Source organism: Halichoerus grypus, chromosome 11 (assembly GCF_964656455.1).
Source record: "Halichoerus grypus chromosome 11, mHalGry1.hap1.1, whole genome shotgun sequence".
NCBI classification, from domain to species: Eukaryota; Metazoa; Chordata; class Mammalia; order Carnivora; family Phocidae; genus Halichoerus; species Halichoerus grypus.
In genome coordinates, this window is record NC_135722.1 from 16320933 (window position 1) to 16381880 (window position 60948).

The 60948-nt window shown below is 50.6% G+C and overlaps 1 protein-coding gene across 1 annotated transcript; it reads left to right on the forward strand.

The window, feature by feature from the left end:
- Positions 1-14355: 14355 nt before the first annotated feature.
- Positions 14356-57635, forward strand: SYT13 (synaptotagmin 13). The gene is made up of 6 exons (XM_036097717.2): positions 14356-14649; positions 43686-43911; positions 46837-46971; positions 48472-48773; positions 52110-52239; positions 53922-57635. The coding sequence occupies exons 1-6, from the start codon at positions 14467-14469 to the stop codon at positions 54224-54226; spliced, it is 1281 nt and encodes a 426-aa protein (XP_035953610.1). The 5' UTR covers positions 14356-14466; the 3' UTR covers positions 54227-57635.
- Positions 57636-60948: the final 3313 nt, after the last annotated feature.

A 60948-nucleotide genomic window follows, 5' to 3' on the forward strand; every position in this document is an offset into this window, starting at 1 on the left:
CCCCCGCAGTATCCAGGGGTGTTGGGTTCTCACGCATCCAAGCAGCAGGACGGGAAGGAGCACAGAGCATCACACACTGAGGTCTTCACCTGCCAGGCCAGCGAGCAGCACACAGCAGGGCAGCCCGTGGGCCATTGTCTAGGGCGCAGGCGCCTGTGATCGCAGAGGAGGCTGGGGACTGTAGTCCAGCAGGAACAAAGGGTGAACAATTTGGTGAACAGCTTGTCACAAAAGGCTTTGTGGTGTCAGAACAGGATGTCAATGCTATACACTTGGACGGAGTAAATAAGAATAGTATTCAGAGGTAGGAAGGAAGGTGGGAACATCAAGGGGGCTTAATTTCCTTCTCTGAGCAGAGCATCCATCTATGAGGCTTCAAATAAAAGCGTGTTGTTAAAAAAACAACTCTAATGACTCCAATCTCCTGATTTTTCCACACTCTGTTTTTTCATCTTCGAAGAATCTTTTAAATTAATACCTTATAGAGAAGAGCATTTATCTGAAGTTCAGATAGCACATAGCCTAACCTCAGTTTCCTTTCCTTCTGTTCAAGTAAGATGAAATTTAGTGCTTCTTGATTCTTTCAATGAATGCATACCTTGATGTCAAAGCTTACTTGGCACTTCCCAAAGCCCGGAAGTCCCAGCTCAGACCTGCATCCCGGAATGAGATCCCATTAGCAGCATGGAAATCCCTCAGCCATCACTTGGCTGGCCGATGCTCCCCACTTCTAAGGCCTCTCCATCAGCAGCTGCACTGCGGACTCCTCAGGAGGGTCATGAAGGTGCGGTTTCCAAGGACAACCCTTGTCTCCGCCTTGCACCCTCCCCATGTGCTGGGTTTTACTGCTCTGTGGGAAGGAACAGTGAATGTTCTCCCCCAACAGGGAGAAGTTGGGGCTGGGAGGACTCAGGCTCTCTGCCGGCTTGGATCCAAGAAAGGATGCGGGGCCAGAGTTAGGGGGTTGCTGGAATTTGCTGATGTGGATTCTTTTTGTCTAAGAATTGCAGAAATGCTGGGAGGTAACACTTTCCAGGGCAGGAAGTAAACACTATACTTGAAAGAAAAAGAAAGAAAGAAAGAAAGAAAGAAAGAAAGAAAGAAAGAAAGAAAGAAAGAAAGAAAGAAAGAAAGAAAGAAAGAGAAGTGCTAGAATCAGCAGACTCCAGAAGGATTTGCCCTAAGTGCTTTGCAAAGCTAACTTAGCACCCCCTCTGGCCCCCACCAGGATAACTCAAAATTGCTGAGGGCTCCCAGGGACCCTGCTTCCAGGAGATAGTGAGGGAAACCTCTGCTCTGGATGTCTATGCCGCGTCTCACTGTGTGAGAGCTTTCTGATTGCTGTCCTGGAACCGTGTGCCTGGGGCGGACAGCACCAACCTTCCACCCAACTCCCAGCCCCCAGAGAGACCCAGCATCCCAGTGCTCACCCTCACCTATCCATCTACCCCCACCCAGCTGGGGGATCCTTTCTCCTGAGTTTGGAGATTCCTCAGGCAGGGAAACAGGTCTGCAACCAAACACATGCCCACCCAGCTCCGCAGACGTCTCCACCCCATGAGAACTTTGACTGTCATTCATTCATGTCGCTCCTTGAGGACCAAGTACTCTGCTAGGGTGTGGGGATCATACACAAGCACACACACACACACACACACACACACACACACACACACACACAAGCAGCCGCCCCTGCCCGCATGGGGCTTAGATTCTAACCAGGACAGGGTTCCTCACCTTTGGCGCTTCTGACATTTGGGGCACATAAACTTGGTTGGAGAGTAGGGGCTGTCCTGCGCATGGTAGGATGTTCAGCCCCATCTCCACAATTTGCCAATTAGATGCCAGTAGCAACTCCCATTCTCCCAATTGTGACCACTAAAAAAATTGTCTCCAGCCGCTGCCAAATGTCCCCTGGAGGGCAAAATTGTTCCCAGTGAAGAACCACTGAATTGGGAAGAAACACACACACACACACACACACACACACACACACACACACACGTCCCTAACAATACATTTAGCATGAGGCTCACCACACAGAGAATAACCTAATGTATTCCTCATGACATGACAACCCTAATATTAGCCATCCTCCCCCCATTTTACACATGAGGAGACTGAGACGGAAAAAAATTTGAAGCGACTAGCCACAGCTCCGAAGTGGAGCAGCTGAGATTGGACCCCGGCAGTCTGACTCCGTGCTGGCCTCGTAACCTCCATGCCCTCTGTGAACAGTGGCGGGTTTGCCTGAGCCGTAGCCCCAGGACGCCAAGGAGCAGCAAGGACCTCGTGGGTAGGAAAGCACAGGGAGGATGATAGAGAGAGGCTTGCAATTCAAAGGTGAGCTTTGCAAATTAGGGGCCTGGGCCGGCCCTGACTGAAGCCACGGAAGAAACCCAGGGCCGACTTTTGTTTCTTTCTTCTCCTGGGGCAATTCATAACACTGTATTTCAGAGCCAATACAAATTTATGGTGGCTGAGAATTCAAAATCGCATTACTTTTTTATGGTAAAACTATAAAGGCTTCCAAGAAAATGCATGTTTGCTGCTATTCCTTCAGGTCCTTCAGGCCCATACTAGGTATGGAGGGACAGTTGGAGAAATGCTGATTCATAATAATAATGACAACAATCGTAACAGCTAGTATTCGTGAGCCCCTTTGCATGCAATGACTGCCTTTACTTGTGTTAACTCAACTGATCCTTGCAAGAGCCCATTAAATATGAGCAGGGTTTTTGTATACCAATGATATCTCATTACACTGTAAAAACGAGGATTAAGCAATTGTGCAGTGCCCAACAGGTGCACATGTCTCGTGACGGAGTAATTGTAGTTCTCTAACTATAAAATAAAATACTATCTTTCTTATTAAAAAAAAAAGCCCCATGGAGTTGACTAAGGCAACTGGGGGCTCAGAGAGGGGAAGTGACTTTGCTTGAGGTCCCACAGTGAGACTGACCCACAGAGACAGGGCCAGTTCAGGCTCTGAGTTCAGCAGGTGGCTATGGATGGAGAGCGTGGTGAGCTGCCCGGAATTGAGCCAAGGGCAGTGGTAGCACCAGGCAGTGGGGGGCAGGTGAATGTGGTCCTTGATTCTCTCCTGCACCCAGGTGACTTTCCTTAGGGGCGGGTCGAAAAAGGCTGGATAGAGAGGCAGGCAGCACCAACAGTGGTGTGCAAAGATCTAATTAGAGACTTGGCGGCATGTAGGGAGGCAATGAAATGAACCCAAGGCCCTGCTCTGGCCCCGAGGCACAGCCAAGGTAATGATGTTTCTCAAATTATGGTCCCTGGACCGCCCACACCAGTGCCACCTGAGTCTGTTGACAAATATATATTTCCCATGTGAATTTAAATGACACAGGACTCTTCACTTATCTATTAAAATAAGAAATCTAACAGAATCGTGGGCTCTTATTTTGTTCCCATTATATATGTGGGAGAAGAAAGCCCAGAAGTTCGGTCCTGATGTGACAGAGCATCTTACAAGTCTTTATGCTCTTGGCGACTGCAGAGACGCCCAGTACAGCATTACCACCAGAGAAATGGCTGGTCCAAATTGCCGGTTTCTATTCGAAAGGTTCTTTCTAAAGGATATGGTGGCAATCTTTGAAGTCTCGTGGCCTCTCCATGTACTTGGCCTTCCCAGTATTTGGAAGCTCATCACCAGTGAGTGTTCCAAGAGGCTCAGGACGAAGCAGGAAGGTTTAGTCTTGGATCTCAGAGGTCCCTTCTGTGCGTTCTGTTGTGCAGCGAATTACCAAGGCCAGCCTGCTGCAAAGGTGAGGGAAACGGACTCCCCCTTTCAGTGTGGGGGTGGCACACATTTACACATTTATGCGGAAGAAAGGGATCAATGGCCATCTTTGGAGATCATCAACCACATCCCACCAGTCTCTGCACTGCACAGAAACCAAGATGGATAGTCTCATGAATGATCTCAATTTTACATCATATCTAATCAGATTGCAAAAGAAAGACCTTGCCCCGGCTGTAGCTATAGAGAAGAGGGAACATTGCCTTCATTGGTTTCTGAGATTCTTCTGTTCATTATGAACCCTTCAAATTTTGAGGGTGAGACCTGGGATGTAAACAGTGTTATAAGCAATCAATGAGTAACTCTCAACTCCAACACAGAACAAAGGAAAGAGCAAAGGAAGGAAAGGATTTTACTTATGAGCAGTGATGGAAGGCATAGATTTCATTGCTCATCACGACCAGGCCCACTGGTGACCCCGAATCAGCCTCTCTCCAGGGGGGCCCAGAAACTGGCATTTTGTAACTTTTATCCAGGCACTAGTTCTTCTCCTGCTAGTTAGAATCACTTCCAGGCCTGTTGATGAACATAAAGTGTAATGATGATATTGATCACAATAAACATCTTGTCATTTACTTAGCACTTTGCAATCTACAAAGTACTTTTCACTGATTATTTGATTCTGTTTCATAATAATTCCCAAACCTCCTCTGGCGTCTTTGCTCCATGACACCAGATTGACCCTGGCTTTGCCTACAGAGCTTCTCAAGTTCACCAACCTCATTTTGCTTCTGAGATTTCCTCTCCAAAAATGCCATTAAGTCTTCTTCAAAAACCTCCCCAATTCCTCCCTCTCCCCCTTGAAGCTCACCATGATTTAAGCGAGGGGAAAGGATATCATCCCTCATGAGACCCCACCCCACCCCCTTGGGCCCTCACTGGCCATCCAAGAAAAACTGGTGAGAAGTTTGGGGGGTAGCAGAGAGCCTGGAGCAAACCCTGGTCGTGGAGTCAGAAAGCCTGGGAACTCGGCTCAGCTTAGCTAGAACAGGTGTGGCCCGGGCAAGGCCCTCCTCTCTGGACCTTGGTGTCTCCAACTGTAAAATGAGGGTGTCGACTACCACCAGTGGTTTTACAGGTGCTTTGGAGTGGCTTTGAAGCTCCTATGGGTGCCTGGTGTGTAAGGAGGGGAGGGGGGCCTGGCGATGAGGGGCCCCAGGTGATTTCTCCCGCCTGTCCGCCTGAACTGCTTGTCTTTTGTGTACAAGTCGGATCTCCACATAAAACTATGGCAGTGACCAATGTTTCTTCTGGATCGTGTGACCTCTAGTTCTACAGTCTGTCCTCACATTTCTATATAATGCCAAGAATTTCCAACAGTCCAGCTTTAAGCACATGCTAGGCACGTGCCATTATTATTACTTCATTCTCTCCATTTATAGATGTCATGTCAGTGAGCTTCACGAAGATAAAGGGTTTTGCCCGAGGCCACCCAGCTGGTTCCCCGGGGTAGAACCCGGATTCACGCAGGGTAGACTGGTACCACAGTCCTCTGTCTTGACCACCACGCAGCACTATGTCCAGCTCATCTGGCCACTGACCCAGGCTATGACACAGATCTGGGCGTCCAGGGGTCCTGGCCATGGCTCCTCCCATTCTCCCCAGCCCTGGAGCAGTTTACTTAGTGCCAGGCGTTTCCAGGCCCCCCCCTTGGGTGGGACTAAGAGTGGGGGGTGGCAGGAACTTGCAAAGAGGCTGTGCATGAGGGTGCAGCATAAGCCTCAGGGCTTGGGTCAAGACCCCCCAGGCAGGACTGTGGGACAGGGACAGGGCTCCTGTCTGTCCACTCAACACACTTCTTGAGATACTATTATGTGCCAAGCACTATTCTAGGGCTGGGGATACATCAAAGGATGACACAGACCCATATCCCTGGGAGACTCTGGCCATCAACAAGACAAACATGACAGGCAAGGAAGCTTACATAGACTATTAAATAATGTTAAAAGTAAGGCAGAAAGGGGGAACGGGGAGGAATGAGGTGAAGGGCCGAGAGCTGGTCATTTTATATAAGGTGGGCAGAGAAGGCCTCTTAGGGAAGGTGATGCTGGCAGTAAAAACTGGAGGGGAGGGTCCATTTCCCCCTACCTCCTCTAGGTGGCAGCATCCTCCCGCCGTGGGGCAGCATAGGCAGTCCTCAGCCCGCCCAGCCGGGTCAAGGATCCCCAGGGAAACTTGCTTAAGTCTGACACCGTGGGAACCAGGGCTGTTCCCTATCGCCCATCTACAAATTCTGATTAAAATGGGGAATCCTAGCAAACAATGCCCTGGGATGTGACTATGTTGTTTCTTGATCTGGGTGCTGGATAGACAGGTGTGCTCACTTTGTAAAAATCCACGAAGTTATGATCTGTGGGGGCACCTGGGTGGCTCAGTCCCTTAAGTGTCTGCCTTCAGAACAGGTCATGATCCCGGATCCTGGGATCCAGCCAGGCATTGGGCTCCCTGCTTGTCCCTCTCCCTCTGCCCTTCCCCCCCCACTCGTGCATGCGCGTGTGCTCTCTTAAATAAATAAATAAATAAAATCTTTAAAAACAAAGTTATGATCTGTGCACTTACTGTCCTCGGGTTACACTTCAATACAAAGTTAAACGTGACCCAAACACCTTAAACGTTTTCTTTTCATCCAGGTCGTAGTTTTCATTATTTTTCCGCACCTCTTGCTGATTAGCGCTCTGTGCCATCTTTCTTAAAGTTTATTAAATACATTAGAACAGATAAAATTCTCAGAGCCATGCCTGACATGTAGGAAGCATTTCATAAATGTTAACGCCATTTCCTGTTGTACACGCCATGATGCATCGTCTGTGATATCCAGTCTTGCTTTCTTCACAGTGGAGAAAGAACTTAGAGAAACTTGCCTAGCAGCCTGATGCCAAAATCCTAGACTTTTATGATTTTTCCCAACCTTTCCCAGAGAACTTGCCCATACCTATTTCAATAGACGTTCTAAAACGAACTTACCGGGGCGCCTGGGTGGCTCAGTCGTTAAGCTTCTGCCTTCGGCTCAGGTCATGATCCCAGGGTCCTGGGATCGAGCCCCGCATCGGGCTCCCTGCTCCGCAGGAAGCCTGCTTCTCCCTCTCCCAGTCCCCCTGCTTGTGTTCCCTCTCTTGCTGTGTCTCTCTCTGTCAAATAAATAAATAAAAATAAAATAAAATAAAATAAAATCCTAAAACGAACTTACCTCTAGGGGTCTTTCCAAAGTACTCCCCTTAGTTTTCACAGAACTAACTCTCCCTCATACTTCTATTTCATTAGTTGACATGTTAATTAAAGTATTTAATTCAATAAGGAGGTCAACTGGCATAAAAAGATTTGGAGACAGGGGCACCTGGGTGACACAGTCCATTAAGTGACAGACTCTCGGTTTCAGCTCAGGGTCATGAAATAGAGCCCCACTTTGGGCTCCATGCTGAGCGCAGAGTCTGCTTGAGATTCTCTCTCCCTCTCCCCCTCCCCACCATCTCTCTCTCTCAAATAAATAGATACATAAATCTTTAAAAAAGAGATTTGGAAACAAGCCCAACTAACTCTAAATGAGTGTACAACTCAGTTGGAAGGGGAGGGAAGGCTGAGGTCAAGTAGAGAGGCTTCAACCGACAGCAAGAGTTTCAGGAGCGGAGAGCCTGGGTCAGTCTGGAAAGTTGGTTCAGTGGAGGTTGAGTCAGAGAGCTACACTGTATCCTTCTTAGGGGTTGCAGTCCCCAAGATCGATTCTTTTTTTTTTTTTTTTAAGATTTTATTTATTTATTTGAGAGGGATATAGAGAGAGAGACAAAGAGCGAGCAAGAGCACAAGAGCAGGGAGAGGGAGAAGCAGACTCCCTGCTGAGCAGGGAGCCTGATGCAGGGCCCAGGACGCCGGGATCATGACCTGAGCTGAAGGAAGATGCTTATGGGACTGAGCCACCCAGGCGCCCCCCAAGATCGATTCTTACACAATTACTAGCGAGCGGGTGCACCCATCAAGCATTACTGGAAGTACTTGGCCAAGCAGGTTGCCTTGGGGAATCGGGAATAATAACCACAGCCATTTACTGTGTACCAGGCTCTGTGCGAGGTGCCTCATGTACCCTGACAGTAACCTGGCGAGGGCTAGATATCATTTAGCATTTGAATCTGTTAATCTTGATGTGTAACGAACACTTAAAAAACCCCAATTTCAATTTACTTTATAATTCTGTGGTTGGCACTTCGTGGGGGCTTGACTGGGTAGTTCTTCTAGATTCAGCTGGCCTCGGTCATGCGTCTTTGATGAGCTCTGCTTCTGGGAATTGGCTAGCTGCAGGCTGGGGCGACAGAGGCACCTGGGCCACTCCCTGGGTCTCTCACCTTCCAGCAGACTAGCCTGAACTTCTCCACACTGGGGCTGGCCAGGGTCGCATGACAGAGAGAGGAAGCCACCGAGGTCTCTTCAAGGCAAGACTTAGAAATGGCACCACGTAGGGGCGCCTGGGTGGCTCAGTCGGTTAAGCGGCCGCCTTCGGCTCGGGTCATGATCCCAGGGTCCTGGGATCGAGTCCCGCATCGGGCTCCCTGCTCTGCGGGGAGCCTGCTTCTCCCTCTCTCTCTGCCTACTTGTGTTCTCTCTCTATCTCTCTGTCAAATAAATAAATGAAAAATCTTTAAAAAAAAAAAAAAAAAGAAATGGCACCATGTCATTTCCAATACAGTCTCTCAGGCAGATCAAGTCACAAGGCTCGCCCAGATTAAAGAGCGAAGCAATAGACTGCCACCTTTTTGCAAAGTCATACTGCAAAAGGGTATGGACCCAGGTGGGGGAATAATTGCAGCCATCTTTGCAAACAATATACCTCAGTGTTTATACATGAAGAAGCGAGAGCTCAAGCAGGTTAAGCTACTCATCTACCTAGGGTCTCTCAGCTAATAAGCGACAGAACTAGAACAACACATACCTGTGGGACTTCAATATGAGCTCTTTTCACAAGGCTAGGCAGCTTAATTAAGAAATTAAAGGTGCGAATGATCGTTTTACTTCTTAAATTAACATTAGTTGAGCATCCTCTATTATTTATACAGCACTAGGCTTCAGGTCATCCTCACCAAATAGAGACGATCATCCTCATTTTACAGGCAAGGAAATTAAGGCTCAAAAAAATTAAGGTGGACTCGTCAATGGATCATGAAGCCTAGTGCACATAAAGACAAGGGATTTGAAACTATTTCTTCTGATTTCGGATCCACTATTCTTTCAGTCACACAAAATACTACTCATCTGGGGCCCATGAACTTCTAGAAGGTGTAACATGGTCCTTGAACAATTTAGGCTTACATACAAAATTTCAAAAATATTGCATTCAAGCATTTTTCTTTCTTTATTATAATTATTTTTTAGGAACAGAGAGTGGAAGCAGTGGTGCGGGGGGAAGAGCAGAGGAGGAAAGGGAGCAGAGGGAGAGGGAGAGAGACAATCTCAAGCAGGCTCCACACCCAATGGGGAGCACGACCCAGGGCTCAATCTCACAACCTTGAGATCATGACCTGAGCCAAAACCAAGAATCGGACCTTTAACCGACTAAACTGCCCAGGTGCCCCTCAAGCATTTTTCTGAAAAAAAAAAAAAGAAAAAAGAAAAAAAAGAAGGAACTAGCTCTCATTAGATTCTCAGAGGGATCTAGGTCCCCCCACAAAGTTAAGCTCTGCATTCATGTTATATTTCCTCCCAACCAGACAGGCAAAACTCTTTAGTCCCATAAACTTTGTATATTCTAGAAACATGGAGAGAAAGGGAGCCTTCAGGCTAAGTTCAAGAAAGATCGGGTGGGATTGAGAAGCTCTGGGGATTGGAATGTGTCACTTCATCTCGTCTTGAGATGGTGTCAAGGTTGGGTTGTTGGAAATGACCTGTTGGGCTGGTGGTCACTAGCAGTGGTCAGTAAGCGTACTGCAATTTGCTCCAACTCTAGAATATTTTTCTACCTTTTACAGACTTGGATTTCTGTATCAGGGGATCCCAGACCCAATTCCGTTCTCCCTTCTGCCTTAAGATGTGGCCCCAGAATTTCTCAGAGCCAGAGCAGGGTCCTGAGAGTGGGCCCCACTCCTGAGCCTCGACTGAGCTCCTCACCTTCTCACCCAGCTGCCAGCCAGCTCTGTGGGGTCTGCCACACCCCGCGGCGGGGCCCAGGGTCTCCACCCCTTTCTCCCAGCTAGCTTCCTCCTGCACATCCCGCCTTCGACAGGGCCTATTGCTGGGGAGCCTCCAGTTAGCAGCAATCTAGCATGGAGAACTACAGTCCATCAAATTGAGAGTGTAACCACACAGAGCTAAAAAGTGGGACCAACAGCGAAAGGGACTTGCCCACCATTCTGCCCTCTCCTCATGCCATCAACAACTTCAGCCCATCCTATGATGACACACGTCCTAGAGAAGCTTAGCATCCCTCTCCTGGATGCCTGCTCTGGCAACTTCTCTGGCCCACCTGCATCCCCTTGGTCCCTCTCCAATCGGTTCTCAATACTGCAGCCAGAAGGATCTTTTCAAAAGACAAATCTGATCATATCATACTCCTCTGCCTAAAAACACCTAATGGCCTTCCCGTATGGTCTACCAGCCCCGATATCTGGCCCCTACCTCTGCCTTCAGGCTCGTCTCTCAGAGTTTCTCCCAGGTGCGCACTGGAGCTGGCTCCTACCACTCCCAGAGCCAACTGGGAAATATTAAGGAACGTGGTGGTAGCTGGAAATTCACTGTAGTGGGATTATTTGCACCAGAGAAATCAACAAATGCTGAACATCAAATTTGCCCCCAGAGAGCTGGTTGACCAGCACACTGCGGCCCCATGCCCACTGTGTGGTTCCACCACGGGGTCCTTGTACATCCTGCTTCTCTGCCTGGAACACTCCTTCTTTGCTGAGTTAACTTTACTCTTTTAGACCTCAAGCCAATTGATACTTCCTCTGGGAAGGCTTCCTTGGTGTCTCAGAACAAGTCAAATCCCAATCTCGAGCCGGTCCTTCTGAGCCCGTATCACAGTTATCATTTCTCATGTATTTGTGTGATAAATGATATTCCTCACTATTGTCACCTCATCAGCCAGCACAGTGCCTGGTACATGGTAGAAACTCAAAACATTTGTTGGATTAATGAAAAGGTTAGAGAAATAAGCACTAGACAGAAATCTAAAGCTTTGGCGTCTATGGCAGGGACTGCTATTACTCATGTTTCCTTTCTACCCAGTCTCTTCTGTTGTTAGCTCTGTCATGTCACCAAATCCTGGCCAGTGCAATGGGGTGAGAACCATAGACTCTTTCCAGCCATGGCCTCCTAAATGGCCCAAGTGGTCTTTAGTGCTCTCTTCTCCATCGGCATGGCGGCAGGAAGCAAAAGCCCAGATTCCTGAGTGACTGATTGGAGATGAGCTGCCCACTTGAGTCACCTGACCCTCCTTGAACTATGATAGGAGCAAGGTGTACTTTTATTGTGTTAATCCCTGAGGTTTGGGGGTTACTTCTTACTACAGTAGGACTGCATCTACCCTGACCTAAAAGACCTCAATGCTTCATTAACTCCTTCTGCCCTTTGGCAATCCACAAGCTCTCTGGGCCTCAGTTTCCCTATTGGTCGAAAGAAAGGATCCCACAAGATGACGTCTGATATCCTTCCAATGTTAAAATTTGGTTGTTCTGCTTGTTTATTTTCCTCCCTCCTGCCTAGCACTATATGCAGGCACGATAAATATGTGCAGATAAGAGAACCTCCTATATTTGAAATCCTTTCCCCCAGATAAAAACATTTTAATACCTTAGAAATTCAGGGTGGTTGCTCTGAATATTTAATCATCCGGCGAGTAAAATATCGATCAAAATAACAATGGTGACATTTTATCCAGAGGCTAGGGAACCTTCTGAGATCTACCCCTCAGCCTTCCAGCAGCTCCCCTAAGCATCTTGCTTTGTTCTTGGCAGTCTGGGGGCTCCAGCATTTCTAATGATTTGCAGGCCTCCTCCTTAGACTGTCCCAACTGTTCCACTTGGCTGAATCTGTCATCTGCCTTTCTCAATAGAGATGGTCCCATTTTTCAAAGGAATCCACTAATGCCTTTTCTTAGAAAGTTGTCATTAAAGGCTACTACCTCCTGGATATCAGTAACCAAGAAGCCAGAGTCGCATCTTTGATGAGATGTAGCAAAGGGGATACAGAGTTCTTGATAACTGGGTTTCAAATCTCCTGAGTGTATCCTAGCCCTGCCATCGGTTCACTGTGTGCGAAAAAGGCAAAAGACAAGCAGTTCGTCTCGGGCTGGGGTCCCTCTTCCTGTTAAAAATGAAGGTCACTGCAGCTGCTGTCATCCCAGTAACCATAGTAACAATGAACCACATGACAGGTGTATGATCTCCATCAGACAATGTCTAGAATTAAGTGCTCATCCTTCCCTTCACGCCCACCCCAGATCCTGCTAGGTGGTGTTAAGGGTTTCCCAGGGGAGCAGCTCAGGCATGGGAGATCCGGACTGACAGCATTAATTAAACCTCTCATTTCCCTGGAACATTTTGCATTTACCAGGCCCAGGAGCCAAGAAAACCTCCAAGGGAAGCTCTTATGAGAGAGAATGCTAAGTCTACCACTAGGGACGGAGCCATTGCATTCAGCAAATGGAGCTCAGTAGGAAAATGTGCCTAGCATACAGCAAGCACAAAATAAATATTTGTGGAAGAGTCGGTTTAATCAAAGGGAGCTCATGTAGCAAATGGGATTCCGTCCAAACCACTGGAAGTCCTGCATGAGATGATCATGTGAGTCATTCACCCTTTCAGTGATTCCTGAGTACCTCCCGTATGCACCCATGGGTGATGGTATGAAGGCTCTAAAGATAGTAGCTTGTTGAATGAATCCCAAGTTCCCTGGGGCTCAAGGGCATGTTGGTAAGTGTGTAGAGGGAGTCTGAAGGGACCGGCAGGGACCACATCACAAAGGGCTTTCGATTTAACTGGAGGCTCTTGGGTTTATTATTGGTGACACTTTGAAGGCTTTTGTGCATGTGAATGATAAGATTAACTTTGCATTTCAGAAACATCCTTTTTAATGCCCTGTAGGGAAAGGATTAGAGAGAGACAATTGCTTGACCAAAGAAATGATGTTCTAGAAATTCTGAAGCCAAGACTTAAGAGAACGGCTTCGTCCTCTTGGAATCTGGCTGCCGTGCAGCTCCAGCCACGTGGAGAACCCCAGTGCACTGGCTGACAGCCAGCTGTGCCCCCAGGGGCAGCCAGTACCCGCTGCCCACCCTGTGGTGCGCCATCTTGCACATCCCAGCCCAGCCGTGCGCAGTCCCTGGAGAGACATCACTTGCAGCAGGAAAAACACCCAGTGGAGCCCGGTCAACCCACAAAATCATGAAAGCTAACAAAATGATTGTTCTCAGCCTCTAAGTCATGGGTGGTTTGTTATGCAGGGGTAGATAAGGTTCCAGGTGGCGGTCACTTCTGCAGCTCAGCGCTGAAGGTCTGGCGGGAGCCATGCTAGATTTAGGAGCCGTTGGCTTCATGGGAATTCCGAAGCCCTGTTGTGGGTGAAATTCTCTGCACTCCTCACACGTGCCCAGCAGACACCGGGAATGCTTGCTGAATTCAATGAAACACTCCCCATAACAATACACTGCAAACCACTGTGTCCTGATCTAAGGCCGTCTCCTCATGCCTGGAATTCTAATTTCACCTTACTCTAAGCATACTTCTTTTATGTCCCCCTCTCTGCATCAGGTGTGGACTCCTGGCTGCTGCATGTGAGGCTCTTTGTTCTTCTAAGACAAGTTCTTTCTCTGAGTGTGGCGCAGGGACTCGGAATCTGCCAACCCGAGTCTGGGTTGAGGATGCCTGGAGTTTTGCAGCTTCCCCACATCCCCTACCGGCCGCACCTTCCTCATCTGCAAATGGAGACCCATAGATCAAATGAGGAGGGAAAGCATGCTGAAGGACATGCGACAGAAACAGAGTGGGTGCGGTGATCTTCACCCGGGCATGGGCACAGTCTCAAGCCCAGGCAATTCCCTTCTGCCCGCCTGCCCCCTGCCCGCTCTGCCCCACGGCATAGCAAACACCAGGCGACTTCGGGAGATGGGAAGTCTCCAGCCCTTGTGTGTTTGAAAATCTCCCGGAAGACCCAAGTGTACAGCCTCCCGGGCCAGAGAAGGTGAGAAAGGAAGGGTTAGGAGTCTGGTAAAGTGACCCCCACCCAGACTGAGCCGCAGGCCTGGGCTGGAGCCGGGGTTCGCCCGCTCACACAGTGCGACCTGGGCGAGCTCCTGCCCTTCTTGGGGCCAAGTGTCCGCGCACAGAAAGCGTGAAGAACGGCCCGAGACACCCCTAAGCTTGCGGGCATCTGAAGGCTGGTTTGCTGTTGGGGTGGGGGTCTGGTCACGTGTCGGCGGGAGGGGGTGCGGGCTGACGTGGAGCTGAGTGCGGGCGCACCCGCCCGCTCCCGGCCAGCCTCCTCCTCTGACGTCCTCGCAGCCGCCCTCCCTCCCCGCCTCCCCCCCACCCCCTACCCCTCATCCCAGGCGGCGGGAGAGCAGCCGGCGCGTCCGGATCCCAGGAGCTGCCGGGCGGCGGGCGGCGGGCGGCGGGCCCGGCAGGGGTAGGTGCGCGGCTGCGGGCCGGAGCCCCGCGCGGGGAGCGGGCACCATGGTGCTGTCGGTGCCAGTGATCGCGCTGGGCGCCACGCTGGGCACGGCCACCAGCATCCTCGCGCTGTGCGGGGTCACCTGCCTGTGCCGGCACATGCATCCCAAGAAGGGGGTGCTGAAGCGGGACCGGGACCCTGATCCGGAGAAGGCGAGACCCGGCGTGCTCCGGTCCGCCCAACAGGTGAGCGGGGGCGGCGCCTCGGCCTCCCGGGGGCACGGTGGGGTCTCGGCGGGATCTCGGCGGCGGCTGCAGCGGCGGGGGAACCGGATGGGGGGGGAGCGGTCGCCGTGCTTTGCGCCACCGAGCGTGGCGGGGAGGAGGGCGGAGAACGTGCTCGAGGACCCGCCGAGGGGGTCCGGAAGGCCTGGGGGTCGGGGGGAGGGTCGGGGAGAAGAGTTAGGGGAGGGAGGCTTGGTGGGGGCGCGAGAGGAATGGGGTCAGCGAGCGTTAAAGGGGAGGGGAAGGGACGGAATGGGAAAGGGGACTTGGGGACGAATAGGGACTGGGAGGAGAGTTGAGCGGCTGGCAGGAAACGGGGGAGGGGGGTTGGGGGGTTAAAACCTTACAGAATTGGGGGAAGAGAAATGGGGATGGGAGAGGGAAGAGAAGTTGGGGGGTCTGGTGTGGGGAAAGCACTGGCTTAGCTGAGGAGGGGGCAAGCCACGGAAAAACGAGAGGGGAGGTGGTTGCTGCATCCCTGGGAGCGGGAGAGGGGCAGCTGGGCGGGGAGTGCCTGGGGTCTGGGGAGAGGCTGGTGAATGTGGAGGGGCCTGAAGGACCTTCGCCCCCTCCCAGCAGCCCTCAGCTCCAGCCAGCCGGAGGGGTTTGCTGTGGTGTCTCTGAAGATGTCCCTGGAGACAGGAGGGCTTTTATCCCCTGCATGGGCTTGTGCCCAGAGCCCCTTGGGGCAGGAAATGGGTGGTGTCCCCATTGTACAGTGCGGCAGAAGGGGTCTAGGGAAGAGGTTTGGAAGGAGCCCCCTACATAGGCTGTGCCCTTCAGGACACATTACCGAGGTGGGGAGTGTAAAATGCGCCCTGGAGACCAGGAGGAAGAGTCCTGCTAGGGTGCTGGAGGAAGCCTGGCCCTGGGGCAGGGTCATGACTTAATGACTTCCCAAGGCCCTCTAGATTCCTTATAGAGCTTATAGATCTGGGAGAGGCACAAAAATGCTGCAATTCCACCTTCCTTTTTCCAATCAATTATTCAAAAGCTCTGAGACTCAGTGCCTGAGGCCTCTGTCAGTCACCAGGTAGTGAGAGGGGAAGGAAATGGCTACTGTCCTTGAGGCACTTACAATCCCAGGAAAGTGACATTGACATTGGCAGGAATAGGAGCCAGCCAGGCATCGGGACACGGTACCCTTCTAGAACCATCTGAGGTGGGAGTAGTGGGTTCTCCAGCGGCAGGCGGTTGAAGGGGTGGATGAGTCCTTCAGAAGTTGTGGCCCGCTGCCTCTCAATCTTCTCTCCCACCTGGCATGAGGGGAAGGCCATTGTGCCCTTCACAGAGATTGCTCCTCAGGCTTTAGGGGAAGGCCATTGTGCCTTTCTCAGAGGTGGTTCTTCAGGGGCTGTCCCCTCCCCTTCCCAGAGAGAAGTGCCGGGGAAGGAGTTGGTGTAAATGACCTCTGGGATCCCTTCCAGTAGCTCACACAAGGGCCAAGAATCTGTTAAAGACAACCCAGGTAGTGTCTCTCTTGGGCTCACCTCCCCCCACCCCAACTTCTCATTGAGCTTGGAACAAGTCATAGCAAACCGCTATGTGGCATGCACCCTGTGTCAGCCACCATTCTAAGTGCTTTATTCTTAATGCACTTAGCAAGTGAGTGAAGGACATATATGCTGATCCCTACTTAAAGATGAAGAAGCTAAGGCTCAGAGAGGGTAAGTGACTTGCCCAAGGCCACACAATTAGAGAAGTTTTAGAGCTGGATGGATTCTAGCCAAGCTGGTCTGCTTCTGGAATCCATGCTAATAGCCACTCCACTCCCCCCCCCCCACCCCATGTGCTTGATCTGGCAGGTGTCTACCTCTCCGGCCAAGCTCATGCCCCTTCTCCCAATCATCTGAAATCTCACCCTCCCTGTATTTACGATCCTTCCTAAAGACCCCCCCAATCCCCATGGCCATTTTCCTCCGGCTTTTCATACTGATGGCTCCTTCTCATCCTTGAGGCCTCTTTCTGTTTAAATTTCCCCTTCTCCAGAGGATTTTGTCTCCCACCACATGTAACAAAGTACCTCCTCCTCTATTACCTTCTTCCCTATTGTTCTTACAATTCTTTCATAGTACTTGTTATAACTGGATGTGATTTTGGTGTCCACTTATTTGTATGTTATTTATTCCCAGTACCTCCTCAGTGTCTGGAACCTAGCAGGTGTCTAATAAGAAACTGTTGACTAGTAAAGGTATCCCTGTGTCCACTTGGGATTGTTGCTGGAGTCATTTCTCCCAATGGGAGCGCACGCACCAGGCCTTTGTAACCCCGTGCTAGCCCAGTAGGGCCACAGTAAGCCTTTGTTGATACATGAGACCCCTTCCTTCACATCCCCTCATCTGGTTCCCTGAGTGACAAGGATTTGGGCAACTGGGGCTGAATCAGTGGGCACGGATGTGGCGCGGGGGAGATCTCACAAGGTTGGTTGGGCTGCCATTGTTCTCAGACTGATTCAGCCACTGACCCAGATTGAGTGAATGGAGGAAAGAACACAATTGTCATTTCCAAACAAGTAAAGGAGGTGGTGTTAGGGGTGGCAGGTGACAGCAGGGTGTTGGAAGTGACGCGTGTTGACAACGAGGGGAGGACTCGGGGAAGGCTTTCTGAAGATGTTCCTGGAAGGGAGGGCACAGGGCTGCAGAAAGGGGTTCCAGACTCCCTTACACTGAGAACCGCATGTCTGTAGGATGCGGAGGGACCGCCCATGTCTCTGAAAATAACTGGTTGTGGTTCTTGGAAAAATTCCTTGGATATTCAGGCCTTGTATGGTTAGATGAAGTTGAAGTTTGTAGTGATTTTGAGAAGAGCTTGGAAGTTCCCCTGGGGGGTTCATAACCTGAGGTCCAAAGACGTCCCTATGGGGTCTGTAGATGGAATTTAAGAGGTTCATGGTCTTGGATAGGAGGAATATCAACCACACAGCACAGGAGTGTTAACAATATCTGTGCCTTGGTCCCCCAGGGAAATCACAGGTAGTTTCGAGGCAACTACAGCTATTGTGGATACTCCACAGGATCATTTATGTTCATCGCCAGTTCTAAATCATGGTACTTATTAAATGTCCTGCCAGATCCTGTTAGCCAACGGGTGGATGAAGAGGCTCACATAGAGCCATTCCACAAGCTGATTTTATTAGATGTTCCTCTGTAGTCCGATGTCTTTGATTTGTAAACATTCTGAGGAAGTGTCCAGAGGGCTTCTCTGGAGAGCTAAAGGAATCCGTGGAACAAAAAAAGGGCCCAGGATCTCTGCTAAGTGGGAGGAGGCAGAGGGCAGAAGCACTCCGTCATCCCTTACCTCACATGCCTCCAGCTGGCTTCAATTCATAGTTTATCTCTGCTTTTCCAAAACACACACTCTGGACCCTTTATCCTGCCTTCGTAGACAGTCCCTCACCCTCACCCGGGTGTGGTCCTTTGGGGGATGCAGGGGACTCAGTCTCACTACACTGCCCACTCATGGTCTGGCAGGCTCAACTGGGACCTCCCTCACTGCTGTCAGCCCAGCTTTCGAAGCTTGGTGGCAGCTCGAGAGAGGAGACAGGGCAGAGAGCAGCAGAATGATGTGTGCACGCATGCATGTGTGTGTATGGGCATCTTCCCTTTCCCACTGCTTCAGAATCTACTAGTGAATGGCAGCCAGGCCCCTTGGTTCCTTCCCCCTCAGTTTCCTTTTCACACTGGTCTGCACAGGCCTCCACTCACCTTATCCTGGGTCCCTTCAGAAGAAGCGCTGTTTTTGACTAACCTCAGTAATAAAGAGTGAGCAGGGAGAACCGCTCTTTCCCACTGCTCAGACCCCCTGACACCTGTCACTTAACAGGAGTTGGGGTTCCTATTTTCAGAAAGCTTTGGTTTTCGTGTCAGCTTTTTCTCCCCGCACGGTGCTTACTTTGTTGTATTCTTGAAGTGAATCTGCTTGAATGTGTCTTGGAGGTCCCTGGGGTGACCCGGGTGCTGTCCCCTTGCAGCTAACATGTAGTCCAAGGCTTTAGCCAAGTTGCTTGGACCCTCGGCAGAGGTCCCCGTGCCTCTTCTCTCCACATCCCCCAGGTCCTCACCGCCACTTCCCACCAAACTAGACAATCCCACCCTCCTTCCAGTAGGGTGGGCTTCCATGGAATGCCGTCTTAGTCTGTTTGGGCTGTGTAACAAAATACAGACGGGGCAGCTTATAAGCAACAAAAATGGGCTTCTTACAGTTCTAGAGCCTGGGAAGTCCAAAAACCAAGGCTCCAGCAGATTCGGTGTCTGGTGAGAGCCCATTCGTAGACTTTGCTCTATCCTCACCCGGGGGAAGGGGCAAGGGAGCTCTCTAGGACCACTTCTGTAAGGGCATAGATTCCCTTTATGAGGGTCCATCCTCATGACCTGATCACCTCCCAAAGGCCTGCCTCCTGGTAGCATCTCCTTGTGGGCTAAGTTGCAACAGATGAATTTTGAGGGGAGGTGGGACACGGACATTCAGATTTTAGCAAACACGAATAAATTAATTCTAGGTTCTTATGAAACAATGTAAACAAATGCTGAGTTTGTATCCAACACTATAGGTACAGAAGAATCTTTTCTGGCAAGATCAGGGAGTGTATTTTTCATTTTTCTTGTGTCCCCGACGATATCTGGTGTGATGCTGGGCCCGTGATAACCCTTGAATGTATATTGTGAATGGTCGTATTGCGACTCACACTCACTAAGAGGAAAGGCGCAAAGGAGGGCAAAGTGGTAAGGTTTTATTTCCACCAGATTTGAAGTCAAGTCCAATGTATGTTTGGTCTTGCCGTTGGGGGGCAGGCAATGGCCGGGGCGTGGTTGGGCAGCCTCTGCAATGTTGTTCATGTTCCGCCTCTTGGTGGGGATGCTGGTCACCCAAGCGTGTTGGTCATTTTGTGAAAGAAAATTCACCCAGCTCTACATTTATGATTTGTGCACTTTTCTCTATAGAGTTAGACTTCAGTGAGGTTGTCATTGAAATTTTTCATGTTGTGATACAACGTTTGTAAACACTAACTTAGTAGCGAAAGTCACTGTTTTTGTTCCCAGGAGGACTTCTGGGCTATCATCAAGAGGCATGGCCCTCCTTTGTTGTGATCCATCCCATACTCCCTGGTCCCTGGCTCTGTCTGCCTTCTGCCGCCACTCCTGTGGCCGCCTCCTTCTTGGGACTGGGACCTCGAGACCATCAGTGTGGCCCTATCAACCCTCCCGCCTTGTTCTCCTCTTCCTTAGACCACTCGAGCCACATCCTCCCCGATCACCTGCCTGTATTCATACTTATCAGAGTGTGGATGCATCAGGACCCATATGCTGTGTTTCATTTGCTAATAAGTTCATTCATTAAAGATTAATGTGCACCTGCTAGGCACTGGGAGGGAGCAATGAAGAGACGGACGTGAGCTCTTTCTGATGAGTGGGGAGACGGACAATGAAGCCATGGAGCGTGTTACACTGCTATCATGATGGGGCAGGTGCAGGGGGCATGAGAAACCCCTTAGGAGGGGCACCCCCACCTTCAGCTCAAAGAACTTTCTCCTTTTTTGGCTCACTGCTCTGCCAAGGTCTCCTCGGCACCCCAATGGTCACAGGAGGCCCCATGAACTGCTAACCCCGCTCCTGGAGCCGATGTGCCCCCGGGCTTCTCGAAGGTCTGCCCTTCATGGATTCTTACCCTTTTAAAGGATTTATTTCTCAGCTCATCTCCTGGCTGGCAGACTCTCCTGTTCACATTAACGAACAGACAAGAAATTGAGGCATTTCCATAGAGTAATAAATAGTAGTGATAGCACAACTAACATTTTTTGGGTTCTTTATGTGTGCCAGGCCCTCTTTAATCATATTAATTTTATCTTCACGATAGCCCTATGAAACATGTGGAATTATTATTTCCCTTTTACAGATGGGAAAAGTAAAACACAGCACACTTAAGCAATATTTTAGTGGCAGAGTTGGAAATCAAATTTAGAAAGTCTGGCTCCTGAGCCCACACTTTGACCAGTAGGCTGGAGGTTAGCAGAGAAAAGCTAGTCAAAATTACACTCGAACCACTGTGTTTCCTCAAATGTGGCATAAAAGTCTCAAAAATACGCATTTTTGCAGGTCAGCTTCAGAAACCTTTCCCAAAGCTTGGGATGGCTTTGTTCCTCTTATGTCCGTCACGCTTCAGACCCTGGGTGCAGCCCAGGGCCCTCTGGAGAGATTTACACAGTAAACATGTTTGGGCTGGCTGCTTAGCAACACAGAAGGCATTATGAATTTTTCATCAAGAAATTAGCATAGATTATTTCAGAGCGATGAGCACACACCCGCCAGAAACACCAGGCCCTTCCGGATACAATGTGGACCCTAAGTCTGTGTCCACAATCCCTTCCCAGTGGTAGGCCCCAGACCCATCACATCTCCCTCCCTTCTTCATTTCTCCTCTGATGGAGCATGTAGATAATTCAGGGGCCCGGCTCTTTTTTTCACGGGACTGACAGTTCACTAGCACCTTGTGTTGACTGCAGGAGAAAAGATTGCTGCATCTTTAGACATTTTCCGAATTTCAGACCCTGGCCCCAGTTACTATCAAGTACCTGGGGTGCAGGAAGAGAAATAGACAGGCCATTCGAGCGTGATGGAGGAAAGTACCAGAGGAGAAATCAGACAGGGGTAAGGCAAAGTCCGAAAGAAGGGGAGAGACCAGTCAGATGGAGGAAGCAGCAGACCCAGAAGACAAAGAGGAAGCAGGGTAAAGAGTGACTGCCCGGGGTGCCTGGGTCTCTCTCAAATAAATAAATAAAATCTTAAAAAAAAAAAAAAAAAAGAGTGACTGCTTGTCCCAGGGTGGGAGATGGGCAAGAGAAATCAGGACACCCTGAGACGATCCACGCTATTTGACCTTCAATCTCCCAGCAGTCAGCAACCATGCATAACTCAGCGTCATTGCCTGCACTCACTCCAGAGCTGACTTCTTACTAACAAACATTAGGAAACCTTGCTTTGAGGATGGAGGAGAATAGCTTCACGGGGATACATGTTAAGAACTGAGGGGTTCTGTATGTACACGTCAGAATCAACATACACATGCGTACAAAGGGCCTCTCTAGCCAGTTTGTTGAGAAATAATGTGTTAGTAGATTTCTGAAGGCAAACAGATGGAAAGGGTGGATAGATTCCTCCTTCCCTCCCTTCCTCCCTTGATTATGTTTATTGAGCACATACTATATGCCAGGTACTGTGCTTGGGGGCAGGGGGATACAGTGGTAACTGCTCCCTCCTCAACAACATACTCGCCCATCCTCAGCCCTCATGATATTCATGTTGTAATGGGGGAGACCAGCGTTAATAGAGAAGAGCACAGATAGATGAAAATGCAATAGTGGTAAGTTACCTAAAGAGAAAGTTCTAGTGCTATGAGAGTGTAAGGTGGAACTGACCCAGTCAGGAAGGTCAGAGAAGGCTTTCCTGGACAGAGTGATGGCCAAGCTGAGAGCTGGATTAGAAGGGAAGTAACTAGGGCAATGGGGAGGAGTGTGAGGGGCTCCAGACAGAGGACTGAGGCCGTACAAAAGTCCTGTGACAGACACTTAGCACCTAGAAGGACCTAGCGAAAGGTCAGTGTGCCCAAGAGCAGAGAGCGAGGCGGGGTCTGGTGTATGAGGAGGCTGGGGAGTGGATTGGGGTAAGAAGGGCATTGTAGACCATGGACAGGTTCACTCATTCATTTATTCATTCATGTATCAAACTTGATCAATGCCTATGTGAGGGGCACTGATAATACAAAGGTTATAGCTATTTTCAAAACTTTCTTTTAATTGAAGTGAAATTCACATAAAATGAACCATTCTAAAGAGTACGAATCACACTGACACGTTGTTCTAGCACTTTGTTCTCACTTTCATGGAGCTTTAAAACATCTTCATTCACCCCCTAAGAGAACTCTGTACCTATTAAGCAGACACACTTTCTGTTCCTCTCTTTCTTCCAGTCCCTGGCAACCGCCAGTCTGCTTTTTGTCTTCATGGATCTGCCTATTCTGGACATCTGACATATTTGGAATTATAAAATACGTGACCTTTTGTTTCTGGCTTTTAATCATGTTCTCAAGGTTCATCCACGTTGTGGCTTATATCAGAACTTTATTCTTATGGCTGAATAATATCCCATTATGTGTATTTGCCTCATTTTGTTTATCCATTCATCGGTTGATGGACATCTGGGAGGACATTGGCTAGAGAGGCCCTTTGTACGCATGTGTATGTTGATTCTGACAGGCAAATAAAATCCCTTAGTTCTTAACACGTATCCCCGTGAAGCTATTCTCCTCCATCCTCAAAGCAAGGTTTCCCAATGTTTGTTAGCAACCCTTCAGTTATTGTGAATAGTGTCGCTGTGGACATTGCTGCACTCATATTTGTTTGACAACCTGTTTTCACTTCTTCCAAGTAGATACCTAGGAGTGGAATTACCGCATCATTTGGTAATTCTATGCTTAACTTTTTGAGGGAATGCCAAACTGTTTTCTACAGCAGCTGCATTGTTTACATTTCCACCAGAAATGTCTGAGGCTTCCAGTTTCTTCACAACCTTGCCAGCAGCTGTGAGTTTCCTTTTTTTTGTTTTTTTGTGACAGCCATCCTAGTGGGTGTTAAGTGGCATTTCACTGCAGTATTTTCTAGGCTTTTTTTTTTTTAGGTATTTTTTAGGATTTTTAAAAAAATCCAAACTCTCAAATTTTTTTTTTTGAGAGAGAGAGCACATGAACGGTGGAGCAGAGAATAAGGGAGAGAGAGAATCCCAAGCAGGCTCCAGACTTAGCGCGGGGCTTGATCTCACGACACCGAGACCATGACCTAAGCCGAAATCAAGAGTCAGACGCCCAACCCACTGGTCTACCCAGGCACCGCCCCTCCCCCCCAAAAAACTCTCATTTTTTAAATACTCATCAGTATCTGGCAAGTTTTTAAAACATTTCCTCTTGGAGTGGAATGTTCGTGACAATGAATCCACAAGGGCACACCTGTGCAAACATTTCGTCGCTCTGGAGTCTTAAGGAGGAGGCCGTGTGTGGCAGGCCTGGCTCCCCTGTTGTACTAGCACGTACCAGCATGTTTGCACCTGCTGCTTCACCACCCTTTAAATACATTGCGTGTTACACTGCCACATTCCCCACCCTTCCCCCTGAGCTTTAGCCCTCGTGGGTCCCAATCTCCTTCACCCACATACCTGCGGGTCCTACAAACCCAGGTCCCACTGAGGGTATTTAGTATCTTTCACTATTGTTTCCTTATGTATCGACATTATCAGACCAGTGTGATGCCAGAAGGGGGAGCCTTGCTCCCCCGTGGTGTCAGTGCGCCACGCGCACACGCGAACCTTCCCACCGAGGAGTTTCCGATGTGCTAATTAAGTGAAAGGTGTTTTAATTGATTTATATTATAGAAAATTCCTGGGAGATTTTTCCATGGTGTTTAAGGGTGTGATATTTTGGGAAGTTGATTGAGGTTTTTGGGTGGACGTCAAATGCATCATGATATTTCTCATTTAAAATAACGGAATATGAGTAACCGCGCTCTGAAATTTGCTAGCTAGCATGTTTCCATGAACAGATCAGAGTCAGATAGTTAGTAGTTGCATGCATGAATATGAATAAGTAAAAAGGGGAGGAGCGTCCTATGAGAATTTTGTCAAAGTGAGTCTTCGTCCATCTGGCATAGACCTCAGGGTACTTTGACATATCTCCTGGGCTCCCACTGCCCTCCATTCAATAAGTCCAAGATGGATTGTTCATAGAGCAACTGAGCAGGGCTGACAGATGGCCAGAGAAGTGAGGAGAAATGTTGAATGGCTTCCTGAGTCAGAGGATGGATGGATGGTTGGATGGATGGATGGTTGGACGGTTGGATGGATGGATGGATGGTTGGATGGGTGGGGTGGAGGGGATTCACGGGGTTACCACCTCTTCTTGCAGCCAAAATAAAAATCCCAAGCACAGCAACAAGCTTGCTGAGGCTTCTCCGTGTTCTCCTTTAGTGACCCAGCAAGGAATCAGGACAAGCCTGGAGGGCATGGTGGCCTCACCTTCTATTCATTTCCCTCCCTTCTGAGTCTCCGTTCACTTGGCTAACATTGGAGACAATTTAAAAACTTTCAGCTGCGAAGCCAACGGGCTAATGCCCACGGAGACCACATTTTACTTGGAAAAGCATCATCCACCACACAGTTTTGGATTTGCTGCTGAGAAAGGCGTGATGAGAGGGGTATAGCTTATTGAGGCAGGATCATGGAGATTTGGCTTTTCAGAGTGGAGAAAACTGCTTTGGAGAGGACAGAGTTGGAAGATGAAGGTAAGGTTGTGGGACAGCCGTGTGGCGGGGCAGGTAGGAGACGTCATGGAAACAGCTTTAAGTGTAGAGTGGTTTCTGCTCGCTCTCAGCTCTTTCTGTGTGTCAGATCCCCTCGTCCCTTCCCACAGTCCACCTGCAAACATCCTGAGATGCATTTCCGTGTTCAGCTCAGTCCCTTCATTTAGAAGAAAGGGCAAGTCCATCAGAGAGACACAGCGATGGCAGCGTGGCACAGCAAGGCACAAAACTCCGTAGCAAACCAGCGACGTGATCTGGAGGGCTTTGGGACACCGTCCTGCCAGCACGGCCTCTGAGGAGCACATCTCTTATCTTGCAAGTGAACAGATAACCCTTTAAGTTGCCCTTTGCTCAACAGCCTCATTGCAAACCATGCAGAAACAAAGAACAGAAAGGAATGGACGTGAGATTTGGTAACCCATTTGGAACCGCTACATGGTAGACTTGCATTTGATTTTGGATATCCACCAGGATTAGAGGACTTAATAATAATCTAGTTTTTTGAGATCACTCGAAAGAGGAAATTGTCTCTTAGAATGAAAATGTTCATTTTATGATCAAGCTGCTGAGATAGAGTAACAAGCAGATTAGACATAGACCCCAAACCTGAATTTGAAGGTAGCCTCCACCATTTTCCAGCTAAATGAGCTTGACCATTGTGAATTGCACTTTTCTCATCAACAAGCAGGGGTGATGATCACAGTCTCTAAGGTAATATTAAAGACTAAGTAAGGTAACTTTTGAAAGCACCCAACAGCTCAACACCTGGCAGTGCTCCGAGTATATTTTAAGTATCTCGAAATCATGTTCGTATTGATCTCTTACGAAAGCAGTGACTTGTGTGTGTGTTCGCTATGCAGGAAAGAGAGAGTCCATGAAAACCTTCCAGGTGTGAAAAATGAAAAGGCTTCCATGAGGATGGGAGGGAGAGCATGAACATACCGCTTCTGGGATAGTCATTCATTTTAAAAATATTTATTGATCACCTACTGCATAAAAGGCACTGAGCACTGGGGACACTACAGGAACCAGACAGACAATGTCTTTGACCTGCTGTAGTTCAGATTCCAGGGGTAGAGATGCTCATCACACAGTTGTACAAATGAATACAAATCAACAGCTGTGTTAGGTGTGGTAAGGGAGGTAGGAGTCCTCCCAAGAAGTGATAGCTGATTATTGCTCTGCTCTTCAACATTTTTGGAGACTCTTTTCATTTAAAAAAAAAATTGAGCATGTATATTGTACATGTATATTTAATTCTTTATAAAGCATATATATACCTATATATTATATATATGCTACTCTACTAATATATACATAATAAAACATGCACAAAATGGATCTTTTAAAACAATGAGATAAAAATAAATTATAAAATGAGATTCTGCTTTTTTCTTCCCATACCCCAAATGAACTCTCTTGCATACCCCTAGGACATACAGTTAGTGATATTTACTAGGTAAAGGTGTTGGGGATGACATTTGCAATCTTCTAGGCATAGGGCATGTGCAAAGGCCCTGTGGAAAGAAGAAATATCACTCAGGAGGGACTGGATGAAGGTCGAAGTGGGTAGAACACAAAGAGCACAGGAGGGAGCGAGGTGAAGGAGCCAGTCAGGCCAGGGCAGGGCCACCCAGGACCTTCTGGGCCACCAGAATTGTTTGGATATTTATCCCAAGAGCAATGGAAGCTACTGAAAGGTCTTCAGTGAGATGTGACATGGCTATATTTGGGTTGTGAAGCCATCCTTCTAGATGGGGGAAGAGTGGAGAGACCAAGGGAAGGCCCGGAGGAAGACTGTGATGGTTTGGGTCGATAAGATGGCAGCAGTGGATTGGCAGGATGTTTCGGAAATAGATCGACTGGTTTTGCCTATGGGTTGGGTGTGGGCTTCAGGAAGAGGGAGGAGTTAGGGATGACATCTGAGGTTTTCACTCACTCAACTGGGCGGTGGTAGTAATTAACAAAACGGGGAACACTCGGTAAAAATGAGGTTATGGATTTGAAGTCATGAGTTCCCTTTTGTGCAGGGAGAGCACGAGGAGTCTTTGTGCTATCTGCATGAAGATGTTGATCATGCTGGTGGTTTGGCAGGTCCAGAGCTCACAGTATGGCTGTGATGTATATTGGGGAGCCGAAGATGTATGTTGGGGAGTCATCTGTAAGAGGTAGCAACCATGAGCATGGCTGAGACCACCTAGCAAAAGGGCAGAATGAGAGGGAAAAGAGCCTGGGAAGTCCTGATCGACACCAGCATTTCATGAGAAGGAGGAGTGGCCAGAGAGGAAGGAGTAGAACCTAGAGAATGTAATGTCAGAGGAATAATAATAACAGGAGAAGAAGCTTTTTTAAGAGGAAGGGAATCCTCAAGCGTGAACCTGCCACTGAAAAGTCAAGGAAGAGAAGACTGAAAAAGTCCATGGGAATTAGAGGGTGAAGGTCATCGGTGATCTTGGAGACCAACAGTGACCTTCCGGTGGCCTGACAGGGGCCCTTTGGGGATGGCTTGTCACATGGATGGAGAGTAAGGAAGTGAGGAGGGCACCAAGTCCTGGCGATTCTTTTGAGATGTGTGGTTGCCAAGGGGTGGAAAGGGCGAGGACAGCGGCTGAGCAGGGGACAAGAAGCCAGTGGAATGTTGAGCACATTTAAAAGCTGGTGGCGGAGGAGCCAGTTGAAAGAGAAAGGTAAACATTCAAGAGAGAGGAAGAGAGAGCTGGCAAGTAACTGGGGTGAGGCTCCCACAAATGCTGTGGGGACAAGTGCCGGGCTCGGACCGAAGGGCTGGTCCCCGAGGCGGAGAGCGAGGGCTGCACCTCCCGCGGTGTCACAGGGCGGGGGCGGCCACAACATCCCTCCGGCCGAGGGAGAGCAGGTGTATGTCCGTTAGCAGGACACGAAGGGGCCTCTGTTCTCTTGGCTTCCTTTTTGTCTGTGGAAGAAGCCTGAGGCGATAGACAGATTCCAAAACGTGGGCTCGGGGAAGGAGTTAGGGAAACGGTAGGATTGCGGGGCGGGGCTGGGAGCCAGTTTGAGGTTGCTGACCATGAATTTGTCACGGGACCACCCCCCCGGAGCGACCCTCCCGCAGGGCAGGACTGTTGGGCGCAGGCATCGTGGTGTAGCGGGTTCATCCAACGTTGGGCTTTTGCCACATGGCGTCAGGGAAGGGCTGGAAGGCAGGGGTCTTTAGACTCTGAAAAGGTGTTGTTGAAATGATGGCCCGTGGAATCAAATGGGGAAGGTTGCCAAGGGAAGAAAGGGGAGAGAAAGCAGAGGGCTGCCTGGTCTGAAGGCTCCTTAGGGATGGGAGAACAGCAGTGGGGGGGGCTCTGGCCGCGGCTGGAAGAGGGGGCCGTGGCCACGGGCGCCCTGAGGGCTGTGTCCCCCAGGGTCACAGGTGCCAGAAGCATCCTTCAGTCCCCCCACAAGGCGGGGAGGGGCGGGGTGAGGGCGCCATGGTACGGTGAACAATTGACAGACTTGAATTCTTAGGAAGACCAGATGAGTCAGCAGCTAGTTAAGTCAGCAGTTGCCTGCCCTCGGGTGTTCCTGGAATTCTTCATTTTAGGGCAACGCCAGACTCTAAGGAAGGGGCGCCTTGAATCTGTGACTCCTGAAGGCCACAGGGCGGATCAGGCCAGCTGCGTGCTGCGGTGAGCTGTACCTGCGGCTTAGTGTCTGGAAGGCGGGGTCGAGGCCACTGGTGTGTTTGCAGTTCCCTGGGCCACTGCCTGAGATCCCGGCAACCGCCCCAAGTGCACAGGGTGTCCCTGGCAGAGTCACGCCAGGGCCCTTGGCCTCCTCAGGAGCAGAAGGGTGACTCTGGCTGCCACCGCCGCGGGAAACCCAGCTCCTGTGACTCCTCCAGGCGGCCTTTGGGAGGCCTCACCAATTGCAACAGCCCATGAGATGGTTATTGGATTAATAAATAGTATTAATAATTAAGTTGTCATTAAAATGACTCTAGTAAACTGATTGGATGTGACGCACGAGATGAGTGGAGACCATGAAGCACTCGGGCTTTGGGTTCCAGTTTCAGTCTGCCCCTTGCTTGCTGTGTGGTGGCCGCCTAGTGACTTGACCTGTCTGTGCCTCAGTGTGGCTGTCTATGAACCGTGTCATTGTTACCGAATGGTGGGGATTCAATCAGATAATCCGGGTAGGGCCGTGCCCAGAACTTAAGGGCCACGCTGGATATTGCCCCTTGGCATCCAGACCACCCTCTGCATCCTCCTCCCCTCGCTGCCACTCCCGCCCAAACTTACCCCCTTTTCCTAACCTCCCCGTCCCCGTGCCCCAGTCTTAGAAGGCCTGGTCTAGGGCTGTGAACAGTGCCCAGCTACTCCTGCCTCCAGAAGAGTCTCCATTCCATATTGTTTTCCTTCGTCTCCCCCACCTTTGTAAATACCTGCTTTATGAAACTCTCCTCAATGGCCCACTTTGAACGTGCCTTCTGTTCCTGCCCAGACCCTTGCTGATAGGGTTTTCAATCAATGTTAGCTATTATTACCAACCCTGATAATTAATAATAACAAAGGGAGAGTCTGCGGGGGATACAAATTGGCAAAGGTCAGAGTCAACAATAATCAAGCCCTGTTTGCACAAGGCTTCATTGTTTAGAAACCGCTTTCATTAGCCTCTCGCCTGGTTTCTGTTTGGTCCAGCCTCTGGCGTAGTTTCCATTGGGTCTAGCCTCTAACGGGGTGCCCTGCCCATCTTGGAGCTTGTGTGGGTAGGAAAGTTCAGCTGTTTTTCTCAGTTCAAAAGGCTTGACATGAGCCGAGGAAAACTATTTGACATTGATAGTAACTTGGAGCCGAACACTCCGGTATTACTGACCTTCCATAACCAAATCCCAGTTTTGTGACAGTTGGTAACCTGTTGGAATGTTGGCCCGTGTGACACAGAAGGGAAATCCAGTGGGTCTGCGGCCCATGTAAAAGTGAGCATATGCCTAGGGCTGATCCTCCGCAGCTTGGGGTTGGCCCAGGTGACCGCCCGGAGGGGACGTCAGAAGCAGCTCTTTGGAGGTTGCGCCTTGCAATCTCTCACGAAAGTCACACAGAAGAAATGATCTGTTGCCCAATCGTCTCTGTGGCTGTAGATGTTCAGTGACCCTCAGAGATAATGCTTTTTCAGGAAAGGAGCCCTGATGGGTAGTGAAGGGGGTGCCTTTCTCTTAATGCAGCTCTCTCAGGTTCCTCCCTCTGCCTACACGCCGCTCCACCCGTGAGCACTGTCGAATCTTCCTTGGGGATTTGTTGTGCATGCTACCTCCCTCTCTCATCGAGACAGGTATGCCGTGGTCCAGCCCCTCACTTCCTCTCACCTGGCTCTGGGCTGGCCTTCTCGCCTCCATTCCCTCCTGCATGCACCTGCTACTCTGATTTACTGAAAGGAGTGCTCATATCATTCTCCTGTTCACTAGAATCTGGCTGTGTCTCTCCGCTGTTTATAAACTAGAATTCAAAATCTTTTGCTGGGTATTCGAGACCCTTCATGGCCTGACCTCACCACTCCTTTGCAAATCAATTTCTCTAATCCCAATATTTCTCTTCAGCTGGTTTGCCAGACTCCCTGGGCCCCAGATGTGCACCCCTCTGTCCACATTGTTTCACTCTCTCCATTTGAGCTACCCCTGCCTTTCCTGTCCATAGTTATCCTTGAATGTTGGGCTGAAGCCTCTCTTGCCGGAAGCCCCCTCTGACCTCACAAACGATGAGGACCTCCTCCATAGACTTTTGCAGCACATAGTCAAGACATATGGCCTTTTGAAATTACCTTCAATACTTACTTACCTTTTTATACGCATGCATCAGGAAAAGCATCTAGCATCTAGCTTTCATCTTGTATACCAATTTTTATTCATTTCTAGTGGCTTCCCGGAGCCCTGAGCAGAACAGACCCTGTCTGAGCAGGGCAGTTAAAGAATGTTTTAACCAATTAGTCAGGTCTGCCAGGGGCACAGGAGAATTCTAACATAAGCGGTTCGTCTTTCTCATGTATGAAATATCTCGTCTCCACCATGGCATAGTGAACTTCCTGAGGGCAGGGACTTATTCACGTATCTTGCGTTGGTTTAAGGGTGGGTGAGTACATAGTGGGCGACAAGTGCGTGCAGATTTCTGTGTTACTGGCGAGAAATTGGAGGGTTTGGGCTTAAAACCAAAATATAAGGAGGATCTGGTAAAATAGTCACTGTCCTGTTTTGAAGCCACTTTACAACTGGGCTGTTTTCTAAACCACCGGGTTGGAAAATGAGGTGCTTTCCAAGTGTCTGCCCAGAAGTGGATGGATGTCCTCACTTAGCGGTTCTCTGCACGTGTGTGCAGTAAGGAATCACCTGTGATGGATGGCATCCCCATGCTCAGGGGTTGTACAGAATTTACCTCCTTTCCCTCCCACTCCGAAAAGCTTATCAGAATGCAAATGTGTGAAGGAGGCATTATTATGAGAATAACCTTGAATGTGCTCTGATTTTTTAAGTGGGGAAAAAAAAAGTATCAAATTTCAGTACCTTAGCTCATGTTTGTAATGTATCGGCTTAACAACAAGGTTAAACACTGTTGCCTTTTGTCAATAGTTTCATCAATTGTCAAGCATCTTAGAATAAAAAAAATCCTGTAGCTTGTTCTGAAAGATGATCCGGAATTCAATGTCAAGGAAACTGGCGTATAACCAGATTTCTCAGTCTTTCATGCCAAAATGACGTTCCAACATTAGAGACGTGGCCCCCACAGATAAGAAACTGAGAAAAAAAGTCTTTAAGTATTCAAATGGACAGTTGCTTAAGGCCACAGAAACCAACATTAAACATCTGTGTTCTCATCCTACAGAAATTGTTGATGAGGCAAGACTGAGATCTTCCTTCTAGACATGGACATGGTTTCACAGAAAGACTTTGAAGGCCCCGGGAAACCAAGACGGTGGGTGTGGGGGGCAAAAGTTCTGACAGTTAAAGTTTGGCTGAGATTGGGCTTGGAGTCAATCCCATTGGCACTATGGCTGCAGCCCTGCTATGGCGGCTGGAGATGGAGAATGAGGATGGGCTGGATGGGGTGGCAAGACTGAGTTTGAGCCACAGGCTACTGACCAGAGGGGTTTTCTCTGACCTTTCAAACATCCTGGCTTCGAAACAACGCTTAGGATGGATGCTGATGAGCTTACAACATAGTCTTGCCGTTGTCTTAGCTCCTGTCACAAAGACAGAGACAGACACATTTTCGGCACAAAGAATGTCAAGCCCATATTCAAGACTGAGAGCGGTAACAAAGGGCTGCTGCCCAAACATCCAGACACTTCATTAAAAAACCCCAGACAACTGGGTGGAGAGGGGAGTGGGGTTATCAGTCTAATGATATGGCACCTGCCAGCAAATCAAAAGCAAACTCGCTGGACATCTCCATTTCCACCTGTTTATGGGTGGTATCCAGAGACGGCCCCCAGGGAACCATGTTGTGTCCTGTTGTGGTCAGCAGTCGTGGCTCTGGGGGGACTTGGCTTCCAAGTCCAGAGCAGTCATACATTAGCTGTAAGATCTTGGACAAATTTCAAACTCCCTGAGCCCCAGTTTCCTCCTTTGTAAAGAATTAGGCTGTTTTTATTTATTAATATGAAGGTGTAGAGTAGGGAAACTATTAGGCACTTATCTATAGGGTTGTGTGAGGTTGTGTGAGGTAATGTCTGTGGTGGTTCGAGGAGCATCTCGAAGTCCAGAGTGGTCCAGAGGTGGCAGCCATGCTGCCCATTCAGCCATTGTGATTGACTGATGAAGTTAACGCGGGGACCCCCTAGGAGAAGGAAATCTCTAGGCAGGGTCTTGCCACTTTGTGGCTTTTGGTCCCACAGAATGGTTTTGTTTTTTGAATTCTGTTTACGCTGGAAATGTTGGGAGAACCGCAACACTCACCATCCCTCCTCTGCTCATGGGGCTTTAGGCTTTAGTTGTCCCCACTGTTCTCTGCACACACTGTCGACTTTCAAGCCACAGCCTCGGTCCAGAATGCCCTTCTCCCACCCCTCCACCGCCAAACCACTGTTCCTACTTGGGGGAGTGCCCAACCCAAAGTTAGAGCCTCAAAATCTTCCTGAAAATCTCCTCCTTTCAACGCCTACCACCCACCCTGAGATCCGCCCCCAGGTGATGTGATGTGCTCCTCTAAGAATCTGTCTCGCACTGCTGATCTCATCACAGTGTTTATTATTATACGAACCCCCCACTGCCCGCTCCTCTCCCCACACACAGTGTGCAAGGGCTGGGACCCGTGTCTGCTGTGGGCTCCGTCACGTCAGGTTCTCAGTCTCAAACAGTGATCGATGGAATGAATGTACGGATAGCTGGGGTCAGAGGGCAGGGGTGGGACATTGTCCTCCGGCCCCGGTGGCTTCTCCTTAGATCTGCCCAACACCTTAGAAAGATAACAGACCATCGTTATCTTTGGTTCCTTGGTCTCACCCGGGCAAGGAAGTTCATGGTCAAGCTGTAATGCCTGCAGGCTCCATGGCCATGTGCTGGGGTTCGAATACCAGCTCTGCATCCAGGGAACTGTGGGACTTCAGACTTTGGCCCTCTGTGCCTCAGTGTCCTCCTCTGTAAAGTGGGGATAATTAAGAACACCTTCTTCAAGAGGTTGTGAGGTTTAAATGGAACCCTCCAGGTAAACCACTTATACCTGTATCCGACACATGATTAATGCTAGAGAGGGTTTTTGCCCCCCAGTTTTAACTCAGAAGGCCTTTCCTGACCCTCACATTCTAAGTGGACACCACTTCCCCTCCCCCCCACCCCCCATAACCATCTGTCCCTGAGATTGCCTTTTTTGCATCTAGTGACTTCTTGCTTTCTACTTCCCTGGTGATGCTCACTCCACAAGGGAAGTGACCGGACAGTGTTGTTCCTGCTGCTGACCAGCATCTAGAGATTTCATAGATGTTGAACAAATGGTTGGATAAATGACGACCAGCAGAGAAAGGGTCGGCACTGGGCTGGCTGCTGTTTTCAGTTGGGTCTCGTTCTTGTCCGGCCGAGAGGCACATTTACGCAACCGACAGCGAGGCTAATTCACGGACAAATCTTGTCTGTTGCACCTCGTGGTCTGTCATTCTGTACCAGCAAGGGGTCAGGGCATGTTCTGGGTGGACCACAAACTAGCCTTTTTAGATTTTAAAATAACAAAGGAGGGGAAAGAAAGTAGCAAGTGAGTCCCAAGGGAGGGGGAGTTGAAAAGGGATCAGGGACACAGACTTGCAACAAACAGAAGAGGAGGTGTTGGAAGGGATATTGAAAGATGGAGCGGTGGCTGGGTTGCCATGGAAACACTGTGTGGCGCCTGGACCTGAAGACGAGCTGCTCCTTCAAAGTGAATTTCAACCTCGCAGCTGGAAGTATGCCTCCCCCCCTACCCCACCCCACCCCACCCCGCCCAGAGTACAACCTCTCCCCGGGGACCTGACCCTGTGGATTTGCCCATAAGCCTCTAAGAAGTAGAGATCTGGTACCAGCAGTTCCCCTGGAGTGGGAGATCTATCCGACAAGGAACCGGGGAGCCCAGGGGACTTGCTGAGAGACAGGGAGGTTGTGCCCAGGAGTGGCTCACCGCACAAGAGGACTTTTCTACACCTATCCCACCCAGATTTCTGAGGCCTTTCTGAAACCAGGGTGTTCCCACATGGGCCTCAGGGACCACCCACATTACAGTCATGCTGGGGAGCTTCACAGACATGCAGGTTCCCCAGGCTCTACCTGCCACCACGGAATCAAACCCCCGGGCCTTGGGGTTTCAGAAAAATCAGAATTTTTCACTCCTGCAGGTGGGAATTATGCACATCCACGTGCGGGAAGCAGCGCTTACAACCCTGTTCCTCTGCCTAAAGGGTGCGTAGGGGCCAGAGTTGGGGTCCCGGTGGCCTGGGCATCAGGCTCCGTGGCAGGAAAACCCCGGTGAGCTTTGGTAAAGTATGACTGGAGATGAGAGGAGGTGAGAAAGGGGCCAGGAGCAGGGCAGAGCAGTTCAGTGTAGGGCTCTGGAGTGAGTCTGCCTGGGTTTGAATTGAGCCCCTACCACTCACCAGCTGGTGGTGCGTCCTATCTGGAAAATGGGATCGATCCTAGGAATACTTCCTGATAGGGTTATTGTGGGGATTCGGGGAGCTCATATGTGAACAGTGCAGGGCACAGGGGGCAGACCCACAAGGTGGAAGAGGCTGGCATTCCGAGTTTGGAGAAGGGTCAGTGGAGCCTTTAAGACTGTAAGAAATCAGCTTTTATTGTGCTCAGCCATTTAGGTGTGGGGGTTGTTTCTTACATAACGGTGGCCTTGCCTGACTAATACGGGGCTGTTAACAAGCAGCTTGTTAACCAGGAAGCTTCACCCAGTTGTAGGTGTGTGTGAGGATGCTCTCTAGAGGGAATGGGCAGTGGGGATCAAGCCTTTGGGCTGGTTAAGAGCCTCTATGGCTGCACCCCAAATTCTCTCTGGGAGAGTTATCTGGATAGCTGGAAGGACTTCCCACTCACAGACTCAGCCTCCAGGAGTTGGTCCTTCCCTAGAGGCAAAAATGACTATTTCTGTTAGTTTGACCTAATGGACTTAACTGCCCATTGTCCAGACATTAGGGAGAGAATCCTGCTTCTCCACTAGGGGAGAGCGTGCATGTGTGTGTGTGTGTGTGTGTGAGCGTGTGCAAGAGCGTGCGCACATGTGTGAGCATGAGCGTGTGCAAGAGCGTGCGCAAGAGCGTGCGCACGTGAGTGTGTTGGAGGCGGAGCCGGTGTCCTGGGAAATATCTCAAGTCACAAAATAAACAAGGGCAACTTTTCCTTCCTGGTGATAATTTAAAACATTTTTGTCCTTAAACAATCACATGGCGCCAAATACAAAACTCACAGGAATTTTAATGATAGAACTGGAGATTTCAAGAAAGATTCCCAATTGCTCCAGAAGACTTCCCTCTCTCTGGGGTATGTGTTACTTTCTCTGCCTCTGGAGCTGTTTTGGAAGGGAAGTTTGAGAAACGCTGATCCAGAGACCGGTGGATCCTATGTATAAGTCCACAGATAGTTCTGAGCTGGCTGTATGTAGGAATCACTTGGGAAACTTGCTGAGCATTCAGATTCTTTCTAGATTTTATTTATTTGACAGAGAGAGAGAGAGCACAAGCAGGGGGAGCGGCAGGCAGAGAGAGAAGCAGGCTCCCCGCTGAGCAAGGAGCCTGATGTGGGGCTCGATCCCAGGACCCCAGGATCATGACCTGAGCCGAAGGCAAATGCTTAACCAACTGAGCTACCCAGGCGCTCCTTGAACATTCAGATTCTTATACCCATCTCAGAAAGCCTAATGCAGCAATTTGGATTGAGGTGTGTGTGTATCTATATCCACCTCTCTCTGTCTAAATTATTAGCGAGGTACAGTTCACATGCAGTGAAATGCACATATCCTAAATGTATAGCTTCATCTGTTTTGACAAATATTTATCCTGTAGGCTGTAACCACACCTCTGACATGCCTCTTACCTCTCGCTTCTCCCAGAAGCACCCACTCTTCTGATTTCTATCACCATTGATTAGTTTTACCTGTTCTAAAACTACGTGTAAATCAATGTTTCTCAGTCAGCACTACTGACATTTTGTGCTGGATAAGTCCTTGTTGTAGGGACCTGTCCTGTGCGTTGGAGGATGGTTGGCAGCATTCCTGGCCTCCACCCAGGAACAGCCTCCACCTGCCACTTGTAACAAGCAAAAATGGCTCCAATCATTGCCAGTGTCCTCCGAGTTAAGCACTAGTGATATAAATTGAATTACGCAGTATATATTCTTACGTATGGTGCCTTCTTTCCTTCAGCACATTTTTGTGATTTTTCTCTGTTGTCGAGCGTACACATAATTCATTTCTTTTTATTTTTGAGGAGTAGTCCATCATGAAAATAGGCCGCAATTTACTTATCCATTTTCCTGTTGAAGGACACATGGGCTGATGCCAGTGTGGGGCCAGTATGAGTAAAGTTACTACCAGTATTCATGGATAAGTCTTTGTGTAAACATATATTTTCATTGTCCTCGGATGAATACCCAGGAGAGCAATTGCTGGGCCATAGGGTATATAGAAGTTTACCTTGTCCGAAACTTCCAGTTGTCCAAAGTGGTTTCCTATTTTCCCTTCCAAACAATGTATGAACATTCCTATTGTCTCCCATCCTTGCTCGTACTTGATGTTGCCATTTTTCATTTTAGCCATTTCAGTGGATGTGTAGTAGTTGCTCATTTTTATGCCTTCTTGGAAAAGTCTCCCAAACAGATGTATTAGTTATATAGTGCTGCCTAACAAATCAACCCCCAAATTACTGGCTTAAAATAACACCAGGCTGCAGTGTCTGAAGGTCAAGAATCTGGTCCTGATGTAGCCGGGTTGTCCGGCTCAGGGCTGCGTCGTCCAGGGCTGCGATCATCCCAAGGTCCGACTGGGGCAGGGCCTACTTCCAAGTTGTTGGCAGGATTCAGTTCCTCATGGGCCACTCTCCCTCCCTAGCCAGCCGGGTTTCCCCAGGCTCCCCAGGCAGCTCTCAACATCACAGTCTGCTTGTCAGAGGGTGCAGACAAGATGAAATCTAATTCTGTTGCAACTTAATCTCCCATGTGATATCTCATCACATACTCTCTTCATCAGAAGCAAGTCACGAGGTCCAGCCCACACTTAGGGGAAGAGAATTTCACAAAGCGGTGCAATCCAGGAGGTGAGGGGCCCAGGAGGCCTCTCGGGCCCCCTGCCCCAGTGGCTCTAGCTTGGTCTACACCAGAGCTCACACCATCTGGGGGAGAAGAACCTGTTTTGTTTCATTTTAACATCAACTCATCTCATCACAGAAGAGTTCATGGGCAGACCCCAATGCACAAACCCCACCTTGCATAGCACTGGTCTAGACTCCAGAGTCAAACGAGTATTTCTAACATTTGTTGAGGGGTTGTTATGCTCACCTCTGTGCTAAGAGCTTTACCCCGGTTCACTTAGCTAATCCTCCGTCCAACCCCAGGAAATAGGTGTGTTATTGTCAGCATCCCCATTTTACAAATGAAGAAACTGGGGGCACAGAGAGGTTCATGAATCAGACCCAAGATCATATGGCATGTAATTGGCAGAACGTGGGCTCCAGCCACGCTCTTGTTCTGAAGCTTGAACACCTGACCACCAGGCCCCATTTCAAACTCTGGGCTGCATGGCAGTGTACATAACCAGCAGTGTCAGGGTCCAGAGGGACAGAGGCTGACGGGCTCCTTTCTCCGACCCCGCCGGAGGGGGGCTTTGCTCTGCTTAGCTGCAGACCCCAGATGCAGTGATCTGTGTTTGACATAATCCAAATGCTCTATGTCTGACTCTCTCGCCTCTGTCCTCTCCCTTTTTTAAGTTCAAGTGTAAGGGATGAAGCCAACCATCCCCTTTCCCTGCCGGGATCTGCTTCGCCCACCCATAGCCCACCCGTAGCTTCCTGGGTGCTGCAATGCTTTAGGATGAATGCCCTAGCACAAAAGCCCAATTTAATAAACAGTCTTAGGTGAAAAAATTAATCATGTCACGAAAGAGGTCTTCTAACGGCTCTGGTAAGGTTAAGCGTTTGTTTACAGATCATTAACTGCATAATAAATTTCTCTTTTTCCCACACAGGCCCCATAAGGGAAGGACAGCATCTGTCTTGTTCACGTCTGTGTTCCTAACACTTAGCATAGGACCTGGCCTATAGTAGGGCTCAATAAATATTTGTTCATTAAATGAAGGCTCGCCCCCCTCCGCCTGCCATCTGTCTTAGGCTGGATTAGGGAAAGCTGAGCCTGCCCTGAGGCGTCCATGCTGCTCTTCAGCAGGAAGTGCGAAGAGATGTAGGAGGGAGGGGAGGAGGAGGCCACACGCAGGGGCGTGACTGAGCTGGCCACCACCTGGCATCAAGGGCGATTGCTGGAGTGTCATCTTCCGAGAGGTGACTGAAGATACTTTTGGGAGGTGTAAGAAGGAGGAGAGGAGAAGAATTCAGGTCTGGCTTCCAGCTCCCCATGATCAAGCCCCCCTGGGCCCCTGACCCTGTGGAGTGTTAATTCTTGGCACATCGGGGTTGCCCTTGGGCGGGCCCAGAGTGTCCCTGGGTGTCTCACACGCCTCATCCACCACCAAGAAGCCCCAGGACAGGTGGCAAGAGGGGAGTGGGATGGGCGTGACACAAGACCTGGTGAAGCCGCTTAGAGTCCATGGTGGGCAGGAACGAGCAGCCTGAGGCCCCAGAGACAGACGAGGCCAGGAGGATATGCAGAGACCCATCAGAGGGGCCTCCTGTCCCCATACCTGTCATGCCAGCACATGGGGCCTTCCCTCATTGTTGAACGTCTGCCCCGCGCCCCCAAAACTCTCCCTGATTCATTCAGCACCGATATTTCCACCCTGGATTCAAGGGACAGTGGAGGGAGGATTCCCCACTTCCAAATGCTGCTCCTCTTGCCATGTGGGGTTAGGCTGGAGCGCAGGCCCTTCTCTGGGGGGTCTGCTCCCCCTGGCGCCTCCCTCCTGGCCATTCTTGCTTGCGCCCCACTCAGGGTGCTTTCTCAGCCCCCCTCCCTCACTCCCAAACCTCTTTCCTGCTTCTTGGGCACTGAAGTCCCAGCTGTTAAAAGTGGAAACATAGACGCACTGGAAAGATGTGGTGGAACAAGGCTTTTGAAATGCAATAAATAAGGTTGGACGAGAGAACGGGATAGGTAATCAGCCGGTGCTTTTCCTACCTGGAGAGACCTATAGAGGCCATCAGACTCTGCTCTGGGCCCAGTGAAGGCCTATAAATCACTCTGCACTTCAGGGAGCTCTCGTCCACACGGGCTCTCACCGAGGCGGGGCAGGGACTTGCCTTCGGCCGGATGCCGCGACATTCAGGAATCGGGAACGGTGCCTTACCCGAGGCATTTCTCTGCACCAGTCATGGTGTCCTGGGATGCTCATGAACAATGCGGTGCCTCAGTTCAGGAGGCTCCCGGCTGCAAATCCCAAAGACCCCGATCCCAGCCAGCGTAAACAGTAAGGACCATATAGCTCGTGTGACTTGCGGTGCAGAGGTGAGATACCAGGCTTGGTTGACTCAGTGGTTTGAGGACACTGTCACTGGAAACACAGCTTCCTTTTTTCTCTCCATCCTGCTGTCCACCATGTCAACTTTGCCCTAAGGCTGGCTCATCTTGTCATCGCCAGATAGGGCCACAGGCTTCCTGTCCTGCCGGGGAGAGGATCTCATCTATTACTGTGAAATGCAAGTCCTTCCATTCTGTCTGGGTAGGCTTTCCAGGACAGGTGCCAACTCGTGGTGGAAACAGCACCCAAGACCTGATAAGATCAGGCTAAACAGGTACCCCCACCCCCCACCACCCCACAGCTGGGGCTACGGTGGGACTCGGAAAACCTGGTGATCTGGAGGAAAGGCAGCATGGAGGCGGTGGATATTGGCGGACACCCAAGAAAACCCCAACTTTGTGCCCTGGGGCTGCATCTTAAGCTCTTGTCACAGGCTCCTGAGCTCATCAGAGGCACACAAATTAAGACCCACTGAGTAGGGAGGAAGGCCGACCCAGGCCCTGCAGAGACTTGAGGCAACACGGAGCGAACCTCAATCAGAAATGAGCCCGATGACTATTTTCCCATGAAAAATGCAGAACCAGCCAAGTTTGATCAAACTGGAAATCAATCAACATAGGCCTCTTCTGAAATGATTGAACTGGGATGAAATCGAATATAAAACCATAAAAATATCCCCCAAACCAGCCAAACAACCTTAGTCCTGGACCCAACAAGTGACAGATAGGGTGCCTCCGAGAAGGGGCTGGGTGTCCATCAGCCAGTGGGAAGCTGAGCGCCTTCAGGCTGATGAACAGGAGGGAACAGCAGGGGCCCGTACCTGGAAGCTGCCGTCACCACTTAGCGTTCAGCGTCCAAGACACGCGGGGACTTTTTTTTTTTGAGAAGCAGCTGCAGGGCTGTGGAAGTGACGCAAATTTGGAGTCAAAGTATCTGGAGGCCCAATTATACGCCACTTGTAAGTTATATGACCTTGAACTTCCTCGAGCCTCTGTTTCTTCATTGTGCGATAGTATAACAAAGATAACCCAGACTTGGATGAAATATTGGAGGTGGGCGCCACTTTGTGGAGGATAAAAAGACATGGGGACATCAGTCATTGCTCAAGTCAGGAGCACAGCCTCCCCCCAACCCCCCGACTCGCCACCCCGCTTTCCAATCGCCCCTCCTTCAAGGTCTAGCTCATGCCCTAACTCCTCCCTGACGCCCTCCCTGGCCTCCCAGACCCCTGCTTGCCCCCTGCATGCACCATCCGCTCCCCCCCTCCCCGTGGCCACATACACAGTCTGCCTGCTGCCCACTTCGGTAACTGCTGCCCCAACTGCCAAATACACCTGTTATTTACTGTCCAGTGGGTGATCGACTCCCCAGATCACCTGCACCTGCAAATCAAGAGCTGTGTCTCCCACCTCTTCGGAGCTCAGAATGTGGGAGTGGAACCAGCCTTGAAATCACCTGTCCCTCGAGGGGACCCCTCAGAGAGGTGAAATGACCCGCCAAGAGTTGCTCAGCTCTGGCGGTCGAGTCAGCACCAGGAGCCAGGCCCCTTGATGCCCAGTGACACGGTCAATGGGGTGGGGGTGCAAAGGGGACCCGATTTTGCAAATCATACGGGTCCCACTGTGTCTAACAGCGACAAACGTTTCTGACGGGTGGGTGTTGGGCCTGGCAAAGGCTGGAGGGTGGGAAGGGGGTCGGGAGCCACAGTGGCAGTGGGCTTTGGGGCCAGGCTGATCTAAGATAATCTTGCTGCCACCCCCACTGTCTGCTCATGGGCAGCTTCATTCCCCTGAAGTCAGAACTGCTTTTCGAGCCCGCCCGTGGCAGGCACACTCAGCAGAGGTCGGGATAGAGGTGCCCTGCTTGGTTGTACTGTCGTCGGCTGGAGAGCGTTTCCGAGAGAGGAATGAAGTGTTTCACCCCCTCCAAGTCCCTTAGGGAGTTCGGGAGAAAAAGGGCAGCGACCCGCATGGTGGCCAGGAGACAGCAGCTCCTGTCTCTGGCCCTTGGAGCCCTGGTGCTATCCAGTGCATGAGTTAAGAATGCCTTGTCACCAAGGTCCAGCCTCCCTCGAGAACGGTCGGGGACAGAGTGGCAGTGAGGGCAGAATGTCCAGGATTTATCCCGGGATAGTGGAATGTAGAGTGTGCAAACACTGTAAACACACTCTTTGAAACAGTGTGAACTTGTAAGTGCTGTCCCCCTCCAGGACTGCATTACCCCCTCCCCTCCTCCTGCCCTCACACCCCAGCCCCTGGGTCACCCCTGTCACTGGAAGAAGCAGCCTTGACCCCTGGCTGGCCCGTCCAGCAGCCACAGAGAGGGGAGAGACAGGAGGACCGGCGAGGGAGGCAGGAGGCTTCTCGGGGGACTCTGCCATGGCTCTGTACCTGCCCTAACCTGAGGGCTATTTTGTGGGCTACCCAGCCAGCATTTTGAGCTCCAGGTCCGGCCCTCAGTCCCTGATTTCCTGGGGACTGGGCAGACCTCTGATATTGCTGCCTGGTATATAAGTTTGAGTCCCTCAGGTAGCAGATATCTCAAGTCCCTAAAGGAGGCAAAGATGGAAGATTCCACTCGTCTGTGTGAGGCAGCCCTGCAGACTTAAAGCTTCACAAGCAAGCGGCCCTTTGTGTAAAGAAAAAGATGCTTTTCCTTCCCCGGGGACTAAGCCCCTACTTCAGGGTGCACAGCTGGGCAAGTGGTGCACAGACTGCATTTTGACCCCCACTGGCCTCTCATCTAGGCTCCTTTGTGCAGTGCACAAACCATGCAACTAAGCACGGCGGCCCTAGCCAGTTTCGGTATTGCATACTCCCTGTGAGCAGACTCCGCAGGCACCAGGGGCACAGAAGGAGCAAGACGACATAATCCCTGGGCTTACGGAGCTCACACAGGACTGGCTACGAACAGGGCAACCTATGACCACAGCAGTATAGGGTGAGCTGAAGGCTATCAGGCAAAGAGCAGGGTGTGGGGAAAGGGAAGGGACAGACGTGGGGGAGGGACTTCATTTACAGCAGGTGCGGAGGGGGTGGTTTCGGTGGAGGGGTCGGGGGCCAGAAATCAGACCCAGAAAGAGTTCAGCCTGTTCGAGAAGCAGGGAGGTCAGTGGTTTGAAGGGAGGATTCTGGGGCAACGTCAGAAAGGTGAGTACGGCTGGGTCGGGCAAGGGCTTCTAGGTTGCTGCTGGGAGTTTGGATTTTGTTCCAAGTATGGTGGGACCCTGGCACCTCTAAGCCACCGGGTGGAAGAGGAAGGGGGAAGCGACCAGAGGCAAGTGGCCCGGGTGATAACCCCTGGGAGCACAGCAGAGGATCAAGGGACAGGGGGAGGAGGGACAGCTGAACAGGGCTGCCACCACTCATGATGTCGGGGATTCTGGTGGGTTAGGAGGTGACATTTCGGCTTCCGGGGTGGCACCCCTAAGAGCAGAAAGGAACCACAGGCCTCGCTCTGCCTCTCATGACAGGTTAGGTCATGGGGTCTCCTCTCTGTGTGGAGCACCCAGGCGGGAGGTCCTTTCGTGGACTAATCAGAGTGATGTGTGTTTGCAGTTCAATGTTAAAAAGTCCACGGAGCCCGTCCAGCCCCGAGCCCTCCTCAAGTTCCCAGACATCTACGGACCCAGGCCGGTTGTGACAGCCCCAGAGGTCATCAACTATGCAGACTACACCCTGAGGACCACAGAGGAGCCAGCTGCACCTGCCAGCCCCCAGGCCCCGAATGACAGCCGTCTCAAGAAGCAGGTCACAGAGGAGCTGTTCATCCTTCCTCAGAACGGTAGGGGTCTCCTGCCTGTGGTTCCCCTCTAGCCAGCACAGGGGCGGGGGGCGGGGGCTGGACTAAAGACGTCTCTGTAGATGCTGGGCATGGCCAGCCCCCGCGTCCAGAGCATTTGACACTGGGCAAGCAGGTGGGCCCAGGGCCTCGGAACCACAGTGCTTTATTCCTGCAGACATATTGCTGCATTGCTTCCCTCCAGGGCCCCTGGCTTCTCACTGGGCAGCGAAGAGTCCTTTTCAAGTCGTGTAGAGGAGTCGAGATTAGATCACAGGCTTCCAGAGTCATGGGTTCAATTCTCTACCCTTTCATGTACTCGTTGGGTGGCCTCGGTCATGTTGCTAACCTTTCTGGGCCTCCGTTTCCTCATACATAAAATGGGACTGCACTATTATCTGCCCCGGAGGGCTGTTGTGAAGTGCGAATAAAATGATGCATGTAAAGCACTCAGCCCAGGGAGTGGCACAAAGGACGCGATCACAACATGCTGTTACTATGGTGTTTCTCTTCTTCTCATCAGTATGGACTTAAAGATGTAACACCTTTAGGGGTAAAGTGCCATGCTGGGCACTGGGGCAGATGCGCCAGGCAGACACTGTCCCTAACCCAGAGGAGCATGCTCTCATAAGGAGGCAAGAAATACAGCTGGGAGAACGGGGTGTTGTGTGGTTTGGGGGTTTTGTTTATGTGCTTGGACAGGGAGATGGCAGAAAAGGAGACAGCAGAACTGGTTCTGACTTGGACCCCGATTTTTATGCATCTCCTGGCCTGGGTCCAACTGTACCCCATGCTAGCCAGTGAACAGCACCCCCCAAAACCCACCCAGGACCACAGTGATTAGTCAGGAATTTCTTCAAGAACAAATTCACAAAGTGCCTGTGGCATGAACGAAGCTGCTTCACTTTTAGCCTCCAGTCTACATTTTATTTTCATTTTAAAGATTTTTAAAAATTTATTTATTTGAGAGTGAGTGAGCATGAGCAGGGGGAGGGGCAGAGGGAGAGGGAGAAGCAGACTCCTCGCTGAGCGGGAAGCCCGATTCGGGGCTCGATCCCAGGACCCCGGTATCATGACCTGAGCCGAAGGCAGATGTTTAACCGACTGAGCCACCCAGGCGCCCCAAGCAGCCTACATTTTATTTATTTATTTATATTTTATAAAGATTTTATTTATTTATTTGAGAGAGAGAATGAGAGAGAGAGCATGAGAGGGGTGAGGGTCAGAGGGAGAAGCAGACTCCCTGCCGAGCAGGGAGCCCGATGCGGGACTCGATCCCGGGACTCCAGGATCATGACCTGAGCCGAAGGCAGTCGCTTAACCAACTGAGCCACCCAGGTGCCCAGCAGCCTACATTTTAAATAGATGAAAACAGACCCATTGAGGACTTGAGAGCTTACGCTTGATGGGTGGGGAAGAGCTTGCCTGAGGAGCCTTGAGGGTGGGTGATCAGAATCCTAATTCCTCCAGAGCCCAGATGAAACCAGGATTGGATGCTCTCCACCAGGAAGAGCAGGAGAGCGTGTCGGAGTCTGGAACTTTGAAGAATTCAGAGCATTAGCCCATCATCTCTCTGTCATCATTCCTCATTCCTTTTCCCACCCCAGAAGCCAAGCACTGGCCCCACAGAAAGCTGTCAGGAATTGAGTATTCAGCAAATACTGACCAGAGGCAAGGGCATGCAGGAGAGGGGGCTGCCAGATCGATTGGACGTTGTCCCCATGATGCTGAACATGTCCTACTCCCACCCGTGACGGTCCTCAGCCCCTGTGGAGCTCAGCGTCCCATTTCTAGAAGCTGAATCCGTCCCTGCCTTTCCAAGTGGTGCCGGCTTTGGTCTGGTTTTGATTTGGTTTTGAAGTTGAAGGCTGAGGTCCTCTGAGAGCGGAGAGCTCTTGGTGCCAGGCAGGCCCCTTCTGGCACCGACCCTGCTGTGGTCCTCCGTGTGGCGCCCTCGGAAGCCGCGTGGGTCCTGTGTGCGTGTTGGTCTCGCTTTACGTGTTGCTTACAGCCTGGTCGATCTGTTCCTGACTTAGATGCCCAGGGGAATTGTTCACCACTTGCACGAGCCCCCTAACAAGCCATTTTGAAAGTTCAATAGTCCTTCAAGTATCTACTCCCTCAATTTGTTCTGAAAATCAAAATTTTTACAATTCCAATTTGCCTCAAGTGGAGTCTGCTACAGCTGCTGGACCCTCTAATTCTTGTAGTATGTTTGACTGATGACGGTCTTCCAGATGTTTGGTTCCTGTGCAAGGGGGCAGAATGAGCAATCTTTGTGGGTTTAGGAACTTCTGAACTAAGGCTACGCTCATTCATTCATTCCACAAGCATTTACTCTACCTGCACTGAAGTCACGTCCACGACCCCTGACCTTGCCCTCCCCCCCCACATCTCCTCCTGACTCATTTCTCTCACATTGATCTCCAGCCGTGAACACCTGGGGAGCAGGGATGAGACTCTGGGAGAGGCAGAGCTGGAGATGGGCTGAGCTCAGAAACAGGGCGCCTGGACCACACAGGCTGTGACAGTTTCCCTTCCTGAAAGCTCACCAGGGGCCGGGCCCTGGGCCAAGTACTTTCCCTGCTTTATTTCATTTCGTGCAAGTAGCTCTAGGAAAGAGGAACTACGATCACTCTCATGGTAAAGATGAGGAAACTGCAAAGTCATTTGTCCGGGGTCACATAACTATTACAGGGCACCTCAGGTATGACACCAAAGCCCATGTCTTGCCCACTGGGCAGTGACAGTCCCTTACAGTGTCATCCCAGGACCACAGGTGTCACCCTGGCATGGCCACCATGACTTGGCCCCCAGCTAGGGAGCTTTCGGTTTGCATTCACAGCATAGGTGACAGGTGGGAAAGATGTGATCTGGAAAACGGGACCCTAGCGTGGGTGGCAGTGACGGCCTTTCCTCTCTTAACAGGTGTGGTGGAGGATGTGTGTGTCATGGAGGCCTGGAACCCGGAGAAGGCCGCCAGTTGGAACCAAGCCCCCAAACTTCACTACCGCGTGGACTATGACCAGCAGAAGGCAGAACTGTTTGTGACTCGTCTGGAAGGTATTACTTTTATTTGACTTCCACGGGCTTCCATGTGCCCGTCTCCCCTGGAGGAGCTGTGGCTGGAGGGAGCACTCTGTAACCAGCAGACCCTGAAATGTGTGGGGTTCCCCCCTCCTCTCCTATAACATCCAAAGTGGAGGATCCTGGTTGGCAAACATCTTGGCTCCAAGTGGTGATTCAGGGGCCAGGCTCCTTCCATCAGGGGCCCCCCAATCCTCTCAGGCCTCCTTGTCATCTGTATCTAGCAGGTGGGAAGAGAGGGAGAGAGTGCAACCGCCCCTTAAAAGCCATGACCTGCACAGAACATGTATCAGTCCTGCTCAATCCTAGAACTCAGTTGCATGGCCACTGACTGCCAAGGAGCCTGGGAAATGAGGCTCAGCAGGTGCTCAGCAGAAAGAGGAAAGGGGGTTTTGGGGAATAGCTAACTATCTCTGTTGCAGGTGCCGTTGACGTTGAATGGGGCTTTGTGCTAGATATGGAGGGAGTTCTGAATGGGCAGCAAAGTTTCTGTAATCCAAGAACCGGGCAGTCTTTCCAAGGGGGTCAGGATGTCCCTGGTCTCTACCCCAACAATTCACTTTAACATCAGCAAACAAAGCTGAGACTTTGCAAAGGACTTGGGGGCTAACAGTGGGCCATTCTATGGCTCCTGGGAGTTGGGAGCTGTGAGCAGGAGAAATTAGACTATTGTATTAAATTTTATATTTTTAGGGGGTGTTTTTCCTTTTTATTCTCTTTCAAGATTTTTTTAGCCTGTTCATATAGTTTATTACATTTGGTCTTCACAATAGTCCCATTTAACAGATTAGGTAACTGAGGTCTAGCAACCTCAGGTGACTTGTCTGAGATCACTCCAGCTATTGGTGCTAGAGCCAGAACTAAACCCAGTTCCCCTGGAGCACGGTGGAGAGTTCTAGCAGGATACATGGCCTCAGTCCTTCACCTTCTCTTCCTGGGAAAGATCAGCTCCCCTTTCCCAGATGATCACTGAGCAGCCAGCCATAAAAGCACCGGGGGTACAAGTTTCTGGAATAAGTCCACCTTGGGAAGCATTAAAAACACCGAAGTTCGGAATAAGAAAACAACAGAGGTAGGGGCCAAGCGATGCACATCACAGATGGTTGTGTGGTAAGTATTTAAAGTACAGAACAAACAAGTACAGGATCAGAGCACAAAAGGCATCAGCCATTCGTTCGTGGGCCCTGGCATCTTGGGGACACCTCAGGGGCATGAGGCGGGGAGGGCTCTGGGACGCACCCCGTCCCGTCCCGTCCCTGTTCTCTGGGGACCAGCGGGTGCTGCCATGGGCCGCCTCAGGGGAGCTCCAGTTTCTAAGGCGATTCCACAAAGCCACGGTGGTCAGCCCCGGGGCTCTCGTACACCTGGGGTCATGACCGTGAAGCTGGACGCGGCCGCTGCAAGCGGGCCCGTGCCGCTCGCCTCCCCTTGTCCTTGCCAAGTCCCACGTCTGTGTCGCTGTCTCCTTGGCTGCAGCTGTGACCAGCGACCACGACGGAGGCTGTGACTGCTACGTCCAAGGCAGCGTGGCCAACAGGACCGGCACGGTGGAGGCCCAGACGGCCCTGAAGAAGCGGCGGCGGCACACCACCTGGGAGGAAGGCCTGGCGCTCCCCCTGGCGGAGGAGGAGCTCCCCACAGCCACGCTGCTGCTGACCCTGCGGACCTGCGACCGCTTCTCCCGCCACAGCGTGCTCGGGGAGCTCCGCCTGGGCCTGGACGGGGGTTCTGTGCCTCTGGGGGCCGCCCAGTGGGGTGAGCTGAAGACTTCCCTTAAGGTAGGGTAAGCTCTTGCCAGGGAAGCTGAAACCCGTTGGTGGAGCTTGGGGTGGCGGGACTGGGCGGGACTGGGCGGGACTGGGCATTCCTCACGGGCCAGGCCGGGCAGGGAGGGGTCGGAGAGGTCAAGGCCGTAGGACAGTGTGTGGCTATTCAGGCCCTCGGGTCAAGGCCTCATCCAAGGGCCTGCCACAGGGGAGCCTAGAGGGAGTCTTCTGGGGGACTGGTCTCAACCAGCTGATCAGTGCCTTAGGGGGAGACTGCAGAGCCTACAAAACCCCAAGTATTTACTACCTGGCCCTTTACAGAAAACATTTGCCGGCTCCTGTGCTCGAGTAATAAAAATACTACAAAGGGCATTCATTTTTGAGTACTTACTATCTATCGGTTGCTGTGCTTAGAACTTTACTTCGGTCCTTTCTCAGAGCGGCCCCGCAGAAACGACACTGTGACTCCTTACAGACGTGGGGACTGGGGCTTCGAGTGGTGGGGTAACCCACGCAGGGTCACCCAGCTGGGACACCGCCATCTCGGCCTTGCGGCCAGGTTGGTCTGGCTCTAAGTCCGGTGCTGTCCCCTCACCACCGAGCCATGTGCCTGTGAGGCGCCCTCCGCCGGGACCTTTCCTGCCGGACACTTTCACTCCCCACCTGCCCCCCCGTTTGGCTATCCTCTCTTCCTCGCCTTATTTTTCTTTCTTTCCCAGCCTCTGAAACTTGATAAAAATTGACAGCTACTCTCAGCTGGAGCCCCGCTGTTCTGCAGCAGGTTCCCTAATGAGTGTGTGATTTGGAATCACAGCTGGGGGCCCTGGGAAGAGGATGGAGGCTTGTGGTTCATTCAGCTGGTAAACCAGCTTTCTCTGGAGGGGGAGGGACTCCCCCAGGGCTTCGGAGACTTCTAGCTGGAAGTCTCAGACCTGCTGTCCCTCCCCCTAGAAGAGCAAAATGCATCCCTTCATCCCGGGAATACCGGATTTCCAGGGTGTGCCAGGCCCTGGGCCAGGATTTGGGGACACAGTGGTAATTAAGACTAAGCCCTGCCTTCAGGGCACGTGCCTTCTCCTTAGCATCACAGGTACCATGTGCCTCAAAGATACCCCCACAGGTGAGCAACGTCAGAGGCCCAGGCTGGCCAGCCTAGGAGCTGGTGCCCCGAGGCAGGTGGGGGGGGGCCCTGGCCCCAGCTGGGGCGTGTGGGCTGAGGTGAGCAAGGTGGGTGGAGTGTTCCGTGGCCAGAGCCCGGAAGCCTCTCTCCTCTAGGCCAGAATGGGTTAACACAGGGGCCGTCCGTGCCCCAGTTCTCCCCGGAAGATGCTCAGCCAAACAGTGGCATGTGCGTCACCACGGATCATAGAGCACCCCACTCCAAGGGCATCTTGGATGATTCATTGAGAGCCCGAGAGAAAGTTGGGGGGCAGGGTGAGGGTGAAGAAAGTTATTTTTGCAGACAGGTACTTGAAGCAGCAGAGCTGAGGAGGCAGAGGCTGCTAAAATTATCGGGCTGGTACAGCCAGTGGGGCTCCTCCCGGGCTCTTGGCACCCCTACAGAAAGGTGACGAGCCCTTCACAGGCTGACGGGCCCAGGTTCCTCTCGCCTGGCTTCGGGGGAGCAGGACGCTGAAGCCGGATCACCCTGTGACTACAGCCCAGGCCAACCGTGGACCTCCAAGAAGTGATCTAGAATCAGGAAGCTGGGGCCCATCCCTCTGGGTGCCCGGACAGGTCCCTGGGCCTAGTTCCTTCACCGGGGAAAGCTCCGGGTAAGGAACTGGGCTGCCGTATCAGACCAAACCTCCATTCAAGGCTCAGCTTTGCTACTTCCCTTCCTTTGGCTATGTGACCTCAGGCAGCGAAGTGCCCTCTCCAACGTCAAGGTCTTATGCTTAAAATGAGAACAAGATTAGTATTGCTAGGGTTGTTGTCAAGATTCAGTAGGAGGTCTCACCCTGCTTTCTCACAAATATTTATTGTGTGTCAGCTGAATGGCTTTGTGGGGCTTCCAGCCTAATGGGATGGATAATGCAATTGCACCTAGCACATAGTAAGTGTTTAATTAGTCTTCGCTGCTGTGACTCATGTCCTTGCCAAAGTCCCTGGTAGCTCCCAAATCATTTTGTCACGTGACTAGTTACTTAGGACCAGTTGAATCATTGGGGTCACGTTGAAGACATTCCTTCCCCCCCCCAGAGAAAAGGGGTGACCCGGGCAGAGGGCTGGCCAGCCTCATCCAGCCTCACTCCCAAAGCCCAGACTGGCTCTTATTCATCCAGAAACAATATTCCCACTTAATCATTATCTTGAAAAGTGCTGCTTCTCCTTCCTTGATGACCGATGGTGATCCTCAAAGCACTTCACATGGGCCAGGCCCTTTGGGTGGTTGTATTATTATTCCCATTTTACAGATGAGGCCCTGGAGGCGTGGGCAAGTGAAGTCACATGCCGGAGTGCACACAGCGCGTGAATGGCAGGATTGGAGCTCAGACCCGGATGGTCCGGTGTTAGGGTCTACACGCTTAGCACCGCCTTGGGACTGTGACATCTGCCTCCTCCTGGGGTCGGGAGGGAGGCTATTTGGGTCATTTTTGTCCCTCGGGGGTTTTGTTGAAACTCCAAACAAATGCTTGTCGGAATTTCAGTGGAGATGCTCTGGAAAGCCACGGAAGGAGGCGAGGCATGCTGGGCGCTTGGCGGAGGCATCCACACCTCCTGCGGATCATACTTATTGCCAGTGGCCTCTGGTGCCCTTCCTACCATTGCGTGCCCAGCTTTTTTGTTGACACAGTTGGCCATTCTGTTGACCAAGCAAGGCCCCGCTCAGCATCCGTACATCACATTATTGACTCTCAGCCCTACAGGGGCTGGAAGGAATTATCTTCTCAAACAGAGTAATGAATCACACCTCCCCGCGGCTCCCGGCGCCTGACCGATTGATTCAGTGGTTCCCAAACTGTGTCCCCTAGAACCCTAGTGTTCTATAAAGATACCCCAAGAACGTGTTGGGGGTGCTGGTGGAGGGTGAGAAGGGGTCCTGGCCCTCTGCCCCTGCCACATCCTAAGTGGCATCTCTTCAATCTGTTTTATATGTCGGGTTTGAATATATGATATTCGGAAAATCACATTTTGTGGCAAATGAGAAACTCTTATTGAAGCACACGCTACATACAATTCCTCTGTGTCCTCCTCCCTTCAGCAAGAAAGCAGCGTTGTGGATAAATGGTTTCTAGGATGCCTGACAGATGCAAGTCCAGTGTGACCCCAGCCTCAGCATTAGCCGACGGGTCAGAAGCCACCCCTAAGTGAAGCCCCCCTCCTTCACCCTCTTTTCTGTCTCAGGAGCCCTCTGCGGGAACTGGAGAGGTCCTTCTGTCCATCAGCTACCTCCCGGCTGCCAACCGCCTCCTGGTCGTGCTCATTAAGGCCAAGAACCTCCATTCTAACCAGTCCAAGGCACTCCTGGGGAAGGGTGAGTGAGAACACACTCCCTTCTTTAAATTCATTTCCGTATACTCCTGGGCCAGTCCCTTCATCGGGCCCGGGTGTGAGCTACTTGCAGCTCCTGACCTTGCAGATCCGCATGCGGAGAGCCGGTCTCACCCGTGGGTCAGAGGAAGCCAGGGATCGGGCTGTAGCCACGAAGGGCGGTATCTGGAGGAAACTTAGCCCACTACCCACACCGGGCTGGACTCCCCTCACCGGCAGGTGTCAGGAAGGCCGGCTGTCCTACTGTCTTAGCTCGCCATCGCTGTGTGCCCCACACCCAACCCCAGTCTCTTCTGTCTTCTCAGTCTCTGTCAACCTGCCACCCCCACACCAGCTGAGCGTGGGCACGGGCAGAAGGTGTGTGGGTGCACGGGTTGAGGCGGCCTGAAGCTTCGGGCATCTGTGCCCCATATATCCAAGTAAGCATCTCCTTAGCATTCTGGAAGCCTCAGTTTTTCCTTCTAGTTACCCCAGCACAGACAGACCCCCTGAGTCCTGGGGACCAAAGAGGCTCTCTTGTCAGAGCAGGAGAAGGGCACTGGCTAGCAGTGGGGTACCTGGACCCGACGCCAAGTGCTCAGAGCAGGATATAAATAACCCGGTATTTATAGCAGGATACAAATAAAGAACTACCACCGCGTTCAGAAGCTCTGAGCAAACAATTTTGGGCAAATGAAATCAGAAGGGCTGGCCTTGCCGACAGATCCCCCAGCCGAAGGCCAGCATTCAGTGCTTTTCCTCGTCCCCTCCAGACAATTCTATGCCTCCTGCTCTTTTTTAAAGCTCCTGTCAGGACAATTACGACACAACACTTTGTCTCTCAACTCTATCTGCTGAAATAAACTAGCCGCCCCGGGGGTGATAATTATAGCCATAAATACCGAAGAACAATTATTCTCACATTAGCTTGGGGAACCTTGACTAATGAAAACATAATCCGACTACTGAGCCTGGTGATGTTCCATGCAACCTTGTCCTGTGACCCGTGCCGCTATCCTCGGGCGGGAGTGGGGGTGGGGGTGGGGGGCAGCTCTATTGGCCCAGGACCCGTGGGGGTCCAGGCAGTCTGCCCTCACCCTCCACATGAAGCCGGGGTGCGCCAGTAAAATTTATAAAACAACAGAGGAGAAGAACTCAACCAACCAGCAGGAGACCTTCTATCTTAATAATCAACAAAAGTGCTCGGAGGGAGAACCAAGGGGATGAAGACGTGGGGGTGGCTTCGTTCTGCTGGTCTGAGGTGAAGATCAAGCTGCAATACATCTGAGCCATTATCCGGGACCTGGGTTGATGTGGGACATGAAGACACTTGGAAGGGCTCATGGCAGGGAGTGGTTCCAGCTTGACCCCGTCATGGGCTACCCAATGACCACCTTGATGTATTGTACTATTGCGGGTTTTCCACACTGTGGCCTAAGTTCTATGGAGGCAGGAGCTTTTACTGTATCCCCATGTCTAATGCCTCATGGTGGGTATTTACTAATTGTTGAGTGAACGCATGGCCCGCTGAGAGGGAGGCACAGTGAAGGGTGGGGGCTGCGGAGAGAGGGAGCCTCAGTGCAAATCTTCAGCCAGAGACCCTGTCTCTCCAGCCCTAAGAGGGAGCATCATCCTGGGCCCACCACACCCCACAGGCTCACCTTTCCGTCTCTCTCCTCCCCCCAGATGTCTCTGTCAAGGTGACCTTAAAGCACCAGGCGCAGAAGCTGAAGAAGAAGCAGACAAAACGGGCCAAGCACAAGATCAACCCCGTATGGAACGAGATGATCATGTTCGAGCTGCCCGATGAGCTGCTGCAGGCCTCCAGCGTGGAGCTGGAGGTGCTGGGCCAGGATGAGGAGGGGCAGAGCTGTGCGCTAGGCCACTGCAGCCTGGGCATGCACGCCTCGGGCTCCGAGCGCAGCCACTGGGAAGAGATGCTCAAGAACCCTCGCCGGCAGATCGCCATGTGGCACCAGCTACACCTGTAAGCAGCCGCCCGGGCTCCTCCCTTTTCAGGCCCCGCCCCGCCCCTCCAGCCCCGCTGTCCTCGGCGACGTCCTCTTTGTGCCCCATCCTCATTCTGACACCCAGGAGACAGATGTGTTTGCAAAGGCCAGGACCCCTTCCCTCTCCTAGTGCACCTTTATTCCCAAAACATGAGTAGGGCAGGGCAGTGTGTGGAAACAGGACATTTGGGTCACGCCGAGGAATGCATTGTGCTCCTCTGTGCTATTGAAGAGACACTTGTCAAATACAGCCCATGTGCAGGTTCGGCAGGTGGGGTCAGGCCCGGCGCAGAGAACGCTCAATGTGGGGAAGAATATGTGCAGAGAATGCGGCTCTTTAAAAATAAGCATTTCAAAAATGATGGAGGAAATAAAGTATCCTAGATCAACTCGTAGAGTTAGGGATTGGGATGGGTGGGATGACGTCTTAGCCAGCATCACATTGTGCCCCTGACCCATGGCAGTCACCCAGCGGTTCTCGAACCCTAGTGTGTGAAGAATCACCAGCAGATTCCCCGGGCCCACCTGTTGACATTCCTGGCCGCGACCCAGGCACCTGCATTTCTACCAAGCACTGTGTGGTTTTGATGGAGAGATTGGAGCACCGCACTGGGAGAAATGCCTTCTACAGCATTCCAGACAGGTTTTCCCAGTCCTTGTCGGGACTCCCGATACCCTGGGGCAGCCAGCTCCGAGGCTGGACATCTCAGTTGTCAGTGTGAAATTTGGGAGGCCTCTCTGGGTCTTTTTTTTTTTTAATTTATTTAATTACTTTAATTCTTAATGTTTTCATTTGTGCTCTTCAGATCCTGTTCTTGGACTGAATTTTGTGCTTTTTATTGAAGAACTCTGCTGTTTTATCTCAAAATCAGTTTATGTTATCCTCGGGGGGGATCTTCCTTAACAAAGTGTAGGTGGGATTCCCCTGTTTGTCACGAGGCGCTTGTTGTCACACCCACCAGCATCACCAAAGTGACCCTCTGAGACAGATCCATCTTTCTCAGCGTTCCAGCCATTGCAGGAGGAATTCAGTGGGAGGCGCATACTGATTTAGTCTATTACATCTGGCTGCGTCAAAGTGGCCGAAGAAGGGAACTTGAAATAGGAAAGAGTCTTGTGCGAATGTGTCTCCCTTCCTCAATTTTCAGGGCCTACCACCTTCATCAGTAAGTTACCAGCAGCTAGGCTTCAAATTCCTACCTTCTTATTCCAAACAGCTGTCCGCATGGTCAATTAGATGCTGAGTCTTGCTGTGTGGGTATAATATTTGCCCAGGAACCAGGATTCCCAGGTTCTGTTATTGGCCATCTGTAAAATGGGGCCAATGACATGGCAGCTTTGTCTCTGTGAATGATGTGGTAGATGAAATAATGCTCAAAAACCGTAGGCACTCTCTGGCTAAAAACAAACTGCGGCCACCTGCAGATCATCTTTAAGCATCAAGATGGCAGCTGACGGTGACTGGAAGGGGCCAGAACCATCCCAGGCACTTCTGGAACCATGGATTCTGCATTTGGGCTCCTCGCTACTGACACCCAAACTCTGGGCTTTCAAATGTTACCCAGTCTTGTGATCTACAAGGGGACCCCTAGGTGAGGTGGGTAAGGGCCATGCTTCATGCCTGCAACATGGCAGGCCATTCTTGGCCTCTCCCTGAGAATCGGAGCAGGGGCCTCATCACCTTTAGTCATGACTTTCTGTTTTTGTGCAGAAGTAGAAAAGCATCCGAAGAAAGAGAAAAAATATCGAATCCCTGTTTAATTGGGAAGTCTTTCAGATAATTGAAGATCTTGCTCATTAAGGCTGCACCTCCTGCCAAGTTTGTTTTTTTTTTTTTTTTAGGCAAATCATTTGTTAGTGATTTCCTATAACATGTTGCTGAGGCTCCCCTCACGCTCTAGCCTCCTGGTTTTGGTTGGCACGGCCACAAGAAAACAAAACATTTCCAATGTGGGCTGACCGGTACTCTCCTCTCGGTAACGTCGGCTACTCCAATGTAGAAAAGTCTGGATTCTAGACTTAACATCAGGAAACACAGGTTCTACTTCCTTATAAACCTAAGCACCTGCCTCATAGTTATACCGAAAGATGTTTGAGGTAGGCTGGGGGGCCTCTGATGTCAGAAATAGCAGCCCTGCCTATGGTCATTCCATCACGAGGCATCCATTTCTTTGTATCTCAAGGGTTTCGTTTTCCAGAATCCAAGCTCAAGATTGTCCCTGATAGGAGTCAGATGCCACCACAGAACATCTCAGTGTTGAGCACCATTTTACTTAGCACGCCTGCCCAGGAATGAAGGAGGTCTTGCATGGGATTTTGTCCGTTGTGTTCACTGGTATGTTCCAAGAACCTAGAATAAAGCTAGCTCGCGGGCCCTCAATAAATATCTGTTGAATGAATTAATGAGTGAAGGATAGATAGGGGACTGGATGGAAAAAGAGACCAGAAGTGGCATAAAAATCACTCTGCCCTGACTTCTCAATGGTAAAAGCATCAGCCGTCTCAGCAGTCGGCCTAAACGTTCACAGGTGAGTACTCCCATCACCTAATGACCACTCATATCTCTCCATATAAATGTAACAAACGATAAAAGAGAATATAATTGCTATGGTTTTCCACCAAAACTACGTCTTGGTGAATTTTAAATTGCCCAGAGACCTCAGACCGCCAAATCAACAAACTTCAGTAATTTTCCCATCTGGGTATCTTGTACCAGACACATGTGCGATTTACAACCAACTTAGAGTGATTGAGTCTGTGTGAAATCAACTGATCGTTTTTGAAAGGCACCCCTTGTCCTTGGCCAGGGAGCATTTTCTAAGAAGGGCATGGAGCAAGGTGAAAATAAAGGGAGAACCCCATCGTAGACCCGGCTGGGGACCCCAAGGTGACCTGGTTCTTTCCTAGATACGGTGACGGGGATAGAGAACTGGGAGTCCACCCTCATTAATCTGTGACTCTACTTCTCACATCAAATCAGAGTGTATCTGCCGAGTGCCCATCAGTCAAGACCTTGCACGTGTCTGTCCATTTCACTTTGAGATATGATCCTTGGCGTGGGTTGAGTGACCCATCACTCCAAATGACGCTACGTAGAGAGGGTAAGATGAAAGAGAGACTCTCCAGGGGCAGTTCCTTTGGGATGTAAAGGAGTCTTGAGGGGAGGTAGCTGCAGCCTAAGCCAAATCGAGGCGAGGACCCCCAAAAGAGATACCTAGTCCTTGTGATTTGTTTCTGCCTCCCGTGTTTCCTGTTGTCAGTGCTAAGTGTGTATTTGTTTTGCAATCATGAACCGAAGCACAAAAAGACGCATGAGACATTGTAGTCATATGTCTGGTGTCATACTTGGGAGCAAAAACCTTTCCGTGGTAAATAAATCATTTCCAACTGGGTCAGGTGCCCGGTGTTTTCTTTTTCCTTTTCACTTAATATTTGAGACACATCAAATGCACAAACAATAATTTGATAAATACTCATAAGCTACTACCGCGTTTTATAAAACTTGATGAATGCCATCGAAGTCCCCTCGGTTTCACTCAGGAGAGCGCCGTGTTTCTCCCCGCCCCAAATGTGTCTTCACCCCTTCCCTCCACGTATACATAAGCTCTGAGCAGCATAAGAGTATCTTTGTGTTTTGAACTTATTTAAATTACATCATCCCACTATTTGGGTTCCACATTAAAATTTTGAGCTTGACCCATGCAGACATATGTAGCTCTAACCCGTTTGTTTATTTATTAACTTACGTATTTGTTTGCTGCTGTATAATATTCGATTATACGGAGAGGCCACCATCCCATTCTCTTATTGATGTACATTTAGACATTTCTTTGTTTTTTCTATTACAAGACTGCTAGGAACATTCTCATGCATGTCCCCTTGTTCCCGTGTACAAGTTTCTCTAAGGTATGTCCCTAGGAGTGAGTAGAATTGCTGAATGGTAAAGTGCTCTTTGTGCGTACACGTGCATGTGCGCGCGTGTGTGTGCGCACGCGTGCGTGTACTCATGCCCCTGGTGGCTTTGCTTGAGCACCAAATCCAAGGTATACACAAGTAGGGATGCAGGCAACGGGCATGGCCTCTTGGGGCTCTGACTTCATTCTTGAGAAAAAAATTAGGTAGGAACTAGAGACTTCTTTCTCTAACATCCCCAAAAGAAATACTCCTATCCCTGGAAGGTCAGTGCATCAGCCAATGGTTCTCCTGCGCTCCAGAAGGTGGGCAGGGACAAGGGGAGTCCTGGAGGCCTGTCACCCTAGGTCCTCCTGGTGGCTGCTGCAGCCCTGGCCTCTGGAGGCAGAAGCTCTGGCATCAGGCAAAGGGCAGGGCCTGAATTTTATAGTCAGTAGGGAATTAGCCAGGGCTGATTAAAACTGAAGTTCTTATAATGGAGAAATGATCCATGAAGAAAGCCTTGAGATGCCTTTGCTTTCCAAGTGCATGCGATTCCTTATTTTACATTACACACATATTTATTATATTGTAAGGACAGCCAGGATTTTTAGTTTCATAATTAAGTAGAAGTAGGTCCTGTCCCACAGAGAGCTGAGTATACAGACATGTTTCACGGGTACCTATGAATATGGCCCACCAGAGCCTAAAACTAATATCTGAGAGTCTGGAAGAGAGGAGAAGAGTTCATTAATCACAGTATATGGGGCTTTCCACTGAACTGCCTTAAATAATAAGCTCTGCCCCTGCATATAAAATTGACTCAAGTCTAGAGCACTGCAGGTAGGAGCCAAGAACCTACAACCCAGTGTGGCTATGTCACTTCATGGCCTTGGGCAAGTCACTTGCGTTCGGGCTTCAGTGTCCCTATCTGTGAAATGAACTTGGACCAAATGATCACTCACTTTAAGGTGTTAGGATTCTTTGACCTAGACTGGCAACAATGTACTTTTCACACATAGTTTCAGTCTCCTGTCTCGTGCATAAAACAAACTAAACCCACCTACTTGTGTACCTGCCCTCTCTGTCCCATGCCTGGTAGGTCCACCTAGCATCTTCTGACAGTCACCCACTCCTTGAGGCAATATACAATGTCACCTGAGGCTCTGAGTCAGCCTCTCTCGTGTACTTCACTGCTAATGAAACTGGTGGTAATTTTCCATCCAAGAGTTTCTATTTTTTTTTTTTTTTTTTTTACCGACAGTTGGAAGCACCACCATTCCAGAAGCTCAGAACCCTAGCATCTGTTCTGTCTCCCTTCCAGGGCAGACACCTGGCAAGGCTAGAGCCACAGGATGTGCTATGGATAGATTTAGGCGGTTGGGCATTTTCTTGGTGCGAGTGTTGAAGAACTGCCCCCCCTTCTCCCCTCTTCCTCCTGCAGGTGAGCCAGCACAGATGGTTCTTGGCAGGAACCTCAGAAGCTTCCCCAAGCCAGAGATGGAGGCAGACACCTACCTGGGGGGAGGTGGGAGGAAGTTAGTCTTGGGGCTGGAAGCCAGGCGTTGCCAAGGAAACCTGTCTAGTGGTGGCCACACTGTGCTCAGGGCCCTGGGGTGGTTCGTCTCCATCTGGGTGTGGTCTCCTTGCAAACAGCCCAGGCTGGAGTATGGTTTCCCATTCCAATTTCCCAGCATTCCTTCTTGGTGTTTCAGGACAGCCCATTGGCAAGTGGGTGTTGCCAGAAATCCTGCTTCAGACACCTGGGGGCTCAAACCGGGGACAAGCAAGGAGAAACTGGTTTTTCCAGCCGAAAAACAAACAAAACTTCTCTGCGGCCCCCTTTCCCTTAAAAGCCCGGTGGGATGAGCTCTGGAAGCAGAAGAAGCTGCCCTGAGGGTCTTTAGGCTGAGAAGGGAAAGGCGAGCCCCATTCAGGCAGAGGTGTCCAAGTCTGCAGGCAGGGGAAGTGTGGGTGGCTCTGTATTACAAGTCACAGGCAACCCCTCATCGAGGGTAGCGACAGGAATTCCGGGTGAACGAGGACCACAGTGGGAAACCACACAACTTCCTAGCACCTACTCCATCCTAAGAGGCTCTCCATCCTACTCTATCTGAGAGGTAACTATAATGAGAATGATGATACACAGTCAGCATGTAGCAGCCCACTGCTCTGTGCTAAGCACTGAAGACACAGACTCAGATAAGTGACTTGCCCAAGGTCTCACAGCTTGTAAGAGGCAGAGCGGGGTACTGAATGGGGTGTTCTCTAACCCTAAAGTCCAGGCTCTGACATACGGCCAGGGACCAAGGGTCTTTATTGCTAAGGTAACTTAGATGCGCTCACAGTGGCTTTCAAATGTTGCCTAGAACCTTGGACTGAGAATTGCCAAGCTGGAAGGAGCTCAAAGTTCTCTTTCCTGGGCAAAAGAGGAGACACCTGCTTGGATTGGGAGGGACCATTATTCAAGGGACAAGAGCAAGTTGGAGTGGAGTATAACTCAAGGAAGCATCTCAGGGGCAACCTCTAGCTTTGTATAGAGAAGAGACCGGGTCAAGGCCAGATGTAGCCCAGGGTCAGGTGCAGGGTCATCCTGATCCAATGGAGAAACCAATACAGAGACAGAGGAAGTGAAGAATCCAGGATTTCCCCCGTGACCAATACAGCATGAATGGGATTATACTTGTATCAGGGGCTGCCTAAAGTCATTCATTCACCCTTTCAATAAACATTGATTAAATGCCCACTATGTGACAGGAACTGCACGTGCATGCACACACACACACACACACACAAGGTGGCAAACAGAGATA

Coding starts and splice junctions, on each gene's coding strand:
- SYT13 (XM_036097717.2), top strand. CDS start 14,467: ATGGTGCTGTCGGTGCCAGTGATCGCGCTGGGCGCCACGCTGGGCACG. Junction 46,972..48,471: donor GTTTGTGACTCGTCTGGAAG/GTATTACTTTTA, acceptor CCTTGGCTGCAG/CTGTGACCAGCGACCACGAC. Junction 52,240..53,921: donor CAAGGCACTCCTGGGGAAGG/GTGAGTGAGAAC, acceptor TCCTCCCCCCAG/ATGTCTCTGTCAAGGTGACC.